This window comes from Oryx dammah, unplaced genomic scaffold (genome assembly GCF_014754425.2).
Source record: "Oryx dammah isolate SB20612 unplaced genomic scaffold, SCBI_Odam_1.1 HiC_scaffold_28, whole genome shotgun sequence".
NCBI classification, from domain to species: domain Eukaryota; kingdom Metazoa; phylum Chordata; class Mammalia; order Artiodactyla; family Bovidae; genus Oryx; species Oryx dammah.
Window position 1 is genome coordinate 12,468,326 of NW_024070212.1, and position 72,089 is coordinate 12,540,414.

The 72,089-nt window shown below is 40.9% G+C and overlaps 1 protein-coding gene across 2 annotated transcripts; it reads right to left on the reverse strand.

Annotated features, from left to right (window-relative positions):
• Positions 1-14,388: 14,388 nt before the first annotated feature.
• LOC120855656 (CD48 antigen-like) lies at positions 14,389-53,306 on the reverse strand. Of its 2 annotated transcripts, none has more exons than XM_040230199.1 (6): positions 53,194-53,300; positions 33,434-33,805; positions 21,389-21,679; positions 19,342-19,452; positions 18,861-19,006; positions 14,389-15,938 (listed from the first exon to the last, which is right to left on the reverse strand). In XM_040230199.1, exons 1-6 carry the CDS (start codon positions 53,258-53,260, stop codon positions 15,828-15,830), a joined length of 1,098 nt encoding a protein of 365 aa, XP_040086133.1. In that variant the 5' UTR covers positions 53,261-53,300; the 3' UTR covers positions 14,389-15,827. The 2 variants fall into 2 exon arrangements, 1 of the variants encoding a protein (XP_040086133.1); XR_005719283.1 differs by having other exon boundaries at positions 14,938-15,938; positions 19,338-19,452; positions 53,194-53,306.
• Positions 53,307-72,089: the final 18,783 nt, after the last annotated feature.

Below are 72,089 nucleotides of genomic sequence, written 5' to 3' on the forward strand. Positions count from 1 at the left end.
TCCTGCATTAAGAAAATCTATCAGAGTTGTTTTCCCAATAGCATCATTTGTAAATTAATGTATGTACATGGTTTTTAAAGATATAATGCTATTGAACCTTTAATAGCTATAGTATAGTGTAAGTATAACTTTTATATGCACTGGGAAACAAAAAAATACTGTGTAACTTGCTTTATAGTGATGTTTGCTTTGTTGCAGTGGTCTGGAACCCAGACCACAATATCTCCGAGGTATGTCTGTATAATTTATTTTCCTTTTCCATTTGCTTTGATTTAATGGCTTTTCTTTCTGGTGAATGAAAAATCCAGTGTTTGTGAGAGCAAGTGAGTTACTGATGCATATCTACTGATGCATTTTTTATTTCATTGTAAACAAGTTTCTGTGGCTCAAATTTAAAATGTAGAAAAGAGCTTGTGGAAAACTTAGTATCTATGCTCAGTTACTTTCTATCCCCAAGAACAGTCTTACTTTTAAAAAAGAAAACTAGGAAAACGTGGTGCCATGAAGGGGCACTCCTGGAAGCCTGGTCCAGTGGCAGAGCCAAGTATTCATAAGAGAAGCATCTCCTAGAGAATGGGTTCTGGAGAACAGACATGTTTGTGGAGCATTTGTGGCCTCACTGGGCACATCCAAAGGGCTTCACTTACTAAACCCAGAGACTCCTGAAGCAGGAACACATCTCCAGTGCTGTGACAGCTCACAGACTCAGATAAGTTCAGATATTTGTCGAGAGCACTCAGGTAATAAGCAAATGAGATGATTTTCAGACATAATAAGTAAATAAGATGTGGCACTGAGATGAGGCACTCAGGGAGGATTTATAACCTCAAGGACACCGGTCAGCACTTAAAAAATGCTGGTCACTGTGTGTCCTTGGAATCAGGGTCACAGCAATCCTCCCACAGCAACATGCTTCTAGTTGGGTCAGGAAGTTTCAGGAAGATTCTGAATGTGGGAGAAAGAGTCCCCAGACTGACCATCGTGGGGTCAGTGCCCAGCAAGCCTCCTTGTTGTTGGGGAAAGACCTTGTTAATGAGACAGGGATGTCTAAGGTCCCCGGTCTGACACCTGTCCCCAGACTGAAGAGTCTTTTATAACAAATAAAAAACTTGTCATTTTATTCTGGATATCATCTTTGACATAATTTTGTCAGCATGCGTGTATCACCAAAACATCCACGTATTATTGAAATACTGCTGCAAATGACACAACTGACAAGGAATTAATCTCCAAAACATACAAACAGGTTATACAGCCTAATATAAAAAAAAACACAAACAATGCAACAACAACAAAAAAGGGTCAGAAGAGCTAAACAGATATTTCTCCAAAGAAGACATACGGATGGCCAAGATACACATGAAAAGATGCTCAACATTGCTCATTATTAGAGAAATGCAAATCGAAACTACAATGAGGTATCACCTCACGTCAGTCAGAATGACCGTAATTTAAAAGTCTACAAACAATAAATGCTGGAGAGGGTGTGGATAAGAGAGAATCCTCCTACTTTGTTGATGGGAATTGTGAATTGTTACTGCCACTATAGAGAACAGCAAGGAGGGTCCTTAAAAAAACTAAAAATAGAGCTATCATATGCAATCCCACTCCTGGGTATATATCCAGAGAAAACTATAATTTGAAAAGATACATGCATTCCAATCTTCACTGCAGCATTAGTCAAGACAAGAAAGCAACCTAAATGTCAATCAACAAAGGAATGGGTAAAGAAGGTGTGGTATGTGTGTATACAATGGAATACTACTCACTCTTAAAAAAGTATGAAATAATACCACTTGCAGCAACATGAGTAGACTTAGAGATGGGCATACTGAGTGAAGTAAGCCAAAGACAAATATTATATGATATCGTTTGCAAGTGGAATCTAAAAAATAAAATGCAAATGTACTATTTACAAAACAGAAATATAAAAAACAAACTATGATTACCAAAGGGGAAACAGAGGGGATAAATTAGGAGGTTGGGATTAATATATACACATTACTATATACGAAATAGATAACTAATAGTGAAACTGTGTACAGGCCATTGTGTTCCTGTCTTGTAAAGTAAAATGCTGACTCGAGAGTTAATGATTGGGAAATGTGAAGATGTGGCATCCAGTCACAATAACAAAGAATAGTTGGGCTAAGGAACTGGTGAGAATTTAGATTAAAACTCTTCTTATTATTTAACATATATGTAGAGTACATCATGAGAAACACTGGGCTGGATGAAGCACAAGCTGGAATCAAGATTGCTGGGAGAAATATCAACAACTTTAGATATGCAGATGACACCACCTTTACAGCAGAAATTGAAGGAGAACTAAAAAGCCTCTTGATGAAAGTGAAAGAGGAGAGTGAAAAAGTTGGCTTAAAACTCAACATTCAAAAAACTAAGATCATGGCATCTGGTCCCATCACTTCATGGCAAATAAATGGGGAAACAGTGTAAACAGTGACAGACTTTATTTGGGGGGGGGGGAGGGGCTCCAAAATCACTGCAGATGACTGCAGCCTTGAAATTAAAAGATGCTTACTCCTTGGAAGAAAAGTTATGACCAACTTAGAAAGCATTAAAAAGCAGAGATTACTTTGCCAACAAAGGTCTATCTAGTCAAGGCTATGGTTTTTCCAGTGGTCATGTACAGATGTGAGAGTTAGACTATAAAGAGAGCTGAGCACTGAAGAATTGATGCTTTTAAACCATGGTGTTGGAGGAGACTCTTGAGAGTCCCTTGGACTGCAAGGAGATCCAACCAGTACATCCTAAAGGAAATCAGTCCTGAATATTCATTGAAAGGATTGATGCTGAAGCTGAAACTTCAAGCTGAACTGAATACTTTGGCTACCTGATGCAAAGAAGTGACTCATTTGAAAAGACCCTGATGCTGGGAAAGATTGAAGGCATGAGGAGAAGGGGATGACAGAGAATGAAATGGCTGGATGGCATCACCGACTCAATGGACATGGGTTTAAGTAAGCTCTGGGAGTTGGTGAGGGACAAGGAGGCCTGGCATGCTGCAGTCCATGGGGTCGCAAAGAGTTGGACATGACTGAGTGACTGAACTGAACTTCCAAATAACATAATCACTGAACTCCCAGTTCCCCGAAAGATATAGATAAAGGCCTCACACACATTTCTAAGTTGTTTTTCACAGGAAGCAGACTCCCTTCAGATGAAAACTGCTGACCCCAAGCACCAGAAGGTTAATGATGCTTGAAATATTGTCTGAAGTGAAGTGAAGTTGCTCAGTCATGTCCGACTCTTTGCAACCCCATGGACTGTAGCCTACCAGGCTCCTCTGTCCGTGGGATTTTCCAGACAAGAGTACCGGAGTGGGTTGCTGTTTTCTTCTCCAGGAGATCTTCCCAACCCAGGGATCAAACCCAGGTCTCCCGCATTGCCGGCAGATGCTTTACCATCTGAGCCACCAGGGAAGACTCATGCTAACCAACCCAAGAACTGTCTGGGAGCTGATCATGCCCTGCTCCTTGAACACTATAAAACTCCTCACTACCCTTTCCAAGGTGGGTCACATGGTCTTCCAGGTATTAGCTCCTGTGGCCCCTTTTGCCTGCAAAAGTAATTAAAGCTATTCTTTTCCACTTCACCTAAAACTGTCTCCATGTTTCTATTTGGCACCAATGAACAGAGGCCGAGTCTCAGCAACAAGAAAACCCATTGTATAGCACAGGGAGCTACACTATATGTGTATATACATTTAGTGTGTGTGTGTGTGTGTGTGTGCGTGCACGCGCACACGCTCTGTGCTTAGTCACTCATTCATGTCCAACTCTTTGCAACCCCATGAACAATAGCCCTCCAGGCTCCTCAGTCCATGGGGATTCTCCAGGCAAGAATACTGGAGTGGATTGCCCTCCTCCAGGGGATCTTTCCAACCGAGGGATCAAACCCAGGTCTCCCACATTGCAGGTGGATTCTTTAATTTGAGCCACCAGGTAAGCCCAAGAATACTGGAGTGTGTAGCCTATCCATTCTCCAGGGGATCTTCCCAACCCAGGGATCAAACAGGGGGGTCTCCTGCATTGCAAGCAGATTCTTTACCAGCTGAGCCAACCAGGAAGCCTATATATATACATTATATATATATATATATATATATATATATATATATATATATATATACTGATTCATTTTGCTGTACACTTGAAACTAACACAAAATTATAAATTAGCTATTGTTGTTGTAAGGTTGCTCAGTCATGCCTGACTCTTTGCAGCACCATGGACTGCAGCACGCCAGGCTTCCTTGTCCTTCACCATCTCCAGGAGTTTGCTCAAACTCAAGTCCATTGAGTTGGTGATACCATCCAACCATCTTGTCCTCTGTCATCCCTTTCTTCTCTTGCCTTCTATTTTTCCCAGAATCAGGGTCTTTTCTAATGAGTCGGCTCTTCACATCAGGTGGCCAAAGTATTGGAGTTTCAGCATCAGTCTTTCCAATGAATATTCAGGACTGATTTCCTTTAGGATTGACTGGTTTGACCTCCTTGCAGTCCAAGAGACTCTCAAGAGTCTTCTCAAACACCACAGTTCAAAAGCATCAATTCTTCAGCACTCAGCTTTCTTTATGGTCCAACTCTCACATCCATACATAATTACTGAAAAAACCATAGCTTTAAGATGGACCTTTGTCGGCAAAGTAATATCTCTGCTTTTTAATATGCTTTCTACATTGATCATATCTTTTCTTCCAAGGAGCAAGCGTCCTTTAATTTCATGGTTACGATCATCATCTGCAGTGACTTTTGAGCTCAAGAAAATAAAAAAATCTTTCACTGTTTCCATTGTTTCCCCATCTTCATGCCATGAAGTGATGGGATCAGATGCCATAATCTTAGTGTTTTGAAGGTTGAGTTTTAAGTCAGCTTTTTCACTCTCCTCTTTTACTTTCATCAAGAGGCTCTTTAGTTCCTCTTCTACTTCAGCGAAAATTATATACACACATATATATACATTTACAAATACAAATGAAATGTTCTGAAAATTTAAAGTTTAGGGGCAAGAAGTGCTGAAGATAAGTCTGTGGACTTTGAGATTTTCTTTTCTTTTTTTTTTTTTCTTAATTTTATTTCTACTTTATTTTACTTTACAATACTGTATTGGTTTTGCATACATTGACATGAATCCACCACGGGTGTATATGAGCTCCCAATCCTGAACTCCCCTCCCACCTCCCACCCCTTATCATCTCTCTGGATCATCCCCATGCACCAGCCCCAAGCATCCTGTATCCTGTATCGAACATAGACTGGCACTTCGTTTCTTACATGATAGTATACATGTTTCAATGCCATTCTCCCACATCATCCCACCCTCTCCCTCTCTCTCAGAGTCCAAAAGTCCACTCTACACATCTGTGTCTCTTTTGCTGTCTCCCATACAGGGTCATCATTACCACCTTTCTAAATTCCATATATATGTGTTAGTATACTGTATTGGTGTTTTTCTTTCTGGCTTACTTCACTCTGTATAATCGGCTCCAGTTTCATCCACCTCATTAGAACTGATTCAAATGTATTCTTTTTAATGGCTGAGTAATACTCCATTGTGTATATGTACCACAGCTTTCTTATCCATTCATCTGCTGATGGACATCTAGGTTGTTTCCATGTCCTGACTATTATAAACATTGCTGCGATGAACATTGGGGTACATGTGTCTCTTTCAATTCTGGTTTCCTTGGTGTGTATGCCCAGCAGTGGGATTGCTGGGTCATAAGGCAGCTCTATTTGCAATTTTTTAAGGAATCTCCACACTGTTCTCCATAGTGGCTGTACTAGTTTGCATTCCCATCAAAAGTGTAAGAGGGTTCCCTTTTCTCCACATCCTCTCCAGCATTTATTGCTTGTAGACTTTTGGATCGCAGCCATCCTGACTGGTGTGAAATGGTACCTTATTGTGGTCTTGATTTGCATTTCTCTAATAATGAGTGATGTTGAGCATCTTTTCATGTGTTTGTTGGTCATCCGTATGTCTTCTTTGGAGAAATGCCTATTTAGTTCTTTGGCCCATTTTTTGATTGGGTCGTTTATTTTTCTGGAGTTGAGCTGCATAAGTTGCTTGTATATTTTTGAGATTAGTTGTTTGTCAGTTGCTTCATTTGCTATTGTTTTCTCCCATTCAGAAGGCTGTCTTTTCACCTTACTTATAGTTTCCTTTGTTGTGCAGAAGCTTTTAATTTTAATTAGGTCCCATTTGTTTATTTTTGCTTTTATTTCCAGTATTCTGGGAGATGGATCATAGAGGATCCTGCTGTGATTTATGTTGGAGAGTGTTTTGCCTATGTTCTCCTCTAGGAGTTTTATAGTTTCGGTCTTCCATTTAGATCTTTAATCCATTTTGAGTTTATTTTTGTGTGTGGTGTTAGAAAGTGATCTAGTTTCATTCTTTTACAAGTGGTTGACCAGTTTTCCCAGCACCACTTGTTAAAAAGATTGTCTTTACTCCATTGTATATTCTTGCCGAGCCTGAGATTTTCTTATTGAGGAGTGAGTGTCTTTAGAGAAATTAGCCAACACCCCTGAAAACAGAGCTGATAAAATGTACTTGGTGGAATCACTGAGGAGTTGTAAGAGGAAGTGAGATGATATGTATTAGGATCTGAGAAAGGAGAGCAGGAAGAGGGGTCAAGAGCAAGGAGGAGAGCAACAGACACTTATTGAGTGTTTATCTAATGATACAGAAATCATGTCCATTTTCAGACGAGGAAACTGAGGCTTCAGAAGTTAAATAGCTTCAGTTCAGTTCAGTTCAGTCGCTCAGTTGTGTCCGACTCCCACTGAAGGTAAACAGCTAATATCTGGCAGAACTGTTACCTGAACCTGATGCTAGTGCCCCACATCCTTTCATGATACCAAGTGCCCTCTCAGAAACCGTGGTCTTGATCCTCCCCAGACCTTTACCAGCCCTTCCCTTCTCTAAGAAAGAAAGAAAGTGAAGTCGCTCAGTGGTGTCCAACTCTTTGTGACTCCATGATCAGCCCTGGGATTTCTTTGGAAGGAATGATGCTAAAGCTGAAACTCCAGTACTTTGGCCACCTCATGCGAAGAGTTGGCTCATTGGCAAAGACTCTGATGCTGGGAGGGATTGGGGGCAGGAGGAGAAGGGGATGACAGAGGATGAGATGGCTGGATGGCATCACTGACTCGATGGACATGAGTCTGAGTGAACTCTGGGAGTTGGTGATGGACAGGGAGGCCTGGCGTGCTGCGATTCATGGGATCTCAAAGAGTCAGACACGACTGAGCAACTGAACTGAACTGAAAGTACAGCAGCCATGAAATTAAAAGACGCTTACTCCTTGGAAGAAAAGTTATGACCAACCTAGATAGCATATTCAAAATCAGAGACATTACTTTGCCAACTAAGGTCCGTCTAGTAAAGCCTATGGTTTTTCCAGTGGTCATGTACGGATGTGAGAGTTGGACTGTGAAGAAAGCTGAGCACCGAATAATTGATGCTCTTGAACTGTGGTGTTGGAGAAGACTCTTGAGAGTCCCCTGGACTGCAAGGAGATCCAACCAGTCCATTCAGAAGGAGATCAGTCCTGGGATTTCTTTGGAAGGACTGATGCTAAAGCTGAAACTCCAGTACTTTGGCCACCTCATGTAAAGAGTTGGCTCACTGGAAAAGACTCTGATGCTGGGAGGGATTGGGGGCAGGAGGAGAAGGGGATGACAGAGGATGAGATGGCTGGATGGCATTACCGACTCGATGGACATGAGTTTGGGTGAACTCCAGGAGTTGGTGATGGACAGGGAGGCCTGGCATGCTGCGATTCATGGGGTTACAGAGTCGGACATGACTGAGCGACTGAACTAAACTGAACTGAAAGTACAGTGAAGACCACTCCTGTGGACCCCTAGGATGCTGCTGCGGTGCAGACCCAGGGACCGCCCTGGGGACGTCGTCCTCCTGCCTTGGGGAAGGCTGCCTTTTCCTCCTGGTAACAGTTGTCTGTGTTTCTGGGCAACGCTACATGAACATGTATCTGCAGATTGAAATGTTAGATTCCCCCCAGACAGTGATGTGCTAGAAACACCAGGAGCTGGCTTGTGAAAGCTGGCTTTATGCATCTCTTCCCGAGTCTGTGCTCTGTGTCAGCCTGCTGGTGGTTTGAAATGAGCCATGGAGGGGATATCCATAGCACAGAGACTGACAAATGCTAGAGACCAGAGCCTTCTCCTCCTGAAGAGGCAGCTGTTAAACAGTTCCCAGCAGCACTATCCCCCCGGGGAAAGTGGGTGGGAACAGAGAGATGGACCAAGGGGCCCGAGGGAACCCGTGGATTTACAGCTTCCATCTCAGGCTCACTCCAGGCCTTCAGTTTGAGCAGAGAGTAGATTCTCCTAGATGGACTTGCTGCACAATTGAAATTTCTCTTTTCTTCTCTCTTCCTTATTGTTGCTGAGAGCAAATAACTGAGTATGAAACATGCATAAGCTGTGTCTCCACTGGAAGCAAGATGGTGGATGCGGACTGTGTCTTTGGGCCCAACCTATGATGGACAGTGCCTGGGTCCTAAAGAGGTGGGGTGTCCATAGGGGACAGGATGGCTGTGGGGTGAACTGTGGGGGGATGGAGCACACGTGACGCTCTCCTCGGGACTCAGCGACTGCAGCAGATGGTGACTGGACAGGAAAGGAGGGCCCTGGCGACGCGCTCCTTACAAGTGAGCTCAGTAAATATTTGCTGATTTGAAATCGGTCATGGGTGCAGCTTAGCTGAAAGCTGTCTGTCTTGTTTAAGAACATGTGTGATATCCTAGCATTCTCCCAGGAGGGATGGGACCAGGGTGAGTCAACAGAACACCCACTGGGGTAGGACGGGGCAGGGTCTCGGGGGCCACGTGAGGGGGGCCATGTGGATTGACCCCTAAAATAGGGAGGTTTTTCCCAGTTACCTGCTCCTGCTGGGGCTGTCTCTCTCCTCTGTGTGAGCACATTTTCAGGGTTATGAGTAGGGATCTGCCTCTTCCCTGTGGGGCAGTTGTCCTGAGCCCTTGGTGTGGGTAGAACCTTGTGTTTGGTCCAAATCCTTCTGGGTGGAGGACAGATGCTGAGAACTTGTCCAGCCAGGAACAAGAAGGGAAACCTTGTGATATACAAAGCCCAGAAGAAAGAGGCCCAACTGATGTGGTTCAAGTGAGAGTCACCTACAAACCGAGATTGGGCTGGAGCACCCCCCAGGAGCTGGGCACAAGATTGGGGTGGGAGCAGTCCCTCTACTGGGGGAATTCTCCAGGTTTAAAAGGCAATGTAGTTGTATGTCTGATGGGATGGATGTTCAGACTAATCAGGAAAGACCCTGTGAAAACTGGACCACAAGACTCTCTAAGAGAACAGTTCACTGCCCCAGGGAGTAGGGCAGGTCCACCAGCCTGCAGCTCACAGGCAGTGAGGGTCTCTGGGCCCTGCTGGGAGACCAACCAGCTGAGGCTTCGCAGGCCAGCAGGCTCTGCAGGTCTGGGTTGTGGTGGGAGATTAAGGCCTATTTGACTCACTAAATGCTGGGGGAAGTGGTTGTGGTTGAGATCATCTTGATCTCAGAGATGGTTGAGATGCAGCCATGGGCCTTAGTTACTCTATCTGCAGTGTGTGAGGACAGTGAGAGGCTGCCCTGGGACAGTCCTGGCCTCCCTCCCTCCCATGTGGCTTCTCAAGGTTTGAAACCATCTCGAGTGGGAGATTCACTGCACCATGAGGAACTTATGGAAAGACCAGTGGTCTGAAAGAGCAGGGACCTGGTCTTAGGCCAGATTCTGCCATGGACTGACTTTCCACACCTTGGAGTTCACCAGTTAACCTCTCTGGAGCCTCAGTTTCCTCATCTGAAAAATGGGAAGGTAATCACAACAGTACTTATCTGCCTCTCACAGGTGAAAGTGCTTTTGCACTGGAAAGTAACTAGATAGGTGGGAGGCATTGATGGTGGTTTAGTTCCTGGGTGCCCCTGATGGGCTGGACACCAGGGGAAATGTCTGTCATGTAGATTCAGCAGGAAGAGGTGAAGTGGTGCCCTGTGTATCCAGGAGTCAGACTTCCCCCATTCTTAATCCTTTAGAATTCAGCCCAGGGTTGGTCTCCCACCTCATGGTCACAGGCACAGGGGCCCGTCTCAATTACTTAAGCAGAGGACCTCCCATCGCCCACCTTTGGGGGCCCCTCACCCACCAGAGAGGTTTTCTTATGTTTAAAATGCAGCCAGGCAGCTCTGTGGGCAGTCAGGTTGGGGGGCAGGGGACTGGTGTTTATGCTGGAAAAACTCTAAATGTCAGAATGAGAAGGATTTCCTGAGGCCCAGTACCCACACAAGCTGCTTATTCAGGACTTTGAAGTTTTGTTTTTGTTTTAGAAGAGCTTTCCTTTGTTAATGTCTGAGAAAGAAATGCCTGGCTTCATGGTCATTGGAAGGTCATGCCTGGGCTGGGGGAGGGTTCAAGTGTTGACTGTCTCATGCCCAGACCTCCCAGTAGGTTGGTTCCCTGTTTCAGCCCCGTTCTCACCCTACTCTCCTTCCTACCTGGCCCTCTGAGCTTGAGTCCTTGTGGTTTCTCTGAGAAGACAACTCCATCCTCTGCTGTGTCCCTGCATGCGTGTTCCAGGTCAGTGGTTCTCAAATGTGGCTGCACACTGGGCTTATCTGAGTCATTAACAAAATCCCACCCCCTGGGCACAACCCCAGAGATTCTGATGTAATTGGCCCCAGGGCTGACTCTGCCTTACTAGGCAACCATTCTCTATATCTCTGAGATTCCAGGCATCTCTGGTCTGCTGAATGGTTGCCTCTCTGTTTCTCTTTGATGTGACTGATACACTTAAGCAAAATACTTTTACCTAGTTTTATAGTTCCAAGGAAGAAGAGAACACACATGCATTTACCTGGTTCATGAACATCTTAAATAAGAAGTCCAAAACCTAATTTCAGTCTACATGTCCAATGCCCATCTTCGACCACAACTTTACACTCTGTAATTTGGCAAATACAAACTCCAAAACTGTTTCCTTTTACCCATCTTCACACAGCCCTTTCCCCACATCTGTGGCATCACTCTTGCCGCTCCCTTGGTAATTCCTAAGCCCAGAGAAGAGCTATGGCTCAACCTCTGCACCTCCTGACCTTCCTTCTGCTCTGAAATGGCTCCAACAGTTTCAAGATCCTCACTGTCACACAGCCACAGTCAGAAGCAAACACCAGTGGGCAGCTTGGGGTAGGAGTTTCTCCTCTCCCTCCTTCCTCTAGTCAGGATGGAAGTCATTTTCAGAAGCTCCCAGAAAACTTTTCTTACCTATTATGGGCCAGAATAGGGTCACCTACCCACCATGAGTCTTCCCTGGTAGCTCAGGTGGTAAAGAATTCACCTGCAATGTAGGAGACCTGGGTTCGATCTCTGGGTCGGAAAGATCCCCTGGAGAAGGGAAAGGCAACCCACTCCAGTGGCCTTGGGCTGTATAGTCCATGGGGTTGCAAACAGTCAGACATGACTGAGTGACTTTCACTTTCACCTGCCATGAGACCATGGTAATTTCTTCACCTACACCGTATATACCAGATATCTCATCTTGCACTAGGATCAGTCAGGGCTCTGTTAGTAAGAAAAGGGGAGGCTCTGGGGGAGGAAGTGAAGTATTTTATTTCTCCACTCCTTCTGTGTCTTCCTTGGGGGAACTAGTTATCTACATGTTTGATTCCCATGGTCAGTCCATTTTGCTCTAATTGCTCCCCTCTTGTTTTCTATATTATTTTCTCATTCTGTCTTTCACATCACTGATGGGATTTCCTGTCATGCTGATGCTATTCTTTGCATTTTTAAATCCTTCAAAAGAATTTTCTCCTCAATTATTTTCTTCGCTGCCTCACCCCAGCTCCCTTCATATTCTATTAGTTCATCTTTTACCTGTGCTTTCATCGATCTTTTTTGCAAACTGTTGTTTCTTTCCTTTATTTTGGAGGACCAAATATTTGCATAGGTCTCTTGTTAGTTTTTTTTTTGTTTTCTGCTTTTCCATGTTTGATTGGAGTCTTTCTGTTTGTTCTGTTTGCCTCCGCAAACCTGTGCATTTGCATTCCTTTGACCCTGCCTTCTGTCAGGACCTTGAAGTCTGAGCACATGAGTTAGAGACCTATATATAATGGCTTGTATTCTTTGTTTGGTCTCACAGCTGCCTGGTGAGGGTGGGAGGAGAGCATGGGCTCTGGGCAATAGGAGTTGGAGAACACTGCCTGCTCCACTTGCTCTCGTTCTATGAAAACTACTGAGAAACAGTCTCCTCTGGGTGGGGTCTTCCTGTTTCCCGAGCGGTGCCCTGCCCGTGTGGTTCTGCTTCCTCTCCCTTCCCCCATCAGCCTGGGCTGGCTGTGATGTGGCCTCCCTGTGGGTCACGGGCTTTCTGTCTCCTCACCCCTCTGCCCCGTGTCTGCTGCCTTTACCATCTGGGTCTATTGCTCCTGGAACAGTGTTTCTCAAACTGGTGTGTTTTATAGTCTCAGGCTGCTGCAAGTGCCCTGTTAGAATGCTTATATTTGTTGCTTTCATTTCAATAATAATCTGAGAGTTTAATAATCTGATAATGTATGTATGTATATATTTGGATCTTGCAGATGCCCACCTAATAACAAAGGCATTTTCAGGGCTGCATTTGCTTTTGTGTTAAAGAATCTTCATGGGGGCACCAGATAATGGCACAGACCACCTGGTGGATGGTTCACATGGAGGAGACAGGTGGGAGGACTGGTCCTGAGGTGGGGCAGAGTGACAATAATATCCTGTACTATTGATGCTGGCACCACTCCGAGTGCTGTGAGTCTGGTAACTCAGTGACTGCTGACAGCAGGGAAGGCCTGACAACACCGTCTCACAGCTGAGGAGATGGAGGCACTGGGAGGTTGAAGCCTTGCTCAAGAATATGTATGCAGCTGGTAAGTGGTGTGAGGATGTGATGCAGGCACCTGGGCCCCAAAGCCTAATTTCTTATCCATTAAGCTGTAAGGCTCATGTACATTTGCCCAATGGTTAATTCAGCTAAAATCAGTTTGCTGAAAGATAGTTGATAGAAGAATCCATTTTCTAAGTGGGCAAATCACAGGATGAACAAGTTGATGAATTTGATAAATTTATAAAATATTTGTTTCTATTAATTGTTAATAAAAATTTATTATTTGAATCAGATGGATTACTGAGAACTTTGGGGAGAAAAGACCCCAGGGATCTGGCCCCAGAGTTGCCTCCCTGGCCTCAGCCTTCCAGTCCCTCTGCCTGTCAGTCTCATCTCTCTACTTCCCACCCGCCCTCCCAGTTTCTCTTCTCAGGCTGTCTTATGAACTGACTTCTCTCTCTGTCTCCAGCAGGGAGCTGGGTAGAGAGACATGGAACATTGCTTTAAGTGCTCTTAGGAAGAAATAATGAAAACCTGCCAGCTAAAATAACAGAAATCTTCAAAAGCTGTTAAACCATGTTTTATCCAATATGAATTGCTTTAAGTTTTACACATAGCTAAAAAAAATAAGTTTCTGGTAAATGGATAGATTTGATCACTTTGATGACTTGTTGATGACTTGATCATTCACTAAATTGGCATTTGACAAATTGGCTCCCTTCTTCCCCTCAGCACCTCTCCAACAGGCACATCACATTCAAAAGCTCCTGCTAGGTAGCTGTCAGGGACATGTCTGACTTGTGAGAAGAGTTATGGGGTTCATCTTTGTGGTACAAATTCATGAAAGTTCATTAGCAGTAATGTTGTAAATACCCATTATGGGTGCAAATACCCAATAAAGAACATTCTTATCCTGTGATTCCAGTGGCAAGTAAATAGATATCTATTGAATGAAGACTTCAATAATGTCATGCTAATAATTTTTTTCACAGGTGAATAAAGCAATTTTGGAGATCTATCTTTTGTTACCAGGCAGAGTTTTGGTTAAGATGAGGTTCTGGTAAACGAAGACTTTAATCAACTGTTGGTATAGAAATGTATGTGAACTAGCATTTTTTGTATTAAAGTTAAAAAAGTATTAAATATAGGACCTGATGTGAACCTGCAGTTTTTTTCCCCTCAATGCCAACACCAATGGTTCAATTTCAGCAAAACCAAAACATCCATCATGTTACATTAGAGTTGCATGTTTCAGTCTGAATATGTTTGAATAATCATTGCCCCACTGTTTTTCTGCTTGGTTCTAATTTATTTTATATACATTGTTTTAAAAAATATAAGCATAAGACATTAATATAGAGTTTCATATTTATACATATTCATATAACATAATAAAAATTAAATTAATACTGAATAATGAGAACCATTTTCTTAAAAAAAAATCTTTTTTAACTATAAAGCAAATTTTAAATTATTACACAAAATGAGGATAAAGGGATCTTTAATAAGCATGACACAAATACCAAACTGACCAAAAAACCACTAAAGAAAGTGCAAGAGAAGTTCATTTATAAATAAGGATGCAAAAATCCTAAATAAAGATATTGTCAAACACTATCACATTAAAAAATAATATACGTTAACTGAGATGTATTCTAATATTGAAATAGTTCAATCCTAAGACATCTATTAATTTATTATTAATGGATTAAAAAAGAAAACCATATGCTATCTTCACAAGTGATAAGTGGGAAACAATACAATTTAATACTTTATTCTTGGTAAAATTCTTGATAAAATATGAGATAAAATAAGACTAAATATATATTTCCTTAACATGATACAGCAGATATGCCTTACCCAAAACACAAAATCATGCTTAATGGAGAAACACTAGAAGCATTTATATTAGAGTTAGGAACAATATAAGGATAATCTTCATGATTATTTAACATGGCTTTGGAAGTATTAGCCAATTCAATTAGATAAGAAAAGAGAATGAAGCATAAACATTGGAAAGAAGGAAGCATAAGTTATAATCACTTGTTAACATTTTTATTTATCCCTAAATTCAAAGGGATGAAATGAAAAACTGTTACAAACAGTAGAGACATTGAATAACATGGCTTAATATATGATTCATATGTATTATCTTAATAAAATTAGAATACACAAGGGGAACAAGACCCTATTTTTAATAACAATAAAATGATGAAGAATTATTATTTCAATAAGATATGCCTTTTGACTTTTGTGCAAGCATGTCTAATTTAATGAAAATATAAGAGTGTGTGAATTGAACTTTGAAAACCTAGATAGTACATTTCCTGTGTCTATAATTAACTCTAGTATACGACAGAGCTAAAAAAAAAAAAAACAAAAAAAACAGTTTACTTCTCTTTCCACCACTCCCCTCTACAATACAGCTGACCTTGAATCTTGTACCTACAGGCCTCTTTTTTATAATAGTCAAGGGCCATTCTTTTCACTATTCATAGTGGTGAGCTGACAGTGAAACCCTGAAGGTCCTCCCCACAAGGCTCATCCTTCTCAGAGGCCCCAGGTTCCTCCCTGTTCAGAGAAATCATCTCTTTCCCCCCACTATCCCTGTGCAGGTCCTACCTGACCATGAGTATACCCTAACAGGGTTAAGAGGTTCACAGGTCCAAAGTGTGGCTGAAGGCTGAAGGCTTTGCTTCTCATATTTGGTTATTTAACTGGAAGAGCCACCACCTACCATCTGTGATGCGAGAAAATTTTGGCGGGAACTTGGGAGAGCAGCTCAGCGAGATTGTTCAGGAAGACCTAGGCTCTAGTCCCAGCTCCACCTTAAGGAGGGATCTTTGGGGGCCCAAGGGTAAAGGGGTAAAGGGATGGGACAGACCTTGCCAAGGTCCCCCTCATGCTCTGGTTTTATCGTGGGCTAAGCATCACCCTGGGGTTTTGGACTTGTCCGGATCTTCTCGTAGATAGTGTGGACGGCTGAAGTACACTCAGGGTTATGTGAGTGGCAGTTGCGCTTCTCCGAGTCTTTCTACAATTCAAGCAGAGTTTAGGAGTTGTCCTGATCAATTTCTAAGCATCAAGTAGAAGGTTCAGTCAAGCTACATCTCTTTATGAGCTTCTTGTCTTCAACCAGGTAGTTCTGGCTCTCAAGCCTGATAACTCCCCTAAATACAGCTTCAGCACAGACTCTCTCTTGAACATTGTAGGATCTTTGGACTTGCTCTGTCTTCTACCCAAGATACTGCCTCTCTCCCCACTCCAAGACCTCCATTTTGCTCACCCCCTCATTTCTTTCAGGGTCTCTTTTCTTGGTGAGTTTTCCCCTGACAGCCTTAGTTAAAATCGCACACTACCTACCCCACCTCTCTTTTCTGCTTTATTTTCTCCTAACATGTATCATCACCTAGAACTTGATGGTCTGCTTATTGGTTTGTCACTCTCTATCCCCTCAACCTAGAATATTCTATGAGACCAAGGACTTTTCTTGCTTTGTAGACTTTCGTAGCTCAGATAAAAACAATTCAGGAAACATGGTAGGTGCTCAACAGATATTTGACAGACTTTAATTTGTAAATCACTTTGCTCTCATTGCAAAAGTTACTGTAGAAAGCTTAAAAGTGTCAGATAAATGTAAGCTATTATTACTGTAATCCTCATTTTATAAAAGAATAAACTGAGGCAGAGGGAGGGAAGTGATTTTCTAGAGTTGATCAAGAAGTCTGTGTCACAAACTCATTTTATGAAACAAAAACAGACTCACAGACATAGAAAAATGAATGTATGGTTACTAAGGAGGAAGGGGGGTGAGGAGGGATAAATTAGGAGTTTGGGATTAGTAGACACAAAATACTATATATAGAATGGGATAAACAACAAGGTTCTACTATACAGTATAGGGAACTATATTCAATACCCTGTAACAAACCATAATGGAAAAGAATATGGAAAAGTATATGTCTATCTATCTAAAACTGAATCACTTTGCTATACACAAGAAACTAACCCAACATTGTAAGTCAACTATACTTCATTAAAAAGAAAGAAAGAAAGAAATCTGTGTCAGAGCCTCATATCCATTTCTCCAGACTCTTCTTTATGCCACCCTCATCCTTTTTGCACTTAGCTTCCTGTCTCTTTAGGGCTTCCCTGGTGGCTCAGAGGTTAAAGCGTCTGCCCACAATGCAGGAGACCTGGGTTCGATCCCTGGGTCGGGAAGATCCCCTGGAGAAGGAAATGGCAACCCACTCCAGTGTTCTTGCTGGAGAATCCCATGGACAGAGGAGCCTAGAGGGCTACATTCCATGGGGGTCACAAAGAGTCAGACATGACTGAGCGACTTCACTTCATTTTCCTGTCTCCTTCAAGGGAGTTTATTTTCTCCCCCAGACTGAGAGCTCCCCAAGGGCAGAAACTGAGGTGTCAGGGGCTTCAGCATGGGGCTGCATGTCTGGGTCAGATGTTGCCTCATCTGTTTCTCTATCCCAAAGTTACTCATTGTTCCCCTCCTGTGCTTTTCTGCAGGGCTATTAGGGTTTGGGTCACAATGAACAATTTCCTAAGTTCCCTGAGGCCCAGGCTAGGTAAGGATGTTACCCAGAGGGACTGCCATGGGAAGTCACAATGTGGAGGGCACTGGGGCAGTTGGGAACAGTGCGTGGGAGACGAGGCTGGGAATGAAGACACCCCTATTCTGCCTCATTTGCATGGTTCTCTGATAAGTCCAAGTATTCCCTCTATGTCTCACTTTCTCCTACTATAACCTGCCGGGACTGGACCAGATCCTGATGATTTGTGACTCAATCATCTAGCATTGTCCCCTCTTTCAGGAAGTCAAAGGATGAGAGAGGAGAGGACCTGGCCATTGGCTACTCCTGGGCATCCCTGCTTCTCTTCTGCTCACCCTTTTAGTCCAGTGGTTCTCTATGTGGGACCAGGATCACTTGGGATCAGTATCACTTGGGAATTTGTTAGAAATATAAGTTCTCGGGGCTGCCTTGAAGTGAAGTCGCTCAGTCATGTCCAACTCTTTGCCACCCCGTGGACTGTAGCCTGCCAGGCTCCTCTGTCCATGGGATTCTCCAGGCAAGAGTACTGGAGTGGGTTACCATTTCCTTTTCCAGGGGATCTTCCCAACCCAGGGATCAAACCTGGGTCTCCCGCATTGGAGGCAGATGCTTTAACCTCTGAGCCACCAGGGAAGCCAAGACCTACTGAATCAAAAACTCCTGGAGTGGGCCCAGAAAACTTCATTTTTACCAAGCCCTTCAGGTGTTGCTGATGCAAGCTCTATTTGAGAATCATTGCTCTGGGAAGTCCCTTAGATGTCTTCTTTTTCCTCCTGTAATTGCTGTCTTCAGTTCTTCCCCATTGGTGAAATCATTCTATCTGTGACTGTAGCATAAATTTCCAACCAAGGGTCAGTAGCCAACATGAGATGCCCTCCCAGGAATACCTCATCAATGGGAGGGCATCAAAACATTTACCTAAAGATGTGGTATTAGTGGTAGGATCTCAGGTAGGTAAGACAGAGAAAGACTTGAGGAAGAAGAGGAAATGAGCTTTTCCTGGTGCTCTTCAGCTTCTTAGATCTGCTTTCAATCCTGGATCTGCTACTGTGTCCTCCTTTTACTTCCTTGTGTCTTATATAGGTGATGGGGTCTACCAGACACCTGGTCATTTACACTGTTTTGCTCTGCCAACCCTCCTTGGATATTGGTGAGGATGTGATGAGGCTGTGGGCATATGAGTGGAGTATGCTCCCCATCAGTGCTTTCCTAACTTGGCACCTCAGCTCCCAACATTCTGTGGGTAGCCAAGCACAGCAACCATATTGTCCAAAGCAAGGATTGGACCCAGAATGTGATAGGGAATAGAATACTCTGGATTTCCCCAGACTTACTGCTTCTGAGCACATAGCAGAACTGGTATGATTTGATTCCCTTGGACCCACCTTAAGGTGTCTCAGGAAGCTGATCTCTTCATAGGCAGAGTCTAGGCTGTTGGTCACACTAGTCTGGAGGTTAGTAGATTCCTCTGTGGGAAGGGCCTGGGGAGTAGCTTTCACGCCTGGAGCCTCTGACAGGAGAGTGGACCCACCTGTATACAGCAGATGCTCAATGAGAATGAATGGAATTGGAGGTGGCCCCTTGTAAGCCCTTGAGTGAGAGCAGTCATTGCTCTCTGGATCATGGATCAGGTCCCAGACTCCTATCTTGTCCCTGCCTTCCTCTGCTCTTCCTTTCTGGACAGGCACGTAGCTCCTGCCCCCAGCATTGCTCTACCCCAGACTTCTATCAGGAATGATTCACAGAAGAGGTCAACGAGCCTCTACCTGCCCAGTGCCCTGCCCTCCTCCCTGGGGTCTTGATCCACTCCCTTCCTCCAGATCCCCCTCATCCCAGCCCTCCCCTCAGGGTCTACCCAGCACCTGCCTCTCCTGGTCTGCATCTTCTTTCTCATCCAGATCCACACTCCGGCCCCTAGGCTCACCATCAGAGCCATGAGAAGGATGCCAAGCCAATGCCATTTGCTCTGAAGAGAACCTGGAGTCAAAGGCTGGTGTCAGATCTGCTTCAGTCAGGCCTGTTGGGCAGGCAATGGGGAGCAGGTGGGGCCCCCCTGGCTCAAAGCCTGTGTCCTGAGTGTACGTCCTTGATGAAGCTCTGACAAGTTTCTTCTTTTCTAGTTTCTCTACACACTAACCACTGTTACTATAATGTTTCATCACCAGACTTTCTGTCCGATCTCTGAACAGGACCCTCAGAGGCTTCCATTAGTTGTGTGTGACACTGTTCATCAAGTTCACCTGCCTCTTTTCTCAGACTCTCAGAAGAAAAATACATTCTAAGAGGAGGAAGGGATAAAGGACACTGGGATAGACCTTAGGCTTGTTCTTTTCTCTGTTTGGGATGTCTTTTCTATAACCCCACAATAAAACTCCTATTCATCCTTCAAGGCCCATCTCAAGTGTTCCCGTATCTGTGAGGCCTTTCCCAACTCAGGCAGCAGTTGCTCAACTTTTTCTTCCTTCCTTCCTCCCTCTTTCCATTTCTCCCTCCTTCTTTCTTTTCCTTCCTTCTTTCTTTCCTCCCTCCTTCCCTCCCTTCCTCTCTTCCTTCCTTTCTTTCATACCAAAACCATATACTTTGTATTTTCTCCAACTTTATTAACATCTGGTTTTTTAAAATTAACTTATTTTTTAATTGAAGGATGCTTGCTTTACAGAATTTTGCTGTTTTCTGTTTTTATATTTAGAAATTTACTCTTCCCCTTCTTTGAACTGTCTTCTGATAATTACTGACATGATCTGTGTCACACACATAACTGGTATCTGATATTTGATATTACTGATATCTGATACTGTGCTGTATCTCTTTGCAGATTACTTCTTTTCATTCTCACAACAGCCTTGTGAAGTAGATAAAATTATTATCCATATTATGGAAAAGCTATACAAATTAAGTAACCTGTTCAAGTCTCACAGCCAGTGTGTGGTGAAGCCCCCACAGCACTGTAAGTTCTTTGAGGACAGGGATTTATCTTATTTTTCACTGAGCTTTTCCCCCATCATCAGCACCCAGTAGGCACTCAGTTGTGAGGGTTGAAATCTGAGTGAGTGAGGAAACGAGATGAAAAAGACCACTCAGACAAGAGCCCCACATGAGCAAGTGGGGGTCAGGAGGGCATTGGTGGGATAGGGCAACTGAACTAGTAATTACACCTCTTTTTTAACATCAGTTGTTCCTGCTTTATATTCCTAGGGAAAGTAGGGGACTTCTTTCCCCAGGCATTTTACAATGCCACAGTCTGAGGCTCTTTTGTAAGGGTTCACACCCTATAACCCACCACATTTGGTCCCTTTATGTAACCAAGGTGTTGCTCTAGGCTGATGGGGAAAGTATAGTAATGGGTTGTAGTGACCGCAGGTTCTCACAGTGCTCAGAGGAGGGTTGAACTGTGGTTTATGTACTCAGAGGTGGTAACCATCCTTTGAAAGGACAAGTCTGGAATACAGCAAAAATTGGGCATCTATCAGCCTGAATGTGCTATGCGAGTCCTGCCCACCCAGGATAAGGGCCAGAGTCTGGGTGACAGGAGTATTCCACGGTTGGAGGCAGGTTGCCCTAAGTTCCTTAGTCTTTATTCCTCAGATCTTCCTCCTCCTCTGCTCGGATCTGATGTCTAATTCAGCCTCCCAGGCTCACTGATGTTGGGAAAGGGGGTGCACACATGCCAGTCTCACATTTATGTTCTGGGTGAAGCATTAGTCTCCATAATTGGTCCAGTTTCTGGATTGTAGGTTTCAAGATTGCAATGAGGCTGTGGCCATTCACTAAGGTGGTGATGCTTTGGTTGCATCACATAAACTGCCTTAAAATCTTCCTCAGTACCCCCCATTTTCTTTGAGACTTATCAGCCTTGCCCTCCCCTGGTCTCTGCTGGCTCATTTTCATCACCTTCATAGCTGATCACACTCACCCCTCCAGGGACAGATGTCCTCCAGATGCAAGGTTGCATTCTTCTCTTCTGCAGAGTTGCTAACCACACAGGTGAGGTGACTGTTGACGTGGCTGATAGGCAGGCTCAGTCTTAGGTTCCTGGAGTTGGGGGATATCCCTCTCTGCTCCAGGTGCCTGGGAAGGCCCTGGCTTAGCCAGGTCACTGTGAGGTTCCCTGTGTTTCCTGGGATCTCACATTCTAGACTGATGTTGCACCAGCCTGATGTGTTAGATGATGAATGAATCTGGATCTGGGGGTGGGGGATGGGATCTGGGGTGAGAGGGGACAAGAGAGAAACTGAGCTTCAAGATTGGAGGCCAATCTGAATGTATCACCTTTCTCAGCACCTGATACCTCTGCATGAGATTTCTAACTGTAGGCCTGAGGAAGGAACCTACTCACCCTGGCCTAAGGGGTTCTGATTCCCAGCCCACTGATAGCTTAACTTTCCATGCTCATTTATGTCGAGACAGTTAAATTATCATGGAAGCCTGAAGTGCTGCAATACATGGAGTCACAAAGAGTTGGATATAACTTAGTGACTGAACAACAACAACAATCTGATAATTATATAATTATAAGTAAATACATGATATATCAATATATGGTAACCATATATATTATTGTATACACAATAAATGAAACATGCGAAACACTGAGAATACACTGTAAAGACATGTTTACAGTCTTGTTTTGTTTAGAGAATTAAAAAATATTGATTATCTTCAAATGTTAAAGTAAAAATGTAAGTTTAGTAACCAGTGAAATAAAAATGAATGTTGTATAATTTCCAAACTGCTAGAGAAGTTTGGATAAAAGAAAACTGTATTAATAAAACAAAAGGCAAGAAAAAACTGATAAAAAACATTAAATAAGATGTCTGGAGTAGGTCCATACATGTAAAAAATTAAAATACATCTGAATGCATTATAGCTCCCTATTAAAAAACCAAGACCAAAATTAGGTAAAACCAGCTATGTGTTATTTATATTAATGATACAGAAAGATTAAAAAGAGAGATGGAAAATAATAAATGAGGAAAATGTCAACCAAATGATTGTCAGTGTGGCAACAGTCACTATAGACTGCTTTCATCTGAGATGAAAAACATTAAGCAGGCCAGAGATATTTTAGATTACTATGTACCTAGCAACATGATTTGTAAATGCATAAATCAAATCCACTAATACTACAATAGATGGTTTTACTATGGCAGATATAAATGGATTAGAGGACAGGATGTAACATAGGTAAACACAGATGTTAATGGCCAGGTGGCCAATCTGTTATGTAACTCACTCTATGCTCAGTCCCTCTTTCCTCACTGTCCTTGACTTTGTCTATTGAAGAATCTAGAAAGCAAAATTCTCCATTTCAGTCTTTCTTACACTTGCACTTGTTCTGAGCAGTGAAGTAGGGGAAATTTGCTGCGTGAGAGGAAAAATCTTCACTCCTGAAAAGAGAAAGCTTCAACACAAGAAAGATTATTCCCCTTGTCTTTCTTTTTTTGCTATTTTTTTTTTCTAGAACGACACCTAGAGAAACAGCTATCCTGTTTCAAAGCAACAAGCACAAGAACAAAACCCATGTGCCAATGATGGCAGAGCAGAAAGATAGAGTGGGCGTCCACCTCAGGGGTCAATGTTGAACAGACGCATGGATGCCAGAGAAAGTTACCCCTTGACTTCTGGTTATATGAGAAAAGTAAACCTTCATTTTCTTAAGCCTTTAAAAATCAAGCTTAATGCTAATTGAAGTCAAATATATTCCAAACTTACGAGCATAGATAACAATAAAAAGATTTGATTAGCAAAATCAAAGCCAATTAAAAATAGAGATCAATCAAAAGAAAAAATATTGCTAACTAAACACTTAAAGTTATAAGTAAATGTCACTTAGAATGAGAATTAAACATAACTACAGATAAGTGAAGGGCTTCCCTGGTGGCTCAAATGGTAAAGAATCTGCCTGCAATGCAGGAAATGCAGGTTTGATCCCTGGATCAGGAAGATCCCGTGGAGGTGGGAATGGCTACCCACCGCAGTATTCTTGCCTGGAGAATTTCATCGACAGAGGAGACTGGTGGGCCACAGTCCATGGAGTCACAAAGAGTCGGACACTACTGACCAACTAACACTACTACCACTAGAGATAAGAGAAGATGAAAAGTTATAAGGAAACACTGTGTACAACTGAGTATCAATAAATTTGAAAATATAAGAGAAATAATGCTTTTCTAAGAAAGTGTTAATGATCAAAATCTTATCAAGAAGCAGCAGCAAACCTGAATACACTCATTGTCTTAGAAACATGGCCAAAGCTCTGTCCTTATAAAGGTCATGAAGAATATTTGGTCTCAGGGGTGAGTGTGACCAAATGACCAAAGAAAGAAAACTCTTGTATTATATACTTTGCCTCAGAGCTTGAAATGGCAAAATACCTCCGGGTCATTCTGAAAGCACAGTTTAACTTTAATACTCACATCAGACAAGAATACCAAAACCAAAACAAGATAAAATGCACAAATCCACGGGTTAATGTCAGTTTAAAACACAGAATTTAAAATTCCTAAATTAAACATTAGCAAATATAACCACACAATACACTATGATCAAGTTGGATTTATTATAGGAATGCAAAGACAGTATAATTAGGAATTTTACTAATGCAGTTTATGCCATTAGCAGATGAAAAGAAAACACAACACCTAACATTTACTGAGCAAGTATGTATTTCCAGACTTAGTTCCAAAGGCTTCACGTGAGCTCATCTAATCCTCATAATAACCCTGTAAAGTTTCATGGATTAGCTGTGTCAGTAGAGTCATCTAGGGCAGGGGTAAGCAAAGGGTAAAAGGCTGGACAGTAAATATTTTAGGTTTCATAGGCTGTATGGTCTCTTGAAACAACTACTTAACTTTGCCATTATGGGGAGAAAGTAACCAAATAAAACATCTAAACAAATGGGTGTGTGGCTGTGTTCCAATAAAACTTTATTTATAAAGTCAGGCATTGGGCTAGATTTACCAATGGCTATAGTTTGCCAACCCTTGATCTGGGGTAATTGTTAAAAATACAAATTTATGGGCTCTTCCCAAGACTTACTGAACATGCATCTGGGGAAAATGATATTTTCACATCACTTTAAAAGATCTGGTTTAATGAACAGATAACAATTTAAATGTAAAATCAAATGGAATGTCTATTACAAAGTGTCATGAAGCATAGATAGGTGTTAAGGCAGAGAATGCTCTTAGGCATTTAAAGTGTTCACTTGGCGTGTGGTTTTTATGAACTTTTGTTAAGCTCTTTTTAATAGGTAAAGGAATATTAATCAAGATTGAATAACATAAAAATCCTAGAAAAATTAGGTGCATTTCTATCATTTTCTTTAAAAATTGCTTAAATCTATTTGTTTGAAGGAATACTTTTTGAATGCCTCCTGGGACCTGTATAAAACATCAGACAGATGCAAGAAGAGTAGGGCATGGCCCCTGCTCTGAAGTGGACAGCACACCACACACAAATAACTGTAGTGCAATGCAGAGAGAAATATGATCCATTAAAGAATTAGGAAAAAGAACTTGCAGACTTCAAAATGGACATACTCATTTAACAGGGATGAGAAACGCCTTTATAGGATATGACAATTCTGAAAGCCCATGAGGTAAGAGAGAGTGAGAGAGAAAGGCTGTATTTGAAGAACAATGTGTTTGGCTAGAAACAAAGCTAGAACACTGGCATTAACTGATGGTGGATTTCTCATGCTGTGAGGAGTACTTAGTTCCACAGCAATGGTAAGTAAGCAAGTATTATTGTAAAATTCAATAAGGGAGCTGATGAATTATCAGATAAGTTGGAAGTAAGACAAAAGGAAACCAGCTAGTAGCACTTCTACTTTTTCAAGCAACTCTTCTTTTGCTCCACCATTGTGGTTTTCATATGACTTGTTAGTCAAAGCACTCTGACCCTGGTTATATGCAATACAACAGCACAAGCCCCAGGCCTTGACAATCAGAATATGTTATTTCCCTGGTCAGTGACCCATCTAGGGGTGATCTTGAGAACCTAGCCCAACTAGTAAGAGCCTCTCCCTAGAATTTCCCATGTGAAGTGAGCCAGGAAACTCCCTTTGCTCTCTGGTTGAGTGGGGGTGCATAGCTGCACAAAGCCACACTCCCAACCACTTGGAGAGGCCCAGGAGAAGAAAGCTGATAGGAAAGGAGGGGAGAGAGAGAAAGACACTGAAAAAGAAGATGAGAGAGTATGTGGTTCCTGAATATGGAAGTGAGTCCCTGTCAGTTTTTCAGTTCCCATGAGCATGAGGGCCAGAGGAACTCCTTTACTGATCTTGCTCCTAGAGATCTAAGCTTTTTTTTTTAAATCACAAAACACTCTTATTGACTAATTTAAGTAGGCTTCCATTTCTTGATGCTAAAAGAGATAGGATGAAACTATATTGGTATGATGTTACTGAGAAAGCTATGCCAGGAATTTATCAGCCAAGGAGGAGAGAAAGACAAGTTCAGGAATCAGAAGCTGGAAGCCAGGAAGCAGCTAATATGCTCTCCGTCTCTTATCAAAAGAAAAACCCAGCTTGGATAGTCAACCAGTCAACCTAGCCTCTTCTCATAAGATTTCCAACCCCCCTCCCCACCCCACCCCCACTCCTCTCCGGCTCCCACTAGGTGGGGTGTGCAGGGAATGTCTTTGAGATGGATATCTCTGGGAGAGCCACCAGTGTATGTCAAGAAGGAAAGGACCAGGTGGCAAGGAGAGGGGTAGAAAATTCGGAGCATGGCACATGGAGGAAAGTGTTGGGAAGCAAGGCTGAAGAGGCTGCCAGGGATCAGATCCTGTGCAGAGTTGCACTTCTTTTTCTGAGTGCCATTTATTCTGTGCAGAATGGGAATGGGGACTGTTTGGTGTTAAATAGGTAAACAACAGGAAGAGCACTATATTTTAAAGAAGATCAAAATATCAGCTGCATGGAGGGGGATTTGGAAGGCAGAAGAGAAGCCAGTCAGGGGGCTGATGTGATAACACAAGCAGAGGTGTTGGAGGATGGAGCCAAAGACAACCAGTGGGAGAGAGCTCTAGCAGGTTAGATACTCCTTCTCTGGACTGTCTTCTCACTCTTTTCTGTATTTCTCCATTATACTGTCTGCCCAGGAGGTCAGGTGTTGGGCTCCTTACTAGCCTGGGAACTCCAGGGAGCAGGCGTTGGGTCTTCCCCGGTATCTCCAACTTGTGTCTAGGACAAAACTTTGTCCTGAAATTTCTCTAATTGAACTTCAGATCAACTAGTTTAAAAGTATTTTATGTGATCAAAACTCCTATTTGGTGTTTTTCTCCACCAAGTTTTGTTGTTTCAATTTTGCCAACATCTTTTTGTCACTTAAGAACTTTTAAATCAACTTTACCCAAAGCATGGAGTAATATTTTGTTTTCATGAACAGGGTTTTTTTCTTGATTCTTTTTGCCAGCTTGCAGTACCTTTTTCCCCAACCAGGGATTGACCCTGTGCTCTTAGCACCTTTGACAATGAAAGCACAGTGTCCCAACCACTGGGAATTCCTAGGAACAGAGAGAAGAAATCCAGCTCCACCTACAACAACACCCACACAAGCTTCCCTAACCAGGAAACATTCAACCCTACCCACAGAGAGGAACCTCCACAATAAAGAGGAACCACAAACTGCCAGAATACGGAAAGGCCACCCCAAACACAGCAATATAAACAAGATAAAAAGGCAGAGAAACACTCAGCAGGTAAAGGAACAGGATAAATGCCCACGAAACCAAACAAAAGAGGAAGAGATAGGGAATCTACCTGATAAAGAATTCTGAATAATGATAGTGAAAATGATCCAAAATCTTGAAAACAAAATGGAGTTACACAAAAATAGCTGGAGAAAAGGATTGAGAAGATGCAGGAAATGTTTAACAAGCACCTAGAAGAAATAAAAAAGAGTCAATATATAATAATGCATTATTATATATTGACAAATATATAATGCAATAAATGAGATCAAACACACTCTGGAGGGAACCAACAGTAGAATAATGGAGGCAGAGGATAGGATAAATGAGGTAGAAGATAGAATGGTAGAAATAAATGAAGCAGAGAGGAAAAAAGAATTAAAAGAAATGAGGACAACCTCAGAGACCTCTGCTGCTGCTGCTGCTGCTAAGTCGCTTCAGTTGTGTCCGACTCTGCGCGACCCCATAGACTGCAGCCCATCAGGCTCCCCCATCCCTAGGATTCTTTGGGCAAGAACAATGGACTGGGTTGCCATTTTCTTCTCCAATGAATGAAAGTGAAAAGTAAAAGTGAAGTCGCTCAGTCGTGTCTGACTCTTAGCATCCCCATGGACTGCAGCCTACCAGGCTCCTCCATCCATGGGTTTTTCCAGGCAAGAGGACTGGAGTGGGTTGCCATTGCCTTCTCCCAGAGACCTCTGGGACAATGTTAAACGCCCCAACATTCAAACCATAGGAGTCCTAGAAGAAGAAGATGAAAAGAAAGACCATGAGAAAATACTTGAGGAGGTAATAGTTGAAAACTTCCCTAAAATGGGGAAGAAAATAGTCACCCAAGTCCAAGAAACCCAGAGAGTCCCAAACAGGATAAACCCAAGGCAAAACACCTCAAGACACATATTAATCAAATTAACAAAGATCAAACACAAAGAACAAATATTAAAAGCAGGAAGGGAAAAACAACAAATAACACACAAGGGGATTCCCATAAGGATAACAGCTGATCTTTCAATAGAAACTCTTCGGGCCCGAAGGGAATGGCAGGACATACTTAAAGTGATGAAAGAGAAAAACCTACAGCCCAGATTACTGTAGCCAGCAAGGATCTCTTTCAAATACGAAGGAGAAATCAAAAGATTTACAGACAAAAGCTGAAAGAATTCAGCACCACCAAACCAGCTCTCCAACAAATGCTAAAGGATCTTCACCATACATGATACACAGAAAGGGTATAAAACTCGAACCCAAAACAACAAAGTAAATGGCAATGGGATCATACTTATCAATAATTACCTTAAATGTAAATGGGTTGAATGCTCCAACCAAAAGACAAAGACCGGCTGAATGGATTAAAAAACAAGACCCCTATATATGCTGTCTACAAGAGACTCATCTCAAAACAAGGGACACATACAGACTGAAAGTGAAGGGCTGGAAAAAGATATTCCATGCAAATAGAGACCAAAAGAAAGCAGGAGTAGCAATACTCATATCAGATAAAATAGACTTTAAAACAAAGGCTGTGAAAAGAGACAAAGAAGGACACTACATAATGATCAAAGGATCAATCCAAGAAGAAGATATTACAATTATAAATATATACACACCCAACATAGGAGCACCACAATATGTAAGGCAAATGCTAACAAGTATGAAAGGGGAAATTAACAATAACACAATAATAGTGGGAGACTTTAATACCCCACTCACAGCTATAGATAGATCAACTAAACAGAAAATTAACAAGGAAACACAAACTTTAAATGATACAATAGACCAGTTAGACCTAATTGATATCTATAGGACATTTCACCCCAAAAAAATGAATTTCACCTTTTTCTCAAGTGCACATAGAACCTTCTCCAGGATAGATCACATCTTGGGCCATAAATCTAGCCTTGGTAAATTTAAAAAAACTGAAATCATTCCAAGCATCTTTTCTGACCACAATGCAGTAAGGTTAGATGTCAATTATAGGAGAAAAACCATTAAAAATTCCAACATATGGAGGTTGAACAACATGCTGCTGAATAACCAACAAATCACAGAAGAAAACAAAAAAGAAATCAAAATATGAATAGAAATGAATGAAAATGAAAACACAACAACCCAAAACCTATGGGGCACTGTAAAAGCAGTGCTAAGGGGAAGGTTCATAGCAATACCGGCTTACCTCAAGAAACGAGAAAAAGGTCAAATAAATAACCTAACTTTACACCTAAAGTAAATAGAAAAGGAGGAAATGAAGAACCCCAGGGTTAGTAAAAGGAAAGAAATCTTAAAAATTAGGGCAGAAATAAATGCAAAAGAAACAAAAGAGACCATAGCAAAAATCAACAAAGCTAAAAGCTTGTTCTTTGAGAAGATAAATAAAATTGACAAACCTTTAGCCAGACTCATCAAGAAACAAAGGGAGAAAAATCAAATCAACAAAATTAGAAATGAAAATGGAGAGATCACAACAAACACAGAAATACAAAGGATCACAAGAGACTACTATCAGCAATTATACGCCAATAAAATGGACAATGTGGAAGAAATGGACAAATTCTTAGAAAAGTACAACTTTCCAAAACTAAACCAGGAAGAAATAGAAAATCTTAACAGACCCATCACAAGCACAGAAATTGAAACTGTAATCAGAAATCTTCCAGCAAACCAAAGCCCAGGACCAGACGGCTTAACAGTTGAATTCTGCCAAAAATTTATAGAAGAGCTAACACCTATCCTATTCAAACTCTTCCAGAAAATTGCAGAGAAAGGTAAACTTCCAAATTCATTCTATGAGGCCACCGTCACCCTAATACCAAAACCAGACAAGATGCCACACAAAAAAGAAAACTACAGGCCAATATCACTGATGAACATAGATGCAAAAATCCTTAACAAAATTCTAGCAAACAGAATCCAACAACATATTAAAGGGATCATACATCATGACCAAATTGGCTTTACCCCAGGGATGCAAGGATTCTTCAATATCCACAAAGCAATCAACGTAATACACCACATTAATAAATTGAAAGATAAAAACCATATGATTATCTCAATAGATGCAGAGAAAGCCTTTGACAAAATTCAACATCCATTTATGATGAAAACCCTCCAGAAAGCAAGAATAGAAGGAACATACCTCAACATAATAAAAGCTATATATGCCAAACCCTCAGCAAACATTATCCTCAATGGTGAAAAATTGAAAGCATTTCCCCTAAAGTCAGGAACAAGACAAGGGTGCCCACTCTCATCACTACTATTGAACATAGTTTTGGAAGTTTCGGCTACAGCAGTCAGAGCAGAAAAAGAAATAAAAGGAATCGAAATTGGAAAAGAAGAAGTAAAACTCTCACTGTTTGCAGATGACATGACCCTCTACATAGAAAACCCTGAAGACTCCACCAGAAAATTACTAGAGCTAATCAATGACTGTAGTAAAGTTGCAGGATATAAAATTAACACAGAGAAGTCTCTTGCATTCCTATACACTAACAATGAGAAAACAGAAAGAAAAATTAAGGAAACAATTCCATTCGCCATTGCAATGAAAAGAATAACATACTTAGGAATATATCTACCTAAAGAAACATAATATGTATATATAGAAAACTATAAAACACTGATGAAAGAAATCAAAGAGGACACAAATAGATGGAGAAATATACCATGTTCATGGATTGGAAGAATCAATATAGTGAAAATGAGTATACTACCCAAAACAATCTATAGATTCAATGCAACCCTATCAAGCTCCATGGGGTCGCTGAGGGTTGGACACGACTGAGCGACTTCATTTTCACTTTTCACTTTCATTCACTTGAGAAGGAAATGGCAACCCACTCCAGTGTTCTTGCCTGGAGAATTCCAGGGAATGCAGAGCCTGGTGGACTGCCGTGTATGGGGTCACACAGAGTCAGATACGACTGAAGTGACTTAGCAACAGCAGCAGAACAAATAACTTCACAATTTGTATGGAAATACAAAAAACCTCGAATAGCCAAAGCAATCTTGAGAAAGAAGAATGGAACTGGAGGAATCAACCTGCCTGACTTCAGGCTCTACTACAAAGCCATAGTCATCAAGACAGTATACTACTGGCACAAAGACAGAAATATAGATCAAAGGAACAAAATAGAAAGCCCAGAGATAAATCCATGCACCTATGGACACCTTATCTTTGACAAAGGAGGTTAGAATATCCAGTGGAGAAAAGACAATCTCTTTAACAAGTGATGCTGGGAAAACTGGTCAACCACTTGTAAAAGAATGAAACTAGAACACTTTCTAACACCATACACAAAAATAAACTCAAAATGGATTAAAGATCTAAATGGAAGACCAGAAACTATAAAAATCCTAGAGGAAAACATAGACAAAACACTCTCCGACATAAATCACAGCAGGATCCTCTATGACCGACCTCCCAGAATATTGGAAATAAAAGCAAAAATAAACAAATGGGACCTAATTAAACTTAAAACCTTTTGCACAACAAAGGAAACTATAAGCAAGGTGAAAAGACAGCCTTCAGAATCAGAGACAATAATAGTAAATGAAGCACCTGACAAAGAATTGATCTCAAAAATATGCAAGCAACACCTGCAGCTCAATTCCAGAAAAATAAATGACCCAATCAAAAAATGGGCCAAAGAACTAAACAGACATTTCTCAAAGAAGACATACACATGGGTAACAAACACATGAAAAGATGCTCAACATCACTCATTATCAGAGAAATGCAAATCAAGACCACAATGAGGTACCATTTCATGCCAGTCAGAATGGCTACTATCCAAAAGTCTAAAAGAATAAATGCTGGAGAGGGTGTGGAGAAAAGGGAACCCTCTTACACTTTTGGTGGGAATGCAAACTAGTACAGCCACTATGGAGAACAGTGTGGAGATTCGAAGAAACCAGAAATGAAAGAGACATGTGTACCCCAATGTTCATCGCAGCAGTTTATAATAGCCAGGACATGGAAACAACCTAGATGTCCATCAGCAGATGAATGGATAAGAAAGCTGTGGTACATATACACAATGGAATATTACTTAGCCATTAAAAAGAGTACATTTGAATCAGTTCTAATGAGGTGGATGAAACTGGAGCCTATTATACAGAGTGAAGTAAGCCAGAAAGAAAAACACCAATACAGTATACTAACACATAATATGGAATTTAGAAAGATGGTGATGATAACCCTGTATGCGAGACAGCAAAAGAGACACAGATGTATAGAACAGTCTTTTGGATTCTGTGGGAGAGGGAGAGGGTGGGATGATTTTGGAGAATGGCATTGAAACATGTGTATTATCATGTGTGAAACGAATTACCAGTCCAGGTTTGATGCATGATAAGTGTTCTCAGGGCTGGTGCACTGGGATGACCCAGAGGGATGGAATGGGGAGGGAGGTGGGAGGGGGGTTCAGAATGGGGAACACATGTACACCCATGGCAGATTCATGTCAATGTATGGCAGGCCACTACAATATTGTAAAGTAATTAGTCTCCAATTAAAACAAACAAACAAAAAAACTTTTAAATCAGTTTTTGAAGCAACCAATAAGGGCATTTCTGATACAACTGTATATTTCTAATAATCAATTTTTGCAGTATTTTACAATTGAAAGCTTTTTTTTTTTTTTTTGTATACTCTTCAGTGGGCCTCTATGGCAACCCACTGTAGCATTCTTGCCTGGAGAACTCCATGGAGAGAGGGGCCTCGTGGGCTAGAGGCCATGGGGTCCCAAAGAGTCACAGCTGAGTGAATAACACTTTTACTTTCACACTCTCACACTCCTGAGGAGCCTTTCAAGTGATCACTCTTAAAACTTTCATTGGTTGTTTCTCATGAGATATGTAGCATTAGACCCCATCCTGTATCCTGTACCTTCCCTCCACCAGCTGAGTGTGAATCCCTAGAGTGGGCGGTGGAGTTCGGATGAGGGTCAAGCCGGGGAGGGGAGGTCAGGTGGTCAGGCCTTACCTTCGTTCTGCTAGAGGTGGAGTAACCGGAAGGTGACAAATCTTAAGCCATTTTTTGTTCTCATTCTAAATGAATACTTTTAAAGAAACAAAAAGAAACTGTAGATAGTTTTTCCTAAGATGTATTTTTAAAATTTAGTTTTACATTTAGGGCATCAGAAGAGATGTAAAAATTTCTTAAAAAAAAAAAACTTAAAAAAAATACCCTGAGTTTAGGCTAACTTTCTTTAAATAAAGTGGTTGTTGGGATGCATGCTTGGGGCATAGTCCCACACCTTACCATATAAACAGAGTCTAAATGCTTCCTCATTTGATTTTCCTGAGTTGAATTTGATTTTTGCTGTATATAGTCCACTCATTTCCATGGTGAGATTCCTGATGCTCAAGAAAGCCATCTCTGTTAGGTTGAGTCTGTGCTTGTATATTTCTTCAAGATCATACCAGTCAGGATTAGGGATCTGAGGCTTCCAGGACACTAGAAGCTGTGTTTTCTCATCACCCTCAGGTTGCCAATTCCACTCAATCTCTCGGATGTTCGGATCCAAAGGGGAGGTCAGTGTCAGCTGGACAGATGTCCCCACAGTCCTTTTCAATGTGCAGGAAGAGCTGGGGTATTTGACAGCTTGAGAATCTGGTGACGGACTAGCTAAGCCTGGAGGAAGAAAGAAGCAGAGCAAACGTTATGCTATATCTGCTGTCTTTACATCACACTAATTTTACACTTATAAGAAGATTATCTCCATTTTTAGGCATGGGTCTTGCCTAGAAGTTGATAGCTTTGATTCAAGCACATATCTGTCACCCTTCAGACTCATGCTGTTTCCTTTTCTTGCGGCTTGCACCCAATATGGCCTTTGGTTTGATTCTAGGAAATAGAAACTGAAAATGTTGAAGTTCATAAGTAATAATACAATTTCCCCATTGTTTCTATACACTAGAAGAAAATCATTTCAGCTTTCTCCTATGATGTCTTTTTTTCCTCCTCAACCCATTGCCTTTTGGTTTCTGGCCACCACTCCTCTGAAATTGCTCTTGATTGAGATACTGATAACTAGTTAAAATTAACAAATCCACATGTCATTAGTCAATCTGTCGGTCTTAGCCTTATGGGACCATCTTGTGGCATTTGACATATGACTACTCTTTCTTGAAACTCTACTTATTTGATACAAATTTTTACTCACTGGGCCCTCAGTCCACTTTCTTTCAATAAATGTTTAATGAGCTAGGCATAACTAAGATTGCCAGAGATACAGTGGTGAACAAGTGGACCTGATCCCTGCTTTCATGGAACTACCATTGTATCCAAGGAGACTGCTGAAAAAAGCAGGAGAAAGCACAATATTTCCAGTACTTGTAAGTGCTGTTAAAAAAGGATGTGGCACAGATTTCATGGGGCATGGTCCCACACCTTACCATATAAACAGAGTCTAAATTCTTCCTCATTCAACTTTCTTGAGTGGAATTTGATTTTTGCTGTATATAGTCCACTCATTTCATTTCCATGGTGAGATTCCTGATGCTCAAGAAAGCCATCTCCGTTAGGTTGAACATCTGAACTCCCTTCTCATATTTATGGAATTTTCTGTCTTATGAAACACAGCCCCATGTGAAAATGCCTGATACTTTCCCAGCCACCTTTATAGCAGAGACAGCACATGACCTGGGCTCCTCCAGTCAGATGCACCTATTCAGACTTCCAAACAGAAGATACTGCATGGCAAGAGGAGGACCACAGTATATGTGCTATTGACAGTGACAGTCATGGAAGCAGCCACCTGATTGCCTGAGGTAAGGGTGAGAGTGGTTCTGAGGCAAGTCAAGTATCCAATCAGTGCGATGTAAGCTGTGGTGTCTGTGTCAGAAGTAACAGACCAGTTTCTACTGGACCAATTCTGCTGTGGCTCCTGGGTGAGTCATCTCAGGGCCTGGTCACCCGGATCCCTCAAAGGTCTGTGGACCACCTGCTCTCTTTTAATATGAATATTTAACTATCAGTTAACTTCTTAGACTTATACAGTCAAGAAGTACAAGAGAAGAAAAAGACCTACAAAATCAATCCCAAACAATTAAGAAAATGGCAATAGGAATATACATATCAATAATCACTTTAAATGTAACTGGATTAAATGCTTTTTAAATTTATTTTTAATTGGAGGATAATGCTTTACAATATTGTGTTGGTTCCTGCCGTACAACAACGTGAATCAGCCATAGGTACACACATATTCCCTTCCTCTTGAGCCTCCTCCCACCCCACCCCCCACCCCAGCCCTTTAGGTCATCACAAAGCACTGAGCTGAGTTCCCTGTGCTATACAGCTGCTTCCCACTTCCTATTTTACACAGGGTAATGTATATATGTCAATGCTACTCTCTTAATTTGTCCCACTCTCTCCTTCCCCCACTGTGTCCATAAGTCTGTTCTCTATGTCTTTATCTCTACCTACCCTGCAAATAATTTCATCAGTATCAATTTTCTTAGATTCCATTTATATGCGTATATATTTCCATATATCAACATTTATTTTCTCTTTTTGGTTTATTTCACTGTTTGACAGGCTCTATGTTCATCCACGGTCAGTTGATATCTGTTACTTGTAACCAAGAATGCTGATTGACAATTAGAGATAATGTGATAAGATACTGGTGGTTTAATGAATGTGTGAGGCATGGATGGTTTATTAAGAAAGTACCTTAAAAAGGTGTGACAGCTAAAGTGAGTTCTGAATGATTAGAGCACAGAATGAATTTTTCCAGGCATACAATTTCCAGTGTACAAAATATCGTGGTCTCCATGTGGGATGAATGGAGGACTGTGCCTGGAGCAGACTGAGTGAAGAAGAGATCTGAAGACAGACTGAGGCAGGAAAGGCTTTGTAGGGTTTGTAGGTGGTTTGGATGGATTCTGATTGCCACAGGAAGCTGCCAAATGGTTTTCAGCAGGGTAATATGTGGTTTACATTTTTATTGATCGCTTTAGAATACATACTGTGTGCATAATGGTTTATAGGAAGGCAAGAAGAGGAAAAGGGATTCCAGTTCAGAGGCTTTTGCAATAGGTTAAGTGAGAGAAGGATGGTGGTAGGGGATCAGGAGAAATGGGGAGATTCAGGAAATTTTGGAGGTAGAGTTATAAAGAGTTCTGATGGACTGGATGTCAGAGAGAAGGAAAAGAATAATCAAAGATGATTTCTAGGTTTTTGGCTTACACAACTGGGTAGATGGAGTGACATTTATTGAGCTGTAAATATCATTAAAGTCTGGGGAGGAGCAGGTTTGGGGTGAAGGTAGGCATAACACAAGAATTCAGCTTTAGGTTGTTAACTTTGGCTTCCAAGAACAGATGTTAAATGGGCCACATAGATGGGTTAAGCCTGGGGAGAGATGTCCAGGCTGGAAATGTGGCCCTCAGTTCAGTCATGCTACTTACAGCTATGAGATTAGCTAAAATCACCTAGGGATTAGGTGACTATTGCTAGGGAAGGAAAGAGGGCATAGCACTGACCACCAGAGGATTCAGGTCCATTGGGAGAGGTGGAGAAGGAACAGCCAGTGGGGAAGACCAGGTAAGTGCAGGGTCAGAAAAGCCAAAGAAGGAAACTGTTTCACGAAGGAGGGGTGGACAACTAGGGCAGCACTACTGAGAGCTGAGGTCAGATTTCCTTTCATTCTTTTCTTTGTCTATTCCTTAGTACTTCCAAAATGCCTTTGTACTTTTCATTCCATTAGTACTCATCTCCTTAATACATATACTTCTTCTCTATTATATTAAAATAGTCAAATAATACCCATCCTGCTCTATTTCCCATTGCTCACCACCATCACAACTAGAATGAAAATGTAGAACATTCGCTAGCCCACATTCCCTGCCCAGCCTTGTACTATTCTTATACCTCCCCCTGCAACATTCTTCCAATTTGAAGGTTTCACTTAGTCAAGTGTTCTGTTTCTAGACATTTATTAGATTTTCTGTGAAAATATGACATCTTTATTTCAATAATCTTTGTTGTTGTTGTTCAGTAGTCAAGTCGTTTCTGAGTTTTGGAGACCCCACGGACTGCAGCGTACCAGGCTTCCCTGTCCCTCACCATCTCCCAGAGTTTTCCCAAGGTCATGTCTATTTAATCAGTGATGCCACTCAATGATCTCATCCTCTGCCGTCCCTTTCTCCTCCTGCCTTCAATCTTTCCCCAAATCAGGGTCTTTTCCAATGAATCGCCTCTTCACATCAGATGGCCAAAGTATTCGAGCTTCAGCATCAGTCCTTCCAATGAGTATTCAGTGTTGATTTCCTTTAAGATTGACTGGTTTGATCTCCTTCCTGTCCAAGGGACTCTCAAAAGTCTTCTCCAGCACCACAGTTGGAAAGCATCAATTCTTTGGTGCTCTGCCTTCTTTATGGTCCAACTCTCTCATCTGTACATGACTACTGGAAAGACCATAGCCTTGACTATATGGACACTTGTCGGCAAAGTAATGTCTTTACTTTTTAGCACACTGCCTAGGTTTTTTATAGCTTTTCAATTGTCTTCTAATTTTATGGCTGCAATCACCATCTGCAGTGATTTTAGAGCCCAAGAACAGGAAATCTGTCACTGCTTCTGCCTTTTCCCCTTTGATTTGCCATGAAGTGATGGGACCAGATGCCATGATCTTAGTTGTTTTTTTTTTTTTTAATTTATTTATTTATTATTTTACTTTACAATTCTGTATTGGTTTTGCCATACATTGACAAGTCGGCTTTTTCACTGTCCTCCTTCACCCTCATAAAGAGGCTCTTTAGTTCCTCTTCACTTTAAGCCATTAGAGTGATATCATCTGCATATCTGAGATTGTTGATATTTTTCCCAGCAATATTGATTCTAGCTTCTAACTCATCCAGCCTGGCATTTCGCATAACATGCTATGTGTATTCCTTAAATAAACAGGGTGACAATAAACAGCCTTGTCATAGTCCTTTCTCAATCCTGAACCAGTCAGTTGTTCCATACAAGGTTCTAACTGTTGCTTCTTGAAATGCATACAGGTTTCACAGGAGACAGATAAGATGGTCTGGTATTCCTATCTCTTTAAGAGGTTTCCACAATTTGTTATGATCCACACAGTTAAAGGCTTTAGCGTATTCAGTGAAACAGAGATAGATGTTTTTCTGAAATTCTCTTGCTTTCTTTATGAAAGCAAAAAAGTGAGTGTTGGCAATTTGATCTCTGATTCCTCTGCCTTTTCTAAACCCAACCTGAACATCTGAAATTTCTTGGTTGGCATAATACTGAAGCCTAGCTTGGAGGATTTTGAGCATAACCTTACTAGTGTGGAAGATGAGTACAACTGTCCAGTGCTTTGAACATTCTTTAGTATTGCCCTTCTTGGGAATTGGGATGAGGATTGACCTTTTCCAGTCCTGTGGCCACTTCTGAGTTTTCCAAATTTGCTGACATATTGAGTGAAGTACTTTGATAGCATCAACTTCTAGGATTTTAAATAGCTCTGCTGGAATTCCATCACCTCTACTAGTTTATTGACAGCAGTGCCTCACAAGGCCCACTTGATTTCACACCCCAGAATGTCTGGCTCTGGGTACGTAACCACACCATTATGGTTATTTGGGTTATTAAGATCTTTTTTGTACATTTTTTTCTGTGTATCCTTTCTATCTCTTCTTGATCTTATAATATCATCATCTATGCAGTTTAATTACAATTGTTGTGTGGTTTTTTGCTTACCACTGTTTATTCTTCATCTTTCCCTATTGTTCCATGTGGGTTCTAAGTCGCTTCAGTTGTGTCCAACTCTTTGCGACTCTGTGGACTGTAGCCCACCAGACTCCTCTGTCCATGGGATTCTCCAGGCAAGAATATTGGAATGGGTTGCCATTATTCTTCCACCTCCAAGGAATCTTCCCAACACAGGGATTAAACTCGTGTCTCTTATGTCTCCTGCATTGGCAGGTGGGTTCTTTACTTCTAGCACCCCCTGAGAAGCCCACCTACTGTTAAGGTTAGCTTCTTATTTGATGGACAACTTTTTTGAGGATTTTTCTCAAATAGGCTCTGTGAGTAATATACTCTCTGAATCCTTACTTAAGTGCTAATGTCTTCTCTTATTTAGTCACTAAGTCATATACAACTCTTTTGTGACACTATGGACTGTAGCCCAACAGGCTCCTCTCTCCATGGGATTTCTCAAGCAAGAATACGGGAGTGGGTTGCCATTTCATTCTCCAGGGGAATCTTCTCAACCCAGGGATTGAACCTGAGTCTCCTGCATTGCAGGCGGATTCTTTACTGCTGAGCCAGCCAGGATGGCATTAAGGTTGAATGGCAAAGATGGCGCTCCTATCCTCTGAGTAGCACACAGATGCCTTTTCACTGTCATCAAGCTTCCAGTTTGCAGATGAAAAGTCTGAATTTTTTTTTTCTTTAAAATATTTTCCCTTTAGAAACTTTTTGCTCTTTTTGTTATATTTCAAGAATTTTATCAGCATACTCTTAGGCACAGGTTTCCCAGGTGGTGCTGATGGTAAAGAACCTGCCTGCAAATGCAGGAAATACAGGAGACCTGGGTCTGATCCCTGGGTCTGGAAGCTCCCCTGGAGGAGAGCATGGCAACCACTCCAGTCTGCATAGTGTGCTACGGTCCATAGGGTGACAGTCAGACATGACTGAAGCAACACATGCACTCACTCTTAGGTACTTGTCTTTTTTTGAGGTGAAATTCTCATACAATTAACACTTTGAAGAGTATGATTCAGTGGCACTTTGCGTATTCCCAGTGTTGTGCAACGATTACCTCTCTCAACTTTGTTGATCTTTTCAAAAAACTAGCTTGTGGTTTCATTGATTTCACTGATTCAATTAGTCTTCTACATTCTACTTCATTTATTTCTGCACTAATCTTTATTATTATTTCCTTTTATTTTGCTGGCTTTGGGTTTAGTTTGTTCTTTTGATAGTTCCATATGTATATATTTATGTTGTTGATTTGAGATCTTTTTAAATTTTTTAATGTAAGTATTTACAACCATAATGTAATGTAATGAGCAGTACTTTTAATACATTTATACATTTTTGTATGTTTTGCTTCATTTTCATTCATCACAAAGTATTTTCATTTCTCTTCTGATTTTTTCTTTGGCCTATTGGTTGAATAAGAGTATATTGTTAAATTTTCATGTAATTACAAATTTTCCAGCTTTCCTTTGGTTATCGATATCTACCTTTGGTTATAGATATCTACCTTGGACACAGTATGGTCTGAGAAGATAGTTTCTATAATTTTGAACTTTTAAAATTTCTGAATTTTTATTTCTTGGTCTAACATGATTTACCTTAGAGAATGTCCATGTGCAATTAAGAAAAATGTGCATTCTGTTGTTGGGTAGAGTGTTCTATACATGTATTTTATAAATTTAGTTGGTTTATAATATTGCCCAAGTTCTCCATTATTTACTGATCTTTTTCTAGATGTTTTATCTGTAAATAAGGCATTGAAGTTTCCAATTATTTTTGTAAAATTATTTTTCCTTTTAGTTCTGTCAATATTTGTTTCATAATTTGCAGATTGTTATTTGGCATGCATATTGCATACTTGTTATATTTTCTTGATGAATTGACCTTTTATAGGTATAAAATGTCCCATTTTTGTCTCATAACTTTATTTTTTACTTAAAATCTATTTTTCTGATATCAGAATAGTTACTCTAGCTCTCTTTTCACTATGACTTATATAGATTTTTTCCCCCATTCTTTCCCTTTCATCCTATTTATGTCTTTATGTCTATAACGAGTCAGGGGAGTTTAATTTTTTCAACTTTATTAAGTTTTTGAATAGCCAATAAAGTCACATAGCTAAAAAATTTAAAGGTATAGAATGATAAACTATGAAAAGACTCTCATACCTTTTTCCTTTTCCCTATAACGTTTCAAAGATATTCTATCTCTATGTATAGAAAACATATACATAACTCCCCTTCTGTTTTACATGAAAAACAAGTTATGTAATCTGCTCTGAACAGTGCTTTTTTTCCCCCTTGATGATGTAGGTTAGTAATTATTTTATAATAGCCATAAATAACTGAGTTAATCTTTGGCATAGTCACATAGAATCTTCTGAATTGTTATTGATCCTCTTTTTTCTTCCAAAGGGAAAACATTTAAATATTTTCCCCTTTTTTGACTTTTAATATATGAGTTATACTATTTTCTCTAATTTGTGACATTTTTTCTAACCATGTGGGCTTCCCAGATGGCTCAGTGGATAATCTGCCTGCAATTTAGAAGAAGCAAGAGACATAGATTCGATCCCTGGGTTGGGAAGATTCCCTGGAGGAGGGCATGGCAACCCACTTCATTATTCTTGCCTGGAGAATCCCATGGGCAGAGAAGCCTGGAGAGCTACAGTCCATAAGGTCACAAATAGCCAGACACGACTGAAGCAACTGAGCATGGGGTCAAATCTATCAACCTTTTCTGTTTTTCAGAAGTTTTTGATTGTGCCCTCGTCTTTGTCATACTCAAGCCTTTCTTTCTCTTGGCCATTAAATGAATCATCTCATTATTGTTTCATTTTTCTTGAAATGGTAAAAATTTAGTTTTGAGCAAAAATATTCTTTAAGTACTCTCTATTAACATGACTGAGGTAGTAATGGGACAACTAAATATATTTCTTCCTTGTCTCATAAATAGAGATTTTAGCTTTAGAGAGAGACTGTGTGTGTTTTTTTCAATAAACATTAGTCTTGCACAAGAATCTTTTTCTATTTCCAGCAAATTACCAATAATAATAGCAACTGATCTTAATGGGTTATTATGAATTCTGCTAATTGTATATCATTAGAAAGTATTTCATAAATACCTAGAAAAAATGCTGCTGCTGCTGCTAAGTCACTTCAGTAGTGTCCGACTCTGTGTGACCCCATAGATGGCAGCCCATGAGGCTCCTCCATTCCTGGGATTCTCCAGACAAGAACACTGGAGTGGGTTGCCATTTCCTTCTCCAATGCATGAAAGTGAAAAGTGAAAGTGAAGTCGCTCAGTCGTGTCCGACCCTCAGCGATCCCATGAATCGCAGCACGCAAGGCCTCCCTGTCCATCACCAACTCCCGGAGTTCACTCAAACTCATGTCCGTCAAGTCGGTGGTACTATCCAGCCATCTCATCCTCTGTCCCCTTTTCTTCCTGTCCCCAATCCCTCCCAGCATCAGAGTCTTTTCCAATGAGTCAACTCTTCGCATGAGGTGACCAAAGTACTGGAGTTTCAGCTTTAGCATCATTCCTTCCAAAGAAATCCCACGGTTGATCTCCTTCAGAATGGACTGGTTGGATCTCCTTGCAGTCCAAGGGACTCTCAAGAGTCTTCTCCAACACCATAGTTCAAAAGAATCAATTCTTTGGTGCTCAGCCTTTTTCACAGTCCAACTCTCACATCCATATATGACCACAGGAAAAACCATAGCCTTGAGTAGACAGACCTTAGTCGGCAAAGTAATGTCTCTGCTTTTGAATATACTATCTAGGTTGGTCATAACTTTCCTTCCAAGGAGTAAGCGTCTTTTAATTTCATGGCTGCAATCATCATCTGCAGTGATTTTGGAGCCCCCCAAAAAATAAAGTCTGACACTGTTTCCACTGTTTCCCCATCTATTTCCCATGAAGTGATAGGTCCAGATGCCATGATCTTCATTTTCTGAATGTTGAGCTTCAAGCCAACTTTTTCACTCTCCTCTTTCACTTTCATCAAGAGGCTTTTTAGCTCCTCTTCACTTTCTGCCATAACGGTGGTATCATCTGCATATCTAAGGTTATTGATATTTCTCCCGGCAATCTTGATTCCAGCTTGTGTTTCTTCCAATCCAGCGTTTCCCATGATGTACTCTGCATATAAATTAAATAAGCAGGGTGACAATATACAGCCTTGATGTACTCCTTTTCCTATTTGGAACCAGTCTGTTGTTCCATGTCCAGTTCGAACTGTTGCTTCCTGACCTGCACACAGATTTCTCAAGAGGCAGGTCAGGTGGTCTGGTATTCCCATCTCTTTCAGAATTTCCACAGTTTATTGTGATCCACACAGTCAAAGGCTCATTATTAGAGAAATGTAAATCAAAACTACAATGAGACATCACCTCACACAGGTCAGAATGACCATCATCCAAAAGTCTATAAACAATAAACGCTGGAGAGGATGTGGATAAAAGGGAATGCTCTTGCACTATTGGTGGGAATGTAAATTGATACAGCCACTATGGAAGATGTTATGGAGATTCCTTAAAAAACTAGGAATAAAACCACCATATGACCTAGCAATCCCACTCCTATGTACCCTGAGAAAACCAAAATTGAAAAAGACACATGTATCTCATTTTTCATTGCAGCACTATTAATAGCTAGAACATGGAAGCAACCTAGGTGTCTGCCGGAGTCCAGCCCCGGTGGATCCAGGGTGATTTGAAGGGGAGATGGATAAGCGAGGAAAAACTTATTTATATAGAGATATAAGATTAGATTAGGAAGAAATAGTAGGAAATTTAGGTGGAGAAAAGAGGATGAATAACTTGGTTTATGGGAAAAACCAATAAAACTTCGAGACAAGAAGTTTGCACCATCTACATTAGGCCACTGGCGCCCACTTGAATATCGAAGGGTGCCCCGCATTAGGTTCCCTTTAACGTGGATCTTAGAAGCCAGGGCAAGTAAGTAGACGTGGTGAGCCTCCCCGCTCCAGATGGGAATTCGGCCAGAAAAGGGGAGAAAAGAACGACATGGGGGAGCCCAGTATCGGTGCAAGACTCAAGACTTTATTTTCAAAATCAGCTTAAATACCCCAAGTTGTACATAAAAAATAATGGAATATGCAGAGTTATGCAGGGGCAGCCGTCCTGACCCTCGTTGAGACCAAGCTTTCTTTTTGCATACCTTCCCATACACAAAAGGTCTCAGGTGGTTTACATTATCTTCTGGCCAAGAGGCCTGTTAACATTTTTATGGCTCTCTTCCTAGATAAATGTCTATCAACCAGAAAACTCTTTTTCCCTAGAAGTGTTTTTTCTTTACTCTGCATCACCCTCAAAGTACTAAATAAAGTTACATTCCTGTAGAACAAAGGTGCAGTGGGTTATAGCAAAGAAAGTACTTAACTCAAAGATCTAATGTTGCTAATACCAGGTCTACTACCTGTTTTTTCTATATACCAACTATATCTACAAATAAAAGATGAAAATTTGGCAGCAAGTATTGGCTCAACAAATGAAACCTTTAATCAGTCCTATTCTAATGATTTTGGATCCTTGGAAGCCCCTTCATTCCTAGGATGTTTTAAGCTTCCTGTGCAGTCGGGAGGCTGCAAACAATCACATGCGCAGCTGTAAGAGTCTGACAGGCAGGCTAGAAAGCCATCAGAGGGGTTTTTGGATTGAAACACTCTTATTATGCCCAAGAGATTTATTATCTAAAAGCTCTAAATTAACCTTTTCCAGAAAAAGGTGGTGGGGGAATAGCCCCCTGTTAATATTAGAAGAGTAGGTGGAAAGCATAACACAGTAAAGCAGGCAGATTCTGGTTTTGGGGGGTGGATGCTCAGGAAATTCCAGGGGGAACCCCTGAAGCCTGATCATGCCCTTTCCTTGTGTTTTGTCAGGCTTCCTTCCTCATGACCTTTGCCACAGGCGGGATTCCTCACACTAGCTCCCGGCAGGCATCCATTGACAGATGAAAGTATAAAGAAGTTGTGGTGCATATACACAAAAAAATATTAAGTTCAGTTGCTCAGTCATATCCGACTCTTTGCGATCCCAGGAATCAGCATGCCAGGCCTCCCTGTCCATCACCAATTCCCAGAGTTTACTCAAACTCATGTCCATCGAGTTGGTGATGCCATCCAGCCATCTCATCCTCTATCATCCCTTTCTCCTCCTGCCCCTAATCCCTCCCAGCATCAGGGTCTTTTCCAAGGAGTCAACTCTTCACATGAGGTGGCCAAAGTATTGGAGTTTCAGCTTCAGCATCAGTCCTTCCAATGAACACCCAGGACTGATCTCCTTTAGAATGGACTGCTTGGATCTCCTTGCAATCCAAGGGACTCTCAAGAGTCTGCTCCAACACCACAGTTCAAAAGCATCAATTCTTCGGTGCTCAGCTTTCTTAACAGTCCAACTCTCACATTCATACATGACTACTGGAAAAATCATAGCCTTGACTAGACGGACCTTTGTTGGCAAAGTAATGTCTCTGCTTTTGAATATGCTATCTAAGTTGGTCATAACTTTCCTTCCAAGGAGTAAGTGTCTTTTAATTTCATGGCTGCAATCACTATATTACTCAGCCATAAAAAGGAACACCTTTGAGTCAGTTCTAATGAGGTGGATGAACCTAGAACCTATTACACGGAGTGAAGTATGTCAGAAAGAGAAAGATAAATATATTTTAAATGAGATGGCTGGATGGCATCACTGACTTGATGGACATGAGTTTGGATGAACTCTGGGAGTTGGTGATGGACAGGGAGGCCTGGCGTGCTGCAGTTCATGGGGTCACAAAGAGCCGGACATGACTGAGTGAGTGAGCTGAACTGAACTGAATGCATATACATGTAATTTAGAAAAATGGCATTGAAGAATTTACTTACAGGGCTGCAATGGAGAGAGAAACAGACATAGAGAATAGACTTATGGTCATGGGGAGAGGGGAGGAGAGGGTGAGATGTATGGAAAGAGTAGCATGAAAACTTACATCACTATATGTAACATAGATAGCCAAGGGGAATTTGGTGTATGGCTCTGGAAACTCAAAGAGGGGCTCTGCATCAACCTAGAGGAGTGGGATGGGGAAGGAGATGGGAGGGAGGTTCAAAAGGAAAGGGATATATGAATACCTATGGCTGATTCATGTTGAAGTTTGACAGAAAACAACAAAATTCTGTAAAGCAATTATTCTTCAATTTAAAAATTTTAAAAATATACATAACATAGAATTTACCATTTTAAACATTTGAAGTGCACACATCAGTGTCTTAAGTATATTTACAATATTGTGTAACTATCACTATTATCCATTTCCAGAGGAAATTTCCAGATATATTTAAATCTTTGGTCCTTGTAGAATTTATTTTGATACAAGATATGTGGTATGAATATGTTTTTTCCCTTATGGCTAGCCAATTGTCTCAAAGTAATTTATTGTGTCTTTTCTGAACTTACCATGACTATTCGTGTGCTGATACTCTTCTGCTTTAACATCTGTAGTTTTATGATATGTTATAACATCTGGTAGACCTATTTCCTCAATTATGCTTATATTTCAGAATGTTTCTGAGTGTTCTTGCATCATAATTTCCCATATAAACAATCTGGATTTAAAAACAAAAACTTTGTTGGTAATTTTTCACTAGGATCACATTTAATCTATAAATTAATTTCAGGATAACCAATCTCTTTACAATTTACTCTTCCTATTAAATGTAATATGATATGTTTTTCTATTTGTTCAGGCTTCCCTGGTGGCTCAGAGGGTAAAGAATCTGCCTGCCTGGCTTTGATCCCTGGGTCGGGAAGATCCCATAGAAAAGGGAATGGCCAACTGCTCCAGTATTCTTGCCTGGAGAATTCCATGGACAGAGGAGCCTGGCAAGCTACATTCCATAGGGTCACAAAAAAGTGGGACATGGCTGAGCGACTGACAGTTTCACTTTCACTTTTTTCTATTTGCTCAATAATTATTCTGTGTTTCTATAGCATTTTATATTTTTGTCATGTATCTTTGACACATTTCTTGTTATGTTTACATATTAGGCATTTTTCTTTCCTGACGTCATGTCTTTCTGGTTATTAGTATTGTGTAATATGTTCATTTATTTCTTTATTTAATTTTGTATATAACCTTTTTCCTGAATTCTATTATTTGTAAGAATTTTTCTGTGGATTCTTTTGGCCATTTCTTTCTATGGCCAAAAATTAAATCATCTATATATTATGATAATAGAATGCTCTTCTTTGAAATTTTATATCTCATTTCTTTCTCTGGTCTGTTGAAATAAATTTCTAGGCCCACGATTGAGCCACTCCTGTCTGGGGTGCCATGTCAGCAAACCCAAACTTAAGTAACTTTCATATTCTTATAAATGTTCCGCTTGACAAGAAAATGAAATATCCAGTGAGTCAATCCCTAAACACCAGACCAGCTGTGGGCTCTGCACTTATTTTCTTGTTCCTTGTTTATTTTCTATTTTTCTCTTCCTTATTCATTATTCTTTATCCTATAAAAGCTTTCTGCCACTCATCCTATTTTGCAGTTTTCTGGACCCTTGGAAATGGAGAATGGCCACTTCATGAAGTATTAAATAAAGTTGATCACCTAAGTTGCCTTTGTTAGTCATATTTAACACAGATCTAACTGTATTAACTGTATAACTAGTATGTTATAATACTATTAAATTATAGTGGTGAAGGTAGAATCATCTGTTCTGTAAACTTTGGTTATAATTAATCTGTGAAACTACTGTGCCTGTTACCTTTTAAAGAGTAGGTCTTAGACAATTTAGCCTATTTTTAAAATAAGGTAATGTGTTTTTATGATTTATATGAAAAACATATGTATTTGGCTCTTTGTCTATTACTCCTGGGACATAGCTCCTAAAGTCTTTGCAGCTTCGTACATAAGCATTCCAGGGGTAAGTTATGACCAACCTAGACAGCACATTAAAAAGCAGAGACATTACTTTGCCAACAAAAGTCCGTCTAGTCAAAGCTATGGTTTTTCCAGTAGTCATGTATAGGTGTGAGTGTTGGACTGTAAAGAATGCTGAGTGCCGAAGAATTGATGCTTTTGAACTGTGGTGTTGGAGAAGACTCTTGAGAGTCCCTTGGACTGCAAGGAGATCCAACCAGGTCATCCTAAAGGAAATCAGTCCTGAATATTCATTGGAAGGACTGATGCTGAAGCTGAAACTCCAATACTTTGGCCACCTGATGTGAAGAACTGATTCATTTGAAAAGACCCTGATGCTGGGAAAGATTAAAGGCAGGAGGAGAAGGGGATGACAGAGGAAGAGATGGTTGGATGGCATCACTGGTTCGATGGACATGAGTTTGGATAAACTGCAGGGGTTGGTGATGGACAGGGAGGCCTGACATGCTGCAGTCTATGGTGTCGCAAAGAGCTGGACATGAGTGAACTGAATATTGTTCCCAGTTACTGAAATTAGCTCCAGAGCAACAAGGTGAAATGGTTATCTTTTGTTATTCCTAACAAACCCCTTTCATACCACAGCTGAAATTTATGTTCAGTAGGTGACTTTGGAAAGCTCCTTGGGATGGGAGGGAAGCAAGCCTGATAGCAAGTTGAAACTTTCAGTCCCACTCTCTGTTATGCTGACAGGGGAGAAGGCCTAGCAACTGAGTTTAATCATCAGTGACCAGTGATTCAATCAATTCTGCCTGTATAATGAAGTCCCCATAAAGACCCAAAGGGATGGGGCTAGGAGAGCTTCTGGGTTGGTGGACCCAAGTAGGTGCTTGGAGGGTGGCACTCCAGGAGAGGGCATGCAAGCTCAGCACCTTTTCCTACATGCTTGGCCTGATCTATCTTGCTCATCTGCCTGTTCAGAAATTATGTTTTTAAATAATAAACCAGTGATCTAGTAAGTAAACTGATCTCCTGTTGTTCTGTAAACTGCTCTAGCAAATTAATCAAACCTGACAAGAAGATCACAGGAACCTCTAATTTATAGCCAGTCTGTCAAAAGCACAGCTAACCTGGACTTGTTACAAGTGTCTGAAGTTGGGAGAGAATAAGGGATTGAACCTTTAATCTGTGAGATCTGACAAGCTGATCTGACAGGAAGATAGTGTCATAACTGAGTCAAATTGCATGAAGCCCAGGTGGTAACGGGTACATGACAAAATTGCTTGGTGTGGGGAAAAGAACTCTTACATCTAGCTTCAGAAGTAGTTTGCTAGCATCAGAGAACAGAGGAGAAACACAGGAGTGTGTTTCCATAGCAGGTAATTTATCTGCTTAGATTTTTTTTCTCTTCTGGACTCAGTATTGGTAAATTATATTTTTCTAGAGCCACTGCATCTCAATTTTCAATATATTTGCATAAAGTTAAGCAGAATAGAATTTTAACTTTATTTTTAGTGGTTATTTCCTGTTTTTAATTTCTTCTTTTGGGTATTTAGGTTTTCAAGGAAGCATTTTGGAAGACTGGAGACACAAGATCAAGCTGGTGTGCTGGTGGTGGTGATTCATCGGTTTATTTTCTTTCAGACAAAACACTGCAAGGCAATGTTTGGTGTTTTTGAAGAGGGAACTAAATCACTAAAGAAAAAGCAAATAGTCAGAGTTCAGGAAAAGATAGGAATGAGGGAATTTCCAGAGACTAGCAATTTAATGCGGAAAAGGCAATGGCACCCCACTCCAGTACTCTTGCCTGGAAAATCCCATGGACCGAGGAGCCTGGTGGGCTGCAGTCCATGGGGTCGCTAACAGTTAGACACGACTGAGTGACTTCACTTTCACTTTTCACTTTTATGCATTGGAGAAGGGAAATGGCAACCCACTCCAGTGTTCTTGCCTGGAGAATCCCAGGGATGGGGGAGCCTGGTGGGCTGCCATCTATTTGGTTGCACAGAGTCAGACACAACTGGGGCGACTTGACAGCAGCAACAGCAGCAGCAGCATCAATTTAATGAAGAGACTTTGCAAGATCTCCATACAGCTGTAAAGCTTCAGTCAGTCAGTTCAGTCGCTCAGTCGTGTCTGACTCTTTGCGACCCCATTAATTGCAGCACGCCAGACCTCCCTGTCCATCACCAACTCCTGGAGTTCACTCAAACTCACGTCCATCGAGTCGGTGATGCCATCCAGCCATTTCATCCTCTGTCATCCCCTTCTCCTCCTGACCCCAATCCCTCCCAGCATCAGAGTCTTTTCCAATGAATCAACTCTTCGCATGAGGTGGCCAGAGTACTGGAGTTTCAGCTTTAGCATAAGTCCTTCCAAAGAACACTCAGGACTGATCTCCTTTAGAATGGACTGCTTGGATCTCCTTGCAGTCCAAGGGACTCTCAAGACTCTTCTCCAACACCACAGTTCAAGAGCATCAATTCTTCGGTGCTCAGCTTTCTTCACAGTCCAACTCTCACATCCATACATGACTACTGGAAAAACCATAGCCTTGACTAGATGGACTTTAGTCGGCAAAGTAGTATCTCTGCTTCTGAATATGCTGTCTAGGTTGGTCATAACTTTCCTTCCAAGGAGTAAGCATCTTTTAATTTCATGGCTGCAGTCACCATCTGCAGTGATTTTGGAGCCCCCCAAATAAAGTCTGACACTGTTTCCACTGTTTTCCCATCTATTTGCTATGAAGTGATGGGACCAGATGCCATGATCTTAGTTTTCTGAATGTTGAGCTTTAAGCCAACTTTTTCACTCTCCTCTTTCACTTTCATCAAGAGGCTTTTTAGTTCTCCTTCGCTTTCTGCCATAAGAGTGGTGTCATCTGCATATCTGAGATTATTGATATTTCTCCCAGCAATCTTAGATCTGTTTATTTGTGTGGTTGCAAGCTGCCTGACTCTTGAGACTTTTTTGTTTTTGTTTTGGCTTTCTTTTTTGTTCTCTCTCTCTTATATTTAAATAAATTTATTAAGTTATTTCTCTCAGGCTACAGGAAATATTATTGACATGATCAGGGAGATAAAGTTACAATTTACAAGAAAACTGAGAAAAATGACTAGAGAACAATTGGTGCCACTATCCCTAGATCCCAATTCCTGATTTCCAATTCTTTTTCTAGTGCAGCTTCTGGAATCCATTAAAATATACAGAAAAGGACCAAATCTAACAATGACTGAAAAGCTGATAAGAACAATGTAAATGAGGTTATTTCCATCTTTTACGTATACCAAAACATCCTGTGTGCCCTGCCTTAGGGTACCTGAAAAAATACACCCATAAAACTTTCTTTTGCAAATTTTCAAGGAACTGAAATTAAATATGATGATATGACACCATATCCTTTAAATGTCTTGAAATTATAATTTTAAATGAAGGACAAGCACTCACTAGTTCAATCAACATCAATTCTTAAAAGTATGAAACCAGTACTGCCTGAATCAGCTTTAATCCAGGATGCATTTGCAGGAAAGAGTTCTTGTTTTATCATTGTTTAAGTAATGTAAAGGACTCTGTGGCTAGAGCCATTGGGACCCACCCAGCTACCTGCCCTCCCCTCTCAAGTGGGACTTACATACACATAGCCTTGTTATTGTTGCTCTCAGTCTGCTTATAATTCAGCTGATGCCTGTTTGGGCAAGGTAGGAACAGCTGCACTTTCTTTGGGGGGACTTCCTCCCTCAGTGGTTGTTTGGCAACTAAAATGCACAAAGAGCAGATGGGCAGATGGCTTCCTGTGTTGCCCTTGCCCTCCCACCTACACAGCTCTCTGAGAACATTGAGAAGTGCTGTAATGGCAGAACAGGGGAAGAGCTCTGGAAGCACAGAGGGGCTAGCCTAGATGTAACTACATCTCAAAAAAAAAAAAAATCAGGACAACCTAAACTGCTCACTGATCGCACAAACTCCATGACCTTAATGAGGTAATTTCAGCATTTGCTGACTAAAAAAAGGAAAAAGAATTCAGATTGTGGCGGGCACTAATGGAGCAGCTGTTTCCTTGATGAAAAATGTAAATAAGATCATTTTCCTAGAGGTTGGGGAGGGAAGAAAGGGTCAGAAATAGGGAGAGGAGAGTAGTTTCTTTTAAAAAGCAGAGGTTCCCCTATCCCTGAATTAAGAGGTTAGAGTTCTCTGTGGGGAGTAGGGGGTGGGGAGGGTTAGGACAGTGAGGGCCCTGCAGCCCTCATCAGCCTCTCTGCAGTCTGAGACAAAACATGGTCCTGGAGGTGGAGGTGGGTGAGGAGTTTAGGAAAGTGTGCAATCTCTGTGTCACCACAATCCCTTTGATTCCAAAAGGAAAATCTTTTCTCTTTTTAACCTGCTGGATTATGATAAAACCATCAATTATGAAACAGTGAAACAATACTTTTTTTCTTTTAAGTGTCTCTTTGCAAATCTTTCATCAAGATAGAAAAATATAACACGATGTACATGAGTATTCTGTGTCCCTACGTCAGACACTGGTCAGAATGTGCTCTGTTTCATTTAATTTCCCAAATGACACATGAAGTTAGGTGTTATTCTATCCATTTTACAAGTAAGGAAGTTGAAGCTCAGACAGGTAAAGCCCACTTGTCCCAGGGTATATACGTTGGCTGAAGATTTTATGGCCAATATGGGGCAGGACCAGAATTTGTGCCCCGATGGGTCTGACTACAGACTTCAGCTTTACTTTGCACCATAAAAAGGTTGGGGTACAAAGTCAGGGGGCAACTCACAATCCACACACAAGAGAGAATCTGCAGCCTTATCCCAGCCTCCGCAGAGTTGAAAACAACTGTAACCACACATAAAGGTCATCAGCTGTAACCACACATAAAGGTCATCATATGAGAGGTCAGGATCCCACTTCCCCCATCTTCCCCCAACCCCTCTACCCTCCACCTCTGCAGATGTCCCCACAGCTCAGATGTCCCTGAATATGGGGCAATGGGAGCTTGTCCCGGTCCCTCACTCATCCCACATGTCCCCCTCAGGCTGTAAGGAGAAGAAGGAAGAAGTCTGGGAGGTGGGGGTGGGGGTGGGGTTAGGGATGGGCCTGATATTGTGGAGACAGTTCTGCCAAACCAGAATCTGAAAAATGAGACGCTGCTCTAATCATTTCAGCAGCAGCAGCCCCACAAAGCAGGGCTAATAATTGCCTTTTGAAGTAAGAGTTTGATGGTGATTTTCCCATCCTGAGGGACTTGCAGACATTCCAGAAAGGCCTTGATCCCTCTTTCCTCCCCTTCAACCCTCAAAGAAGCTTGAGAAACAGGATGTTGGTACCAGGCAAGCTCCAGCTGCCCACCAATCTTCCTCACACCTGACTCAGCCTCTCACCACCCTGTCCCAGGAGCAGCCCCATCTGTCCTGTTACTCACCAAAAATGAGACTGATTTGCAGAATCAGTGTCTGGGTGGAGAGCCAGCTGCTGCATAAGGAGTCCATGACTGCCTGCTGACTGTGTTAGACCTCTGGCTCCTCCTCTGCTTGCTCCCCGCCCCTCTCCTCTCTGATCCTTTCGGCAGTAGTCTCTCCTTGCCTGATGAGTCAAAGCAGAAAGTAAAAAAATTAGAGGTTTTGTTTTTCCTGATAAAAATTATCCATGTTGATTATTTAAAATTTGGAAAATATAGAAAATTGTACAGAAGAATAAAGAATCACTTGTTATCACACCTCATAAATCTAACCATCATAAACATTCTATTTTTCCAGGTTATCATGATATTATTGACATGCAGTACATGTAAGTTTAAAAGTACACAACATGATCATGAGATACATGTACGATTGCAAAATAATTACCACAATGAGGATAGTTAATATCTCTCATCCCTCACATAATGACTGTGTGTGTGATGATAACATTTAGGATTGATTTATTCTTTTGACAAGTTTCAAGTATATAATGCAGTATTGTTAATTACAGTCATCTTGCAATGCAGTAGATCCCCAGAGTTTATTCATCTTAATTATCTACTACTACTAAGTCACTTCAGTCGTGTCCGACTCTGTGCGACCCCATAGACAGCAGCCCACCAGGCTCCCCCGTCTCTGGGATTCTCCAGGCAAGAACACTGGAGGGGGTTGCCATTTCCTTCTCCAGTTTTCCTTTAAAATTGGAGGAAGTTACAGTTCAGTACACACAGGCAAGGTCGTATCTGGCTCTTTTAATTATCTAAAGTTTGTACTTTTTGACCAACATCTCCCCATCTGCCAGCCCAGACAATGACCATTCTACTCTCTATCTCTATGAGTTCAGCTTTTTTAGATCCTACATATAAGTGAGATCATACAGTACTTGCCTTTCTCTGTCTGATTTATTTCCCCTATCATCCGGCCCTCAAGGTCCACCAAGTTCTCACAAAAGGCAAAACTTCCTGCTTTTTATGGCAAAATATTTTCATTATCTGTTAATCCACCAATGGGCATTTAGGTGTTTCCATGTCTTGACTGAAATGAACATGGAGTTGGAGGATGGGGCAAATATGTCTTTGATATCCTGATTTAATTTCCTTCAGATATATACCCAGAAGTGGAATTGCTGGATGATATAGAAGTTCTATTTTAAATTTTTTGAGGAAGTTCTATACTGTTTTACATAAAGGCTGTACAAATTTACATCCCCACTAACAGTGACTAGAACTTCCCTGGTAGCTCAGTGGTAAAAAAAAATAATCCACCTGCAATGCGGAAGACTCAGATTTGATCCTTGGGTCAGAAAGACCCTCTAGAGAATTCTGGAAATGGCAACCCACTCCAGTATTCTTGCCTGAGGAATCCCATAGACAGAGGAGCCTGGCAGTCTATGTACGGGGTTGCAAAAGAGTCAGACACAACTTAACAACTAAACAGCAACAACAGTGGACAAGGATTTCCTTTTCTCCAGAACCTCACCAATACTTACTGTCTCTTTTCTTTTTGACAATAGCCATTCTAACAGATGTGAAATGGTTTCTTATTGTAATTTTGATTGCATGACCCTGATTAGGGATGTTGAATGTCTTTCATGTACCTGTTGGCCATTTGTATGTCGTCTTTATAAAATGTCTATTCAGTTCCTCTGTCCATTGTTTTAATTGATCATAGGCACTCTTCTATAGTTCCCCCTGGATATGTTTGTCTGTGCATTTTGAAATATAATGAGAAAAAAAGATTAACTTTTTAGATAAAGTAGTAGTCTCCAAAGTGTGTTACCTGAGATGATCCACAGAAATAGAAGAATAAAATAGAAGAATTTTCTATCTATATTTTTATTTACAATAAGAAAGAAGAACCCACTCATAGCATATAATAGAATTTCCTTGACACTCCAACTTGGTCTGTTTGTCAGTCACAGGTGAATGACTCAAGAGAAATGCCAAGGCTGAGAGTGGCACTCTCATTTGCTGGGTCAGTTTCAGATGATTGTACTTAAGGAGGCATGAACATCACTGAATTAACAAGAATGGAGTGGTTAAGGTAAGAAGCTCTCCTGATATGTGTGAACTAGAGAAAACATATGTAAGGGAAAGAACAAGAAGAAGACAGCGGACCCTCTCCTACACCTGATTAAGTTGTCAGCACATTATGAGGCCAAATTGATGACAGAATTAAGCTGGACAAGAAACTCACCAAAAACTTAAATACAAATAACATGCTTGGAAATTTCCAAGTATAAATCTAGAAAGGAATCTTGGAGGAGGAAATTTACATCTTAGCATCAAATTAGAAATAGTGTATATATATATATTGGTAAAATTTGACATTTGGAGATGGAGGGAAAATATTGGGCAAAAAACTCAAAGTTGTTTAGGTCATGATGAGATCTCTCTTACTAGTTGCCAAGTATATTTCTAACAGACACAGGTGTTTGTTGTAATGTTGTTTAAAATAGAAGAATAATGTAAATAGTCTAAATGGCCTTGCTTTAATTTTTGAAGTAAAAAATTCAAACTCACAAAAATTCAAGAATACCCTATGAAATATGGATTTGTCTCCACTACCGTTAATAATAACCTTACTATAAATGTATATTGAGTCTTGAAGTATGAGCTAAGGTTGTATGAACCTTCATGAACTGCAACAATTAAAATACTGTTTATTTCATGGATATGGATATCTCATATTTTTAGAGATTTTTAAATAGATTTAAACTTCTAGTTTATGATTTTAAAAATGCAATTCACATTTAATAAGTATACATAGTGGGATTGCCTGCTTAAAATCTTTTGTCTTTCACAACCCTGCCATAAAAAGTTTGTAGAATACTCATATAGACTCTATTTCTTTACCTTCTCTACCTTTTAATGGTTTTGATGATAACCATCCTATTTTCAATTCTGTTAGTAGTTTTTTATAAATAAATAAAAATGCGTTTGAACATGTTTTTCCTCTTATCATCAATGCTATGCATAGAATGCTATTTCCTTTTCCATGTTCAATGAGAACTGAGTATGTTTCCTCTCTTTCTCCCAATTCTCAGTTTTGGTTGATATAATTTGAGGTTTTATATACAGTTTATATGGGTTTCCCACATGGTGCTAGTAGTAAAGAACCCACCTGCCAATGCAGGAGACATAACAGACGTGGGTTTGATCCCTGTGTTGGGAAGATCCCTTGGAGGAGGGCATGGCAACCCATTCCAGTATTCTTGCCTGGAGAATCCCATGGACAGAGGAGGCTGGCAGGCTACAGTCCATTGGGTTTCAAAGAGTCAGACAAGACTAAAATGACTTCATAAGTACAGCACACATACAGTTTATATAGTTATTGAATCTTGTTTACGTTATGTCTTCTTTTTTCCAAAAATTTAAAAATATTTACAAGTTTGCTTCTCTAGCAGTTTGAGAGTAATGTGCTGAAGTGGGGCCAAGATCAAGTTGTTTTAAGAAAAAAAGGGGGTTCAATGTCAGGATTTCATGTACTAAGACTGGAATTTAATCTAGAAAATCTCAGGAGAGTGGGAGCCAGAGGCATTTCTACTGCTTACATTATTCCCTCTATGTTAAAGCAGTGTTACAGCAAACTTTGGTCTGTCAGAAATACATTCAGCTGCTAGTGAGAGAGACATAATCATGATGACCTAAATAAATTGCAATCTTGTTTTTCTCTTGTTTTCAGATAAACTCTGTAAGAATCAATGCAGAGCAAGCCATGGTAATCCTATGAAGCACCAAGTTCCCAGAGTCCTTATATTTTTCTGTTCATTGATGTGTGGTTTTCAATCTTGAGGTCACAGGATGGCTGCTGGAGCCCTAACCATCATGTACAAGTTCTGGACATTGCAAAAAAGAGAAGCAGGGAAGGGTAAGAGGCTTTTTCTCAAGTCCCACCCAATGACTTCTGCTTGTATCTCATTGCCTTGCCCTGTATTATTAAGGGGGTCTGAGAAATGTCAATTTTTAGTTAAGCACATCACTACCACCAAATATATAGTTAGAAACAGGAAGGATAGAGAGTAGGTAGGCAACTAGCAGTTTCATCCATAACACCCTTAAACATGATTCTTTGAGCATTTATATGGCTTTGCTCCTGTTAAGATAGTTCCCTAGAAGTAGAATTTCAAAATCAAAATACAATGTGCATTTACAACACTGAGTCAAATTGCTTCCCCAAAACGCTGTGCATGTTTACATTCCCACAAACAGTGTATGAGAGTTCCCATTTTTCCATAGCCTTGCCAATATTGGCCATTACTAGCTTGATTGTCAATTTGATATATGAAAATTGGTATCTTTTTCACTTTTTATTTCCCTGATAACTGGTGAATTTGAGCATCTTTTTACAAGTTAACTTATTGACTTTTACAAATTGGGGTTTGTCTAGGTAAAATACTCTTCCAACTAAGTCACCCTTCACCCCCTCATCCAAACTACCCAAATCAAGACTAGGTTTGTAAAGAGTATTCAGAGCTAGAGATGTGTAGAAAGTGGATTGAGCCAATAAAGATAAGTTCTATGACATAGCGTCTGAAAGGGAAATTGAGTTTTATTCTGGACAGAGTGAAATTCTAATGAGGAAGAAAAAGCCAAGGGAGATTCTTGTTAATCAGAGTCATAAGATCTGGGTGAAGAGAGAGACAGAAAAGTGATTGTTTAGGATGTTCTGGGAAGTTGTTGATTCAGTTCCCATACTTGGCTCACAATGAGGGTCTCTATCTGGGGTTACTCCTGATAGCAGTAGAAATGTCTGAGAAGACAAAGAAATCAGCTCAGTTCCTGCCAAAGGCTTGGTTGACTTATGGTGTTACAGACTCGTCCAGACTGAATAGGGAGATACTTTTTTTTTTTGGATTTTCTACCCAACATAAAAACTCCATGGCAGCAGCGGTGGCTAAGTCGCGTCAGCTGTGTCTGACTCTGTGCGACCCCATAGACAGCAGCCCACCAGGCTCCCCCGTCCCTGGGATTCTCCAGGAAAGAACACTGGAGTGGATTGCCATTTCCTTCTCCAATGCATGAAAGTGAAAAGTGAAAGTGAAGTCACTCAGTCGTGTCCAACTCTTCCCGACCCCATGGACTGTAGCCTACCAGGCTCCTCCATTCATGGGATTTTTCAGGCCAGAGTACTGGAGTCTGTTGCATTGCCTTCTCCCTAAAAACCCCACATGTACTACCAATTAATGACACCCTGTCACTTGTCACTGAATAACTCAAAGATACAAAGTTTGTCTGTTCAGGTGCCTCTTGGAATTCACGCTTGCATAACTCATTTGTCAACTTATTAGACATGCTCGAAATTCACTTTTATATCCTAGAATGGTCAAAAGCCCTCCTTGGTCTTCAGGAATATTTGACCTCTACATCCTCATAGTCCCTTCCTGGGGCTTTTTCCATTGCTAAATCCCTCCAGATATTTCAGATCGTCCCTATTTGCATTCCACTGAAATGATCCAGTTGAACTAACCATCTTATTGGCCTAATAACCTCACTGAACTTCTGGAGGTTGTCATACAAGGAATTACACTGCATAGCCTCTACCATCTTGTTGGCAGTCCCCTCATAGTCTATCTCCTTTCAAAGCCAAGTTCTCCTGACAAGTGACTCTTCCCTTAAAGTGAGGTGACCAGGTTTTTCACTCCAATTGCCTATCTCATGTCCTCACAATGCCTTTCTCAATCCTTGGAATTTTAGTGAATAAGATTTTCTCCATTTTATTACAGCTTCTTAGAAAAATATTTGTAGCCCCTTGCAAAGTTTCTCCTACAAGTTGAGAAAGAGAAGACAAATCACAGTATTTACTTGTGGAACTGGGCTCCTCTGTCCTGTGTAGTATCACACTCCCTGCTTTTTATAATGGTTAGAGAAGAACTCTTATGTGGGAACACTTTCAATAATTCTGTAACTTTTTGGTCTTTTATGTCTCTGGCCTTTTCTTGGGTACATGAATTAATCAAATATGGCTTTCTCTATCCAACCCAAGTACAAGTCCCACTGCCCCAGTAGAATGCTTGGTTCAAACAGGGAAATATGCAACTGTTGTTTGATCGAATCTGGCAGCATTCAGGTTCAGAGATCTTATGCCACTCATCCTGCCTGTTCAGAGTCAGGAACCAGCCTGGTATCATGCTCCTGTTCACTGGAAGAGAGTGGTTCTTTGGTGAGTGTGCTTTCTTTTACAAGAAGAGCAGAGTAGTTTTTCTACAAGGTGTTTTAACTGTAGATCTAAAACTACTCATCACTCTGACTCCCCTCATTTCTTGATCTTAATCTCTGGACTCCCAAGGTGGGGTTTGCTTCTGGTGCTGTCTGAAGCACAAGACCCTCTCCTGATTTAGGTGAAACAAGTCGGTAGGATTTTTTTTGCCTCCCAGGATCCAGGCAGTACTTTGATTACACAGATCTACACCATATATATTAGGGCTTCTAGGTACTAAGGGCAGGTGTCATTCCTATGACAACTTCTTGCCTTCATCCCACAAACACAAAAATTAATTAGTGGATACTGTATATGTTAATGCTTCTTACAAATTTGGTCTGAGGTCTCTTCTGTGGTTAGAGGTGGGAGCTCTTTCTTCCCCTACATGGAAGGTTGCTTTGTAGAAATCTAGCTTTAGAGGTTCAACATACTTCCATTGGTCTCCAGCTGAATTGATGTCTGCCTCCCATCCAACTCAATATTTTATAATATTGCTACCATCTCTTCTTCCTCTTCAAATTGCTCCATCAAGAACAATAATCTGGAGGTCCATCTGGTGAAGTCCAGGCCTTGTCTGGTCTGTAAGATCTCATTACAAATTCTCCTGCAATGCTATGGTCTAGTGAGCAATGCCCTCATCACTTTCATCATCTTACTAAGTAAATCTTTCTAATCTCAACACACATGTAGAGGCCTCTTCTTCCTTTTGAGCGATACGTGATCAGAAACCTAATAGGCAAGTCTTTCTCATGTCACCATTACCAAACATCTGTGAAAATCCTTTGAGACATTGACTTCACAGAGAAAGAGGCATTTGTGGCTTTAAACCCAGGTATGGTCTATAATGCTAGGTACTACAGACTTTCTTTAATCTCTGTCAATTCTATGTCTCCAAAGCCATACTGTGGAATGCCTTCAGTCACAGGCACTTCTTTTGTTAATGTTTCTTATTTCTGTTAACAGCCTACACGATGGTTGTTCCCTTAGTTGCAAGAATCAGCTTCAGGAAACTCTTTTTAATTAGATGAAACAGGTAGGAAGCCCATGTCAGCCCAGTGTTGGTCACAGGCCTCCTTTCTTTTCCAGGGAAGTTTCCAGTTTCTAAGGAATTGTGGTTCTATTAGATGAACACTAACTTCCAGATTACAGATTCAGGAGTAATTTGTTAGAATTTACTCACTCAATTATGCTCACAGGACAATATTTCAATGTGGGAGAATCAAATGTATCTTATTTAACATTTAATCATACATAGATATATGTTGTATGCATCTTCATTTGTCCTCTTGTCCCAAGTTCAACAAATGTTAAAACATATATACCCAGTTATGATGCATTTACCTACAAATACAAAAAGACTTAGAAATCATGGTGTCTCTCTCCTCATGACAGGGCATTAAGGTAAGACAAAATTGCTTTTAACTTTGAGGGGATATGTGGATATTCCCTGAATGATTAGACTCCTGGAAACTTTGTCAGAATCATCCATTTTTATGAGATTTATAATCTATTTTTCTTTTGCTTTCTGTTGGATGAGGGAATCTATGGTAACTTCTACTTTCTTCTCACTACATCAGCACAATGGAATCCCTGTGGTAGATAAGCACAATGGCAGATAAAATGAGATATGATCAGCATAACGGCTTAGATGCAAAACAGCTTAATTCCTGTGGCTGGATGCAAACAGAGCAAGTCCATTCACAGGACACCCAGGAAGCTTCTCTTCGGCAGAACTCAGTGGGCAGCTCTGAGCAGATCATCTCCGGGCACAATAATATTCAACTTTAAGGGATCTGTGTGCTTGAGTGGGCTCCAAAAGCAGCCCAGAGATCAGGGAAGGAGCAAATTATTTTGAGCAAATGTTTTATATCTTCCAACAACAATTAATGAACAGCTGTGAGGGAACAACTCTTGACCTAGTTATATAGGTGATGGAGCAGAGAGCAAACACCTCTGCCCTCAAATTGCCTATTGTCTAGTAAGGGAGAAATAATGCTAAAACTAAGGATGCTGGCAGGCACAACTAGCATTTATGGACAGGATCAGGGATCAGGGATCAGGTATGAAAGGGAAGTTAAAAGAAGAGAAAAGGTCCTCCATACGAGCTTCATCTGTTCACTTTTTGGAAAAGAAATAAGGAAAGTAGGTGTTTTACAGTCTTGATGACTTCCGTAGGAGAGCCATCCAGGACCCAGACTCTGGTCTGTACCACGGAAGACAGTAAATGTGGAACCCGGAAGGGAACATTGTGATAGGCAGAGGGAGTTGAGGTGGCAGAGGCACCCGAGTCTCCCCATCTTACCCTGGATGGGTATGTGGTAGATGAGAATGCCATCAATACACAGATTTATGGAACTCATCAGGTCTCATCCACCCAGATCAGATCTTCTCTTCTCTATCATGGAACCATTCAATTTCCCTTCCAGACCACATGTTCAATGCCTTTTCAGAGAGTTTGCACCTCTAGTGTTTGTAAGCCTTTCCCATCTGCTTTTGGCTGTGTGGCAAATGAACAGTCTTTCTATTTATGGACCATGACTTTTGGGTAGATACTTGTTCATATTGGTTGATCTTTTTCTGCTTTCACCACTACCACTACTCATTTTACTTTTTTAAATAGCATTTTTAAAACATTATAAAAGGAAAATCAGCTCTGATGAGCAGCATTAATATTTTTGTTATTGTTGTCCCAAGAACCTCAGTAGGGGCTGGAGGGATAAGGCACTCTGTCCAATCATCACCCCATGGTTCCTTCCCCACATCTCTCCACCCTGTTGGGTGCAGTTCTGGAACTTTTATTTTCATACACTGGCCAGAGTTTCACTGGCGCAGAATGACTGAGGTAAGTGCATCCCTGTGACAGCAATAAAAACATAATATTCACTGAGAGAGTGAGAATGAGAGAAAAGCTAGAAAGAAAAGATAGTTGTAAGAGAGGATCTCAGGAAAATTGTCAGTCAGGAAAACCAAAGTCCTTGTATGGATAATAGGGTGATTAAAAATTGCATGAAGCTTTTCAACATAGACACCAGGTAGAGGAGAAACAGGAAGAGGGCAGAGCATGGTCAAAGGACATCTCAGCTAAAAGGAACAGGCAACTGGACGCAGGACTGAAGTGCTCTGGTCACTCTGTAATCACAGGTCTCTGCCTGGCTTGATATAGATAAGAGAAAAGTAGAAAGACAGGAAAAGATGTCATGTATATTAGTCAGGATTCTCCAGAGAAATAGAATCAAAAGACTGTATATATAGAGATTTTAGGAATTGGCTCAGTTCAGTTCAGTTCAGTAACTCAGTCGTGTCTGACTCTGCGACCCCATGAATTGCAGCACGCCAGGCCTCCCTGTCCATCACCAACTCCCGGAGATCACTCAGATTCATGTCCATCGAGTTGGTAATGCCATCCAGCCATCTCATCCTCTGTCGTCCCCTTCTCCTCCTGCCCCCAATCCTTCCCAGCATCAGAGTCTTTTCCAATGAGTCAGCTCTTCGCATGAGGTGGCCAAAGTACTGGAGTTTCAGCTTTGGCATCATTCCTTCCAAAGAAATCCCAGGGCTGATCTTCAGAATGGACTGGTTGGATCTCCTTGCAGTCCAAGGGACTCTCAAGACTCTTCTCCAACACCACAGTTCAAAAGCATCCATTTTTCGGCACTCAGCCTTCTTCACAGTCCAACTCTCACATCCATACATGACTACTGGAAAAACTGTAGCCTTGACTAGACGGACGTTAGTCGGCAAAGTAATGTCTCTACTTTTGAATATGCTATCTAGGTTGGTCATAACTTTCCTTCCAAGGAGTAAGCGTCTTTTAATTTCATGGCTGCAATCATCATCTGCAGTGATTTTGGAGCCCCCAAAAATGAAGTCTGACACTGTTTCCACTGCTTCCCCATCTATTTCCCATGAAGTGATGGGACCAGATGCCATGATCTTCGTTTTCTGAATGTTGAGCTTTAAGCCAACTTTTTCACTCTCCTCTTTCACATTCATCAAGAGGCGTTTTAGCTCCTCTTCACTTTCTGCCATAAGGGTGGTGTCATCTGCATATCTGAGGTTATTGATATTTCTCCCAGCAATCTTGATTCCAGCTTGTGATTCTTCCAGCCCAGCGTTTCTCATGATGTACTCTGCCTATAAGTTAAATAATCAGGGTGACAATATACAGCCTTGGCGTACTCCTTTTCCTATTTGGAACCAGTCGGTTGTTCCATGTCCAGTTCTAACTGTTGCTTCCTGACCTGCATACAGATTTCTCAAGAGGCAAATCAGGTGGTCTGGTATTCCCATCTCTCTCAGAATTTTCCACAGTTTATTGTGATCCACACAGTCAAAGGCTTTGGCATAGTCAATACCTTATTATAAAGGCTGGCAAGTCTAAACTTCAGGGTAAATGATCTAGGCTGGAGAACCAGAGAAGATCTGCTGCTGTGGTTCAAATTCAAAGGCTATTAGCAGGGAAGACACAGCCAATGTTACATTACACTGTAGGGAAAGGAGCTTAGCTCAGATTAGTAACTGCACAGTTCGGAGGGACAACCCTGCTTTCCTACTCATCTGGAAGAAAATGTTCTCAGATCCTTAGAGAGAAAAGAGATCCTTTAAACTGCAATCCGCCTGTTTTTGGAGTAAACTTAGTTATAATTCACACAACGGCATGGGTGTACATGTGTTTGTGTGTATGTGTGGGTGTGCGTATGTGTGGGTGTGTGTATGTGCATGCATGAGTGTGTGTATGTTTCTTTTCAGAGGCTAGGGTTTTAGTAAAGTTAGTTTCCTCTAATCTCTGGAAGTCTACCTGCTACAGGTTGAGCTTTCTGGCCAAGCTGGGGAAATTTAAAGTGAGTGAAATCTGAGATACGCTTTTGTTCTGTTTGAATTAGTAATTTAGGCAAATAGGAGGTTGCTTTGTTTATATAGGGATAATGATGGTAACAGAAAAAAGGAGAGAGAAAATATCGTACAATAAATGATAACCTTGCAATATTATCCATGGGCCCAGGTAAACTAGATAAAATTACTCCATCCTTTCCCATGAAACAAAACACATTTATTGCCAGATTACAGAGGTAATAATAGCTTCTGCTTTCATTTCCTATGGGAAAAAATGATTCATCCCTTTCCCATCAAGCTCTATGTTGTAAAAAAGGAAGTTGATATCTTGCAATATATTAATAGAATGGCAAGAGAGCTCTAGAGGACATACAAGGAGCATGTCCTCTGGTCTGAAGCCAGAGAGAGGCATGAGGATGGGGACACTGTTCCAGACATTCATAATAAGGGGGGTGGGGTAAGAAGCTGAGAAAAAGTATGATGGCTTGGAGAACTCTTCTTCAGTTTCCTTAGCAATAAAGATTAGAGACAGTGAATATTTAATTATTGTTTTCTTACCTCTGAAGATTATGACAATAAAATGAAATTACTGCATGTGAGGTGCTTAGCATAGGAATTGACATCTTATAAGCACTTGGTCAACTACCCTAGGGAGTAGGAGAGGAAAAAGTCAAGGCAAAGGCCCAGGTTTCTGGAATAGGTCATTGACTGAGAGTAGGAACCTAACAATAGTTTGGAGATTGAAGACAATGAACGGGGCATTGGCTATGTTGTACATGACCCCTAGTGGAGATGCCTAGTAGAGAGGTGGATGCAGGGTCGGATGCTAAGCAGAGGGTGTGGGGTGGAGATATAGACTTGGACAGTAGCAGCATGTGAATGATATTCGGAGCCCACAGAGTAGCTATCCTAGAGAGATAATGAAAATGCATTAAAGGGAGTCTGTGACAAAAACACTGGGAGCACCGATATTGTAGAAAGCATTGAGATAGAGGAAGAGCAGCCAACAAAGGAGCCTAAGGGGGATGGCAGAGGGGTATGAGGAGGCCTCAGGTGTATAATATCAAGGAAACCAAAGGGAAAGAGACTTTAGGAAAGACTTTCTGACTTCTATTAGGAAAGAAGAGTCAACAGTGTCAAACGTTGGAGCAGCTGCTGGTTACCTCGTGATGCTCAAAGGAGTCAGGGTGAAGGGATGCTGAGGAGTGAGTCCCTTGGAGCAACTGTAGAAGTGGCTATGATGTGGGAGAGGGAGAAACAGGACAACAGTTGGAGGTGCAAATTTAAGGGAGTGTTTAGAGGTGTACTGAGTATGGAGAAGGCAATGGCACCCCACTCCAGTACTCTTGCCTAGAAAATCCCATGGATGGAGGAGCCTGGTAGCCTGCAGTCAATGGGGTCATGAAGAGTCAGACACGACTGAGCAACTTCACTTTCACTTTTCACTTTCATGCATTGGAGAAGGAGGTGGCAACCCACTCCAGTGTTCTTGCCTGAAGAATCCCAGGGACGGGGGAGCCTGGTGGGCTGCCGTCTATGGGGTCGCACAGAGTTGGACACAACTGAAGCGACTTAGCAGCAGTAGCAGAGAGTGTTTATGGACTACTGGAAAGGAGTTAGAGGCATCAGTGAAGCATGCCATAGAAAGAGGAAGTACATTAGACAGTAAAGTTCCTGATAAGGGACAAGAAGGAGGGGCTAAAAGCACAGGTGAAAGAATCAACTTTAGATTCTAGGAGCTCAGTGTCATTTGTCAGGGCAGAAGAGAAAGCTGGAACAGGTGTAAACAAATGTGGGTCAGTTAAAATTTAAATGATAGGAATTTGAAGGCATCACTTTTTCTTTTTCCCAAAGAAAGTATTTTATTGTGTTTAAAATTGGGGGGGGGGGAGTTATTGACAAAAGTATAAAACGTGGTAACCGAAACTTCTGAGTTGAAGTTTTGAGAAGTAGCACCTCATCTGGTCCTTCTGTCACTCACCAGCGAGATCAAGCGTATCTCTTTCACATTCTAAGCCAACAAAACAAAGTTTTATCCTTTGTTGTTTCAAACACATGGTTGCAGAAGGCATCACTTTTTAAAAATGCATTTGTTCATTTTTGTCTGCACTGTCTTTGTTGCTCCAAACGAGCTTTCTGTAGTTGTGGTGAGCAGGGGCTACTCTCTGGTTGCTGTAAGGGGACTTCTCATTGTGGCAGTGTCTCTTATTGCAGAGCATGGGCTCTAGGGCACACGGGGTTTAGCAGTTGCAGCTCATGGGCTTTAGAGTATGGGCTCAGTGGTTGTGGTACATGGGATTAGTTACCCCAAGGCATATGGGATCTTCCCTGACCAGGGGTTGAACCTATGTCCCCTGCATTGGTAGGTGGATTCTTAACCACTGGACAACCTCAGAAGTCCAAGGCATCACTTTCTGACTTCTATTTGTGTTTCCTGATAAACAGGAGGCTCTTTCATTACCCAAGAGTGGCAAGGTAGAATGGAAGATTGGAAGGATATGAAAAAAAGTTAGTAGTATGATAAAAAAAAAAAAAGATGGGCCATGGAACTCAATTACCTGGATTTGAATCTTGGTTCTGATACTTCCCAGCTGTGTGGACTTGATCATATGATTTAGTCTTTCTATGTCTTCTTTTACTAATCTGTGAAACGAGGATAATGATAGCTATCTCACAATGTGTTTTTGAGGGTTCAATGAATTTAAAGCATATAGACTAATTAGGACAATACATGGCACATGGCAAGCACTCAATAAATGTTAGCAGCTACTAATTCATATTATCTTTAAATATCTACTAAGCACATAGCTGATTGCTGAGTGTTGTTAAAGATTGGTTAAAGCTGCTGCTGCTGCTGCTGCTAAGTCACTTCAGTCGATAGTGTTAATTCATAATGACTTTGTCAAGGAAGGTTGATGATTCTTCCAGGCAACTTGAGTGTGGTACAAAGGTGTAGGTGAGTTGGATCAATCTAGGATTGCCAAATAGGTGAGAACATATTTTTATTCCAGTTTATTCACTCATTTCCCCCTTGATCTACAACTATCTGTGTCCTATGATAAATTTGTACAGAAAGTTTTAGCATGGAAATTAGCTAATAGTTAGATAAATAAAATTCTTCCTCATGACTTTCCATCTGAATTATCTTGAGAAAGCTTTAACTCAAATTGTCAATATATTTCACCATCAATATCAATATTATAATCTTACAATGCCAGTTGTTATGGACTGAACTATGTCTTCCCAAAATTCATATGTTGAAGTCACCCCAGTGTGATTATATTTGGAGACACAGCCTTTAAAGAGGTAATTTAAGGTTAAATGAGGTCATAAATGTGGGGTCCTAATCCAATATGATTGGCATCCTTATAAAAACAGGCAGGGATACTAAAGATGTATACATGTGCAGGAGAAAGACCACGTGAAGACACAGAAAGAAGGTGGCCTTCTGAAAATTAAGAATAGAGGTCTCAGGAAGAGCCAAACCTGCCAACACTTTTTTTTTTTAATTTTAGTTTTACTTTATTTTACTTTACAATACTGTATTGGTTTTGCCATACATTGACATGAATCCACCACGGGTGTATACAAGCTCCCAATCCTGAATCCCCCTCCCACCTCCCACCCTATATCATCTCTCTGGATCATCCCCATGCACCAGCCCCAAGCATCCTGTATCCTGTATCGAACATAGACTGGCACTTCGTTTCTTACATGATAGTATACATGTTTCAAAGCCATTCTCCCAAATCATCCCACCCTCTCCCTCTCCCTCAGAGTCCAAAAGTCTGTTATATACATTTGTGTCCCTTTTGCTGTCTTGCATAAAGGGTCATCATTACCATCTTTCTAAATTCCGTAGATATGTGTCAGTATACTGTATTGGTGATTTTCTTTCTGGCTTACTTCACTCTGTATAATCGGCTCCAGTTTCATCCATCTCATTAGAACTGATTCAAATGTATTCTTTTTAATGGCTGAGTAATACTCCATTGTGTATATGTCTGCCAACACTTTCATCTTGGACTTTCAGCTTCCAATACTGTGACAAAATTCCTATTGTTTAAATGACATTCTGTGGTATCTTGTTATGGTAGCCTTAGCAGACTAATATGCCAGTGTTCCAGCTGCTGCTGCTGCTAAGTCGCTTCAATCGTGTCCGACTCTGTGCGACCCCACAGACAGCAGCCCACTAGGCTCCTCTGTCTCTGGGATTCTCCAGGCAAGAATACTGGAGTGGGTTGCCATTTCCTTCTCCAGTGCATGAAAGTGAAAAGCGAAAGTGAAGTCGCTCAGTCGCGCCCGACTCTTAGCGACCCCATGGACTGCAGACTACCAGGCTCCTCCATCCATGGGATTTTCCAGGCAAGAGTACTGGAGTCGGGTGCCATACCAGTGTTCCAACATACCTCTATATAGTGGTAGGTATAAACTGAAAAATAAGAGCCTGCTCCCTGAGGAATATCCTTCTTGTTTGTAGATGGAAAAGTTCTCGTTGGCATTTTGTACCTCGGAGGGTATGAGAGAATATGCCTAGTTTCAGGTCATTTCTGCATTGCTTCAGCCCCCCCATATGCATTAACTCCATGGACCCAGGTGGCTACCTCAAGTGAGTGAACCAAGATATATACTTGTCAGTTTCAGTCACCCTTACTGGAAAGGGGTTCTTTTGATGTGTATCAAAATTCATTCCTTATATTCCCATAGTCATTTCTGTGGAGCCACATTCCAAACAGATATCATATTAGAGCAGTTTTCCATTATACTTCTACTTGATTAAATGGCTAGACCACTAGCCACTTCCCTTGAATCAATAAAAAGTCAAACTTGAACCATTTTATTTTTATTTCCTTCAATCAAGCTGTTGTCTTTCCAAGCAAGATGTCAGCTATTCATCATGGAACTGCCATTCATAAAGCAAGCAGATTTTTGTTGGTCAATAGTTCCTCATAAGCCACTTGTCAAGTGGCCTAGGTGGCCATAGGATTTAGCAATTCCCAGGTGTTTCCAAAGTTAGGCCGGGGGGAAAGACTACACCTACTTATGAATTCTCCATTCTCTCCCCTAGTAGCATATTCATCTATAAATCATTTCCATTTTATTTTGGAACTCTTCTTGGCATTGTCCTCTCTGTTAGAATATTTCTATGATATTGCTCAAGACATTTTGAGTATTTCAGTATGATTTTACTATTTTTAGTCATAAGAGCAATTTTAACTAGCATCCAATAGCAAGCTTGTTGTCTCCTAAATAGTTGCCTCTCAAATTTCTGGTCCGAAATCCTACCAGCCAGCAGTCACTTCTATGTATTATTCACTGACTATTTCCTTAAGCCCCTAGTCTTTCCTCAACATAGGGCTACTGTACAGAAAATCTGTCTGTGTTTTCACTACAGTGTCAGCTACAAATTGGCATTTGCCATCTACCTCTACAAGAATTAAATCGTGCTGCTGTAGCTGATGACTTTCAACATCTACTGAAGGTATTTCAGAGTGGAGAGTAGAAATGAGGCACTCTGTGCTCTGGGAAAAACTGGCAGAACAAATCTTCAGATAGTTAGATATTTTTAGGAGCTGATTTTATGAGCCTAATTCTTGGATTTCCTCATATCTAGTAAAGCACTAAATTCCTTCATGGTGATGATTGCTCCTAATGATAGCAGAAATCTTTTACAAAAAATATATGCTTGATTGCATGTACTCTCCCTTCACAAAAATCACATATATACTGATTTCTCCCTTCCCCACCCGTCTCCCCACCCCCATCTTTGGAGCAGTTTCTCAGACCTATGTGAGATACTATCTCCCTGGCTATAGTCCTCATTTGGCCCCAAATAAAACCTAACTCACAACTTTCACTTTGTACATTTTTTTAAGATGTCACCAGCTAGATACCAATTGAGTACTAAAGTACTAATCTCTTTTAGCCCACCAGATAGTCTATGCCATTTCAAATGAATGATTTGTGGACCCAGGCAATCTTATTGTTTCTCACTTAGTATGTTCTCTCAATATTGACTGAATGGTATATGTACTTATCTCTTCTATTTTACAGTATTCATAGGGGAATCATTTCCAACTCAGACATGATATTCATCCCCATGATATATCCAAGCAAAGAAGTCAAAACATTTTTTCATTGTATCTATTCAGACACTCTAATTTTCATCCAAACTGTCACCATAATCTCATCACCTGTTACATTACTATATCCCCCAATTGAACTGTAGCCCCTATTAGGATTTTGTCAATCGGTCTTGGAATGACAGTTAAGAGTTTCAGAAATAGCATTTCTCTACTCCCTGGCCATGTTACCAACACATGTACATATGCTCATGGGTCTCCTTTGGTCAGTTCTCTTGAATAGACAGTGGGATCATTGCCCCAGGTGCTTTGAGGTCAAATTTCTCATTCTCAACTTTGCTTTCTAGATTTTTAAATTTCTCCAAACTACAGCGAATAAAGCAGATTTTTGGAGGTCCTTAACTGTTGTGGGACCAGCAGGGGTTCCCATTGGTCCATCTAACTTCCAAGAGAGCTACATTGACATTTTTTACACTATTAAAATCTGCTTTATTCATCTCACTTCTTAAAAACCATTTAAAGATTTCTACCCTCCTAGGATGTTCCCTTGACTCTTTTCATTCACTTTCTCATTCTCTTGTAAATTACTCTAATTCTGTTCATTATCTCTTGTTTCAGCATAATTTCTCTTTTGGATCGCAATCCTGAGGCTAGCAGTTGTGGCTTGAAGTGTTTGGAATTCAACGTTGGCCCAGCACCAGGATACACCCTAGCATTCTCTATAATTTTTATTTTAGCTATTACAGATAACAATTACCAATGGACTGAATATCTAGCTTTTTTCTTGCCACTTTGAATTTTCTCATGCATTCAATAAACCAGCTCTTCAGGAGTTGGATCCATCATTTCTAAATTTAATTGACAACTTCAACCTCTAATAACTGGATTGCAGCACAGCTGTAATTCCATACTATTGGTGACATTGAGGACATATAGGAATCAAAGATTTCTCATCCTTGGCCTCTCATTCTTAGTTTTCTCAAATCAAATGTTTCAGTGAGCAAAGACTGTTGCATGGAGTCCCTCTTCCAGCACGAACTGTGAGAGCCAGGCTCACTGTTAAGTTAGGAAGCACTGTCCACACAGGAACACTCACTCATCTGACACTAACTGCAAGTCCAGCCACCCTCAAGTTTTAATAGCTTGGTTAGAATGACTCATGAACTCCTTTTTTCCATTTCTAAAAACCATTTTTATTTTTAGTTGTGGTGGTCACAGAACTCCTTTGTTACAAGGACTGTAAAAATTTCATACTTTATGGCAAGACAAAAAATGTAAACATAAAAAGTGTTCTCTACACTTCGGACTTCTCTTCTGTGCATTGTGTATCTGCATTGTGCGTTGGCCAAACCTTCCCATGGGCAGAAATACCTTTTTGATCTTAGAGAACAACATTCTCTTAGTGCCAACAAGAAAACTCCTTAAAAGAAACATTGCTTCTTGATCTTATAAATGGTCACAATGACCCATCACTTTGTACTTAAAGATCTGGATTTTGCAGATTGATATATGCAATGATATAAATTTATATAATTTAATGCACAGCCCTCTGTCTCAGAAGCCCGTGTAACTGTGTTTTGATGTCTAATGGGCAGTACAGTTCTTGGAGCCTTATGAGAAGCTGTTCCCAGGTTATAATTCAATTTGTCTTGAATAAAATTTTCTACACAGGGAACTGTATTCAATATCCTGTGATAAACCATAATGGGAAAGAACATGAAAATGAATATATACATTTCTAT

Excerpts from the sequence above, each read along its gene's own strand:
- LOC120855656 (XM_040230199.1), bottom strand. The coding sequence starts at position 53,260 with ATGGACTCCTTATGCAGCAGCTGGCTCTCCACCCAGACACTGATTCTG. Across the intron at positions 33,806-53,193 it reads GCAAATCAGTCTCATTTTTG|GCTTAGCTAGTCCGTCACCA; the intron begins GTGAGTAACAGG and ends TTCTTCCTCCAG. Across the intron at positions 21,680-33,433 it reads ATTTAGACTCTGTTTATATG|ATCCCATCCCCCACCCCCAG; the intron begins GTAAGGTGTGGG and ends CTCTCACCCCAG.